This window comes from Arvicola amphibius, chromosome 11 (assembly GCF_903992535.2).
Source record: "Arvicola amphibius chromosome 11, mArvAmp1.2, whole genome shotgun sequence".
NCBI lineage: Eukaryota > Metazoa > Chordata > Mammalia > Rodentia > Cricetidae > Arvicola > Arvicola amphibius.
In genome coordinates this window covers 5,756,236-5,828,093 of record NC_052057.2, presented here as the reverse complement: position 1 = coordinate 5,828,093, position 71,858 = coordinate 5,756,236, and the positions used below count along the sequence as shown (strand labels likewise).

At 42.6% G+C, this 71,858-nt stretch overlaps 1 protein-coding gene across 1 annotated transcript; it reads left to right on the top strand.

The window, feature by feature from the left end:
• The first annotated feature begins 13,667 nt into the window (after positions 1–13,667).
• Positions 13,668–55,607, top strand: Gask1b (golgi associated kinase 1B). The gene is made up of 4 exons (XM_038348221.1): positions 13,668–14,698; positions 32,499–32,713; positions 50,395–50,621; positions 54,586–55,607. The coding sequence occupies exons 1-4, from the start codon at positions 13,792–13,794 to the stop codon at positions 54,791–54,793; spliced, it is 1,557 nt and encodes a 518-aa protein (XP_038204149.1). The 5' UTR covers positions 13,668–13,791; the 3' UTR covers positions 54,794–55,607.
• Positions 55,608–71,858: the final 16,251 nt, after the last annotated feature.

Sequence of the window (71,858 nt, the reverse complement as noted above, 5' to 3'; positions counted from 1 at the left end):
CTAAATATGTCAGATAAATATTATAACACTGTTTCGGGCAATTAATCAATAGTATTAACAATTTATTTAAGTTTTGAATTGATACTATTTATGTTATATATCAACTTAAAATTCTGCAGTATATTCTGTTCTTTTCTCAATATTCTCATTCTTGTTCTTCTGCTCTTTTATTGGAATGAGATGGCTCGTCATGTGATGGGGACGTTGTCTCCTTCCTGTGAGGAGGCTTTTCTCCAGAATTTTCCCTTCAGTCTATAGGAAGGAGGAACTCATTAGGGTGCCTGCTTGTTTTATCATTTCTAAAATGCCACTAACAAGGGCCAGCTGAAGCCACTGCCCTGTTACTGCAGGGCTTCATTTTGTGGGAATGCTCTGGCGAAGGGCCATACACCGACCGTGTCATTTAAAACAACCGACATTTATTTTGTTACATTTCCGGTGGCTAAAATCTGAAATGACCTTGCTGGCAGGACCATGCTGCTGGTGATGCTTCTGAAGACTCTTTGCCTCTTCATAGCTGTTTGTGCCCCAGCAACACTCAGTGTTCCTTGTAGCTGCCTCATTCAGATCAAGTCCTACCCGGTCACATGGCCTTCTTGTGTGTTCCTACACTTTTAATAAGGATACTGGGCACTGGAATTGGAATCCATTTTAATTTCTTATGAATTCATCTTATACACATGCCACAGTTTTATAATAAGGTTACAGTCTAAAGTCCTAGGTGGGTAAGATGAATATATATATATATATACATATATATATATATATATATATGTATATATATATATATATATATATAAAATACAAGGTCTATGTGCTGGCTCATTTTATGTCATCTTGACATATGCTGGAGCCATCTGAGAAGAGGGAACCCCAGTTGAGAAAATTCCTCTCTAAAGTTGGACTGCAGATGAAACTAGAGTATTTTCTTAATCAGTGATTGATGTGGGAAGGTCCTGTCCATGTGTGTGGGGCCATCTCCGGGCTGGAGGTCTTGGGTTCTATAAGAAAGCAGGCTGAACCAGCCATGGGGAGCAAGCCCTAAGCAGCAACCATCCATGGCTTCTGCATCAGCTCCTGCCTCCAGGTTCCTGCCCCCTCTGTAGGTATCCTGTACTCTCTGTAGACCTCACAGAGGCCTCAACCTCAGAGATCCTCCTACCTCTGCCCCCTGAATGTGGGGTTAAAGCTGTGGGCCACTATGTCCGGGCATCCTCCTTTCTGAATGCTTCTAGATCTGCTGAGGCCGAGACTTGTGGGTATCCTCACATCCCAGTTTGTCAGGGGCTCTGTTTCCAGAATCACAGAGGGGGCCACCAGGCAGACAAAGTTCGATGGCCACCGTCAGTGACGCTGTCGCCCCTTTTAACTTCTGTAGCTAAACCCCTTCAGAGGGGAACACCGGAGTAGCGTTGTGTAGATTGCAGTGGAAATAATTGGCAAGTCTAATGAAGAGGGGGAGGAATGGTGCTTCTCCGCTCAAATACTATAAGAGAATAGAGACAAATAGTCCCGGGTACAACAATCTGCTCTTGATAGGTCCACGGCCAAAGTCCAGTCCTGGGTGTCTTTGCAACACTGTGACCTTGAGCATGGGACTCAACATTGCTCTTCCTCACGTCCATTGTGTTAGGTCGGCAGAAAGTTAAAACTAGTTTATCTTTGCCGGAACAGGGTGGTCTGCTAATACTGCTGACCTAGCAACAGAAGGAAGCGAGAAGAAGCTTTGACCAGTGAGGAGTCTGTACCGAGGAGCTCTGACGGTGGACGTGTCCCCTCTGGCTTCTGTCTGCACAATCCTCAACTTATTTCCTCTGTAGAAATTAGTGAGTTAAATATTCAGTTTCTCTTTCGAACTGCCTCCAGTCCCCATAAAAATTCAGCTACACCTCAATTATCCAAACCTTATATTGCTTCCTATTTTTTTTTTTTTACATGTTTGCGTTTATTCATTCTGGTCTTTATAAAATTTCTTGAACGTGAGAAAAGTTGGCAGTTTTTGCTTCAAACATCGTTGAGCCCCCTTTCCCCTTGGCTTTGGTTTTTCCCTCCACAATGAGTCTGATGCTTTTGCAATTCTTCTATTTCCCAACCTCAACTTCCTGCGAGTCAGTCTGGTTATTTTCTTTCTGACTGTGTCCGTTCTGGTTTTCAGTCATCTGACTGTGAAGTCTTCCCTCTCAGTCAGTCTGGTCCCGAGGCAGTGGTTTCCCTCCCTCCCTTGGATTGGTGTCTTTTCCTCAGGGTGACAAACTCTGCCCTCTTTGTAGTGGTCACTTCTGCTCATCGATATATGATCACGCACAGAATCTTTTATGATATCCAATGCATCTCCGATTTTTTCCAGTTTATCTTTCTGACAGTTTTATATTTTCTACATAACTAGATTTGGCTGTTTAAATCTCATGCTCTGCCTTGTGAAATTTGACTTTAAACCCAATAATTTTTAATTTCAGATTGAAAACATTTTTTGATTAATAATGTCCTTTTCCTTTTACTCTAAGCTCCTGTATTCTATGTGAGTTATGTCCATCCTCATTTCTCCCACATTTTACTGTGTTTTCCTTTGTGCATTATTAATCAGTGTTTTAAAGTCTAATTCATCGGTAGTTATATTTCCTTACATTCTTAATCTCTATTTCTCAGAGAGAAAAACTAAGGAATTTCATAGAAAAAAGTACTATACAGTGAAAACTTTAAAAAAAAATCCTTAAACCTCATAATCCAGTCTTATTGAATAAATATTCCTTTTTTGGAGGAGACAAAAGTAACCACCATGTCCAACACACTGAAAAGAAGCATCACTGAGGGCCATAAAGAGATGCTCTGCTCTGGTCTTTGTGTTTCTTTCGAGCTACCCTAGAGTAACTATAGATTTTGTTGTGGCTTCACATATCTTTAAAGTATCAGTTAAAATAGAATTCCTTTTGAGAAGCAGACAAAGAACTAATAACATTTGATTTTGTGCAGAATTGTATTGTAACCCTCAGGGTGAAGATGGGATAGAAAGGAGATGTCAGTATTTATGCTATGACATAATTCTAAAGTGACTTGCTGGTCACTATATAGTTTGTAGTAATATACTTTGTTATAGTCACTATATAGTATTATATACTACACATTATAGTGACTCGCTGGTCATTATATACTATATAGTATTATATTATAGTCACTATATAGTGTATAGTGACTTTCTTGTCATTGTATAGTATATATTATTGTACTATAGTATAATAGTATAGCAACTCGCTGGTCAATCTCCCTGCAGAGTCCCTTAATTCCAGGGACAGATCAAGCAGTTCATGAACCCACCCCTAAGCCTTCCAGGGGATACACTACAATTATTATGTCAAGATGTCGTGCTTTAGGTTTTGAGATAATAAAGCAAAACTTTGGGGGAGATTATATTATTACAACTTTATTTTTTAAATATTTTTTAACATATTCCCTGGATGTGTTTTTTTAATATTTATTTATTTATTATATACACAATATCCTGTCTACATGTATGCTGCAGGCCAGAAGAGGGCACCAGACCCCATTACAGATGGTTGTGAGCCACCATGTGGTTGCTGGGAATTGAACTCAGGACCTTTGGAAGAGCAGGCAATGCTCTTAACCTCTGAGCCATCTCTCCAGCCCCTTATTACAAGTTTATAACCGTAATGCGATTACTATATTGCTTAAACATTAAAATAAACGTCAGAGCAGCCCTGTCCCTCTTGAAGTAAGAGTGTGCTGGACATTCCCCGGCACACTTTCAAACAGGGCGAGGCCACCCTCATCATTCCTTATGCCCCTGTGTACAGCACGGGTTACAGACAAGTCTCACAAGCAGTTCTTCAGGAGCAGGGTTTAGGAGAACGCCCTATGCCTCGAACTGTGATGGGCATACTGCAAGGGTGGTAGACCTTCTTCGTAGTTTCTTCAGGGTTAATTACAGTGACTTTCTGAAATGTCTAATATTCTGAGATTATTATTATTTTTATTAAAATTTAATAATGCCCATCTTATTAAAAATTGCAGCTCACCATTGGTTCATAATATGATTGGTAGCTACCCTGTCTTTCCATATTGTACAATCCAAGCAATCTTTCTGCAAGTCAGACAGAAGGACAGCTTCACTAACTTCATACTTTATAATTACTTTCTAGGACTATGGGCACGCCAGCCAGGTAGCTTTGATGTAATATTTTGAGTTGCCTTTATGGAGATGGCCATTAACAGCCAGCCCACAGCTCTGCTATATCCAGGGAGACAAATCCTGGCTTAGGCAGCATATACAAAAATGCCCCATTCAGTGGAGCAGGCTGCTGGTCTGTAAAGGGCACAACCCAGGGACTGTAGCAGCTCCGTACAGGGAGGGGCTTGTGATGGAGGTGCTCACACAGGCACAGGAAGCGACAGACAAGCCTTTGAGGGAGCTGCTGCTGCAAACTCTACTCGGGCAAATGCACTGCAACCCTCTGGACTCTGGAAGCCTTGGTGCTCCGCTTTCTTTCCTTCAGTTTATTTTGGACGTCTGCTCTTGTTTTCAGTAGGTTTTAACATTTCAACCAGTCTTCAGATTAGGAGCAATAAGACACAAAGGCTACGTGGGAATTGTCCATTAAAATGTCTAGCTTTTCCATACAGAGAGATGCCTGCTAGGATTTGAGCGGCTGAACTGATGTAGTAACTGTTACCTTGCCACGGCCAGGGTATAAATGGGAAGGAGCAGCTGCGAGCCTCGGATCTTGGCCACAGGAAATGAGCACTCCAGGGTTATGTTTGTTTCCTTCCTGGAAATAATAAAGCTAACATTGTTTGTTTGTTTGTTTGTCGTTACCGCAAGGTGCTTCATGTACAGATCCACTTACTCCTCACACTATCCCTATGAGACAGGAGCTTTTATTAATAATAGTAAAATTGGTATTGATGTTATTTTACTTTTATTGTCATCAATCATCATTGTACTGGTAACTGTGTACGTGTGTGTACATGTGTGTGGGGCACACATTTATGAGTGCTCATATACACGTGGAGGCCAGAGATTGACATCAGGTACCTTCCAATGTCAGTTTTCTACTTTATTTTTTGAGAGGTGGCCTCTGCCTGCTCTTGAAACACACTGATTGGCTGGCTACAAGGAGCGGGAAAAGACTTTCAGGCATCCTCCTTCCTGTCTCTGTCCCTACAGTGCTGGGATTCCAGGCATGTGCCACAGCACCTGGCTTTTTGGGGATCTGAATTTGGGTCTTCATGCTCACCCAGCAGCTCCTTACTAACAAAGCTATCTCCCCAGTTCCTCTTCTGGCTTAGTAGAAGTGTGTCCCATTTAGCTTAAAAGCCCCGAATTATTTGGAAGAAATGCTTTAATTTCTGCCTTCCCATTTAGTGTCTTTTTGTGACAAAGATTCCTGATTTCAGTTATGTTTCCAAGGTGCTAACTATAGCTTCATGCAGATTACCACTGACTACTTCTAATTCTAAAAGGCAAAAATTACCCATGATTTGAATCCAAAGCAGCATCGAGAATATACTCCTGATTAGAAGACAGAACAGTGAAGCAAATTCTAATATGTCACATTAGCAACTTCTGACGCCCATGTCATGAATTGTGTGCTGATCACGGGCCGTGGCTATGATTGGCTTCTTACAGTAATCTGGAGTTTAGCCACTGCAAGAAAAGGGGAATAAACGAACGAGCTCCAGCAGCCTGCCAACCACTGTGATTTCCATGTAAAGTGTTATCTAGTTTTAGAACCGCCCCCGTGAGCTAGATTAAAAACCCAGCCTAGTTTTTCAGCTGAGGAAACTGAGTAGAATTTTCCCAAAGCACCTAGCTGAAGCAAGCATCTTTGTTTACAGATTCTTCAACCTAACCTAATGAGATGCAAATTGGCAATCATAAACGATATTGCCTACCTCTGTGTTGTGAGCAATTAGCTTGAACGAGAAAGGAGGACTTGCCTCTAAACTGGTGATCACTGCGGCCAAGGATGGCTCCGTCCTTCAAAGGACTGCATTCGGACGTGTTCTCCCCTGTGGACAGACAACGAGGGTGGGCTGCAGCTAGGAAAAGCCTGCTCATTCTTCTGAAGACACTCTTCTTCTGTACCTTCCCTACACGTTCCTGTTTTATTTTAGGACACGTGCCAGGCTTCTCATAAAAAGCTTGCAGGTTTATCTGTTTTGGTGGCAGTACAAATTACTAAGCACTCTTGAGCAGGAATGACTTGGATTGCAGACTGTCACTCCCCTGCACGGGATGAATCCAGTGGAACCCCTCAATAAAGCTCTTAATTGTGTCTCAGGAGTGTCGAATCTTGTCACGCATACGCTTATAGCCCTGTCTGTTCTGGTTACTACACATAAGCCTTCTCCGTGTATGTGTTCTGTCTGTGCAGCTGCTTAAGGGGAAGTCACCGCTGCCTCTGCTGCACGGCTGTCCCTGCTGCCGCTGTCTCCTACAGTAGGATGTGGTCTACCCATAGATGCTGTCCTGCTATGCTCTTCCAAAGCAGACAACATCCAGAAGTTCCCGAGAAGCTCTGGAGAGAGCCCTCAGATCCCATGTTACATCTCCTCAGCAAAAACCTCAAGCAGGTTGCTGTGTCTCATCAAGTCTCAGAATACCCCCACCAGTGTCTTCCTACAGCTATACCTCCCACGATGCTATTACGGCTGCAGAAGGAAGAATGGGTGGGTGAGCAAGGCTTGTGATTTCTCTCGTGCTGCCTTTACTAATCTAGTGCTTCGATGGGTTCATAAAACATGTATGTACAGTTACACATCTACATATCAGATATGCTGCGCACATTGGAATCACAGAAGGTGGCATATAAACTCTGAACATACTAGATCTTCACAGTTTGTTCCCCCCTGCACTTATATGGTATTTATAATCTGAAGCATTTCTAGTATGCCAGATTTAATGTAGCATGGCTAGGGGACCTTCCTTCCTTCAGATACAATCCCATGTTTTTTTTTTTTTTTTCCCATAGTATAAACTGTGCCCGAGGCAAGGGGAGACAATTTGAAATTCTGGTCTGATTTCTTGCCAGGGACCCGTGTTGAGCCAACTCTTACCAATCTTTACCTCTACTTTCGGAGTGCAGATTGACTTTTGCATGCTTCTGTTCAAGATGAGGGTGTCCTGGGGCCAGCGTGCAGACACTGGTTCTTTCTCACGTGTGGTCTGCTGGCGCTGGGGGCAGCACATCGCAGACTCAGTGCCGACTGACGAAACAAACAGTTGCTTAGATTCCCTGAGAGTTTTGGTAATAGCGAAGGTAGCCTTCAGTTAATTTACCAGATTCTTTTTTTTTTCCCTGATGGGGTTTGAGGGGTGGCTCAGTGGATAAGAGTACCAGTTGCTCTCGTATGGGAGCCAGGTTCCGTTTCCAACACCTGTGTGGTCACTCACATCCATCTGTAACTTCAGTTTTGGAGGATCTGATGCTCTCTCCTGACCTCCATGGACCTCGGACACATACATGGTGCATATACACAGCAGGAAAACACTCATGCACCATAAATAACTAAACATATAACAATACATAAAAAACCTTTACGATAACTCTGAATTGAAGCAAATGCTAATCATTCTAATATTCACAAATCATATAAATATAATATTAAGAGGTAAAAATAACAACCTTATACGTTCTTATTGTTTCAAACTTAAGCGGGCTGCTACACATTTGGGGAAGATTAAGATAGGGTCTCCCCATATAGCTCTGGTTGTCTGAGATGCCCCTGCTTCTGTGTCACAGTGGCTGGGAATCAAGGCATGTGCCATAACACCTGGCTGCTGCTATAAACTTTATCTGTTGTGGTCTGTGCACGCAAACATTGCTGTTAATCCAGCAGGACCACTGTAACACACCATTTTGAAGAGGTGGTACCACATTTCTGGGGAAACGAGGCTAAATGGATGATGGCAAGACGCGTCTTTACTGTGAAAGGCAAGGGGCCTCTTCTTGCTCTTAATCAGGTTTCCACCTATAAAGGAAAGCTGATCCAAGATAAGGAGACATCAGGCATTCCTTCCCCGGGAAATACGGTTACACTATCTCTTGCGTATGTATGAGGCTGTAAGCTGTGACAGCCAGTGTCAACGCACAGGTTTATAAGGGCGGCTCTGAGGAGACAGGTTCTGCTCAAGTGTTTATTTCACTGCAAGTCAACCTAGACAGGTAGCTCAGTAGGAATGGCATCTAAGAGTGCTTCTCTGTGCTGTCCAGAGATGCACAGATGTCCACAAAACAATGTAAGAGATGGAATTCATTTTGCACACAGTTTAAGAAAAAGATAAAGAGAGCAGAGTGGTGTTAAGACAATTACAAGCTGGTCTGGTGGCTCACGCTTGTAATAGGAGGATTACTGTGCATTCCATGTTATCCGGGCGATAGTGAGACCCTGTCTCAAAATAATGAGACCACCACCAACCAAATAACTACACTAACAAAAGCATAAAAAATCCCACATAGTGAGATCCTGTCTCAAAATAATAACAAGGCTCACTGAAAATAATAAAAAGACCATCATCAACCAAATAACAATAACAAAACCATAAAATACCCCACTAAAGCCACACTCCTTAGTGCCAGCTAAACATCTACACTACAGCCTTTGGAGAACAATGAAGATGAGAGGACTTCAGTTCCCTGACATTGCAGCTTGGCACTATCTGGGCTCTATCAAGGCCTGTTGTGAGAACAGCCAGCAAACGTGAGATATCTTCGCGTGGGAAGCAGGCGTGAGGCTGCAGCAGAACTGTGGTTGCAGAAAAGTGGGGCATCCTAGAGGCTAAGAGGATGGTGAGCCAGGGTTAGGGTCCCAGCGGGAGGAACCGTGAACGTCCATTCTTAGGGTCTTCACATGGAACCAGCAAGGGTCAATGAAGGAAAGGGAAGGCTTAGTGGGGGTGTTTCCAGGGAGAGACCCCTGCCTTCTCCCCCACTTTGCAGATATCTTTCAGGAGGCAGGAGAGTTTGAGCTCCCAGGGCACCCAGTGAAACACACCTGACAGAAGAGGGAAGGAGACTGCGCTGGTGGGAGATTGAAGCCTATGCAGGGTCTAATTTGGGTCTAGAGTTGTTCCAAGGTGAAGGTCAAGCAACCTTCACCGTATTTGGTTTTTACAGTTGGAATTCTTAGAATCTACTTTTTTTTTTTTTTTTTTTTTTTTTTTTTCTCGAGACAGGGTTTCCCTGTAGTTTCTAGAGCCTGTCCTGGAACTAGCTCTTGTAGACCAGGCTGGCCTTGGAGCTCAGAGATCCACCTGCCTCTGCCTCCCGAGTGCTGGGATTAAAGGCGTGCACCACCACCGCCCGGCTACTTTTTTTTTTTTTTAAAAAAGATTTACTTATTTTATATCTGAGTGCTCTACCTGCATGTACACCTGTACACCAAAAGAGGGCATCAGATCCCACTCTAGATGGCTGTGAGCCAGCATGTAATTGCTGAGACTTGAACTCAGAACCTCTAGAAGAACAGCCCATGCACTTAATCACTAAGTCATCTCCCAGGACCAAATCTACTTCTTTTTTTAAGCTTGGCTTCCTTGTAAATTACTTTTAGGAAGAGAAAACATCTCAGGCACAGAGTTTATTAGTATCTCTGATAATCATAACTTTGAGCACAACACATGCCTCAGTTATAGTGCGACAAGTTTTTCACTTGCTCTGATTTCAGCTTGCCACAAGTCCCATATGACCCGACGACATCACTCTTCTTGGTTTCAGCAGAGATCTTGAGTCATAGGTGGCAGGGGCTTCCACGTTCTGAGATAAGGTGTGGATCCCCACATGGGGACAGTTGGGTAAATGAAGGGTGTGTGCAGCTGGTCACTATTCAGTTGTGTCCCTTATAAGGCGTGGGTAAAGAAGCCAGTTTGTTGGTCGTGTGACATGCTGCCTCAGCGAACAATTTGGAGTTCTGTATATTATTATATACACACACATATATGTGTTATTTTTGTAACATATTTACACACACATACACACACATGCACGCACGCACACACACACATACACATAAAATAACTGTTGTATAGCAGTGGGCTGATGGATTTCAGAGTGTGAAGAGATATCAACAGCCAGCTAGAGAGACACTTTGATATTGTCGCCTCCGAAGAGACTGCAAGATGCAGATTGTAGGGCAGTGTTACATACACCCCATGCCCAGGGAACTGCTCAGTGGATTCACAACAGTGTCAGAGGGGAGCTTTTCTGCTTTTCTTCCTTCTGTCTTGGATACTGGGGTGGCGAGGGCCAGCTTAGCATGCAGTGAGAAGATAGATGGATCTAGAATGTACTCATTATACAGGCAAAAAAAAAAAAAAAAATCCCAGATGGGTCTCCTCTTTGCTCTCTGTGTGTGCTGTGTGTGTGGTGGGGGTGGGGAGTGGGTGGGTGTTGTTTCATGTATGCTTGGTAAGTGCTCTGCCAATGTGCTATAATTCCAGTTCCTGCTATAGGTTTTTGTTTGTCCGTGTGTGTGTGTGTGTGTGTGTGTGTGTGTGTGTGCGTGGATGTCCTCAGGCTTTGGACTTTGTAGGAATATGCTGCTGTGTCCAGCTCCTCCTCAGGGTTTGGAGAGGCCGTGCTAGCTTCCGCAGAGGGAACATGATTCAACTTGAAAATAAAATCAAAAGATTTTTGACTGTGTTATAGATTCATATGTTTTAAAATATATATATATATATATATATATAGATACAGCTAGGATTAACAATGACTGGCAAGTTTTATCCTCCTTCCTCCTAGGCCCCCAGTGTAGCTAGAGGAGTCCTGGAGTTTCACTCAGGGGTTTGGAAGAAGGTGACAAGGCCCCAGGTCAGGTCCCATGGGCAGTGGGAGGGATGATTTCTGATCACATCGAATGAACCTCATCGGTTGTATTGGTTTTATTTTACCACGTAAACAATCTCTTGTGCCTATTCCAAACTCAATACTAATATCTTGGCACCACAGGCCTCAGTAGAAGATTCTTTGAGAGATTCAGTAAGGAGTGGGCAGGGGAAGATGAAGACAGACATCATCAGCTCTTCCCTGTAGTCCCTTCCACCACTCCATCTCCTTCAACAACACAGGAAGCTCTTGGGATGAACGCTGTTATACGGCTGTTGGATGTGGAATGAGAAACATAATTAGACAGGTGTGAGTATGCGCCTCAGCGAGCCGGGGAGCGCCATGTTTGCTTCCTTGCTAGCCCATCCTGTGCTAACTCCTTAGCCTCTGCTAGCCCCCCTTGGGAGAGGAGGAGGATGAATTGTTCTTCCCTAGTAATGACCATTACTTTGAGGTGAGGGAGGAGTCAACCTAACTTAGCAGCACATACAAACTTTTATCTGCTTCCCAGGCACCCGTACAGTTGCCTGTAAGAGGCTTCTGCCGAGTGTTTACTTGTAACTTTTTAATTTAATAGTTTATGTTGTTAAAAACAGGACTTAAGATCACCCACATGTCAGGCAAGTGCGCCGTCAGTAAGGTACATGGCAGCCCACGGCTTTCATTGGTAGAGACTTGGGCCAAGTGATCTTTTGAACACGGAAAGCACAGAAGCTATAGGAAGCAGCTCAGCCGCTGACCCGCCTCAGAAAGTTCTGAAGTAGTCTCTAGAAAATAAGCTCATGATCATGGAGTATGTGTTTTAAGAATTTGGGAGCATAAAGGAAATGATTCCAGTGTTTAGCCAAAGCCTGTCAGAAACTCAAGGCTACTGTCCATTTTGGAATCCTTTTGCCTCTTTTTACCCTGGTACCAGGACTTCTAAAGAGGGAGAAAAGTTTGAGAATGAGAAAGCCTCAGCTTTATTTTATTTTATTTTATTTTAGGCATTGTTAACACAGTCTTTTAGGATTAGACAGCATTATATTCTGATCTGCTCACTTCCTGGCATCATGACCTTTTCGATGCGTTTTCACTAACAGGGAAAAATCACCTCTGTCCCATCGGTGGCTTCTTGTTTGACTCTGTGTGCTGCAAAAGCAAAGAAGCAAAGCCCAGTGAGACCCCAAGGTCGCCGGCTCCTGCCTTTGTGCCAGGACATGCAAATGACCCAGGCCAATCACTAACCTGTTTTTAAAAGACCTCCAATCAGAAGGAGTCCAGGGTGCCTTCCTGCGCTGTTGCTGGGTGTAGTTGCTCACCCCCAGTGCCTTCCCATCTCCTACCCTCTTATCTCAGGCTTCCTTTTTCCTCCTCACTTCCAGGGGCCCCCTTTTTAGCTTGGTCTCCGCTTCCTGGCTGCCTCTTCCTAGAATTGGTGGGAGACAAGTGTTAGCCGGCAAACAGTCCAGAGGTACGGTAAGTCGCTGGCCCTAGTCCTCCGGCATCTGGTCCCCACCTCCATAGGGTCAGGCAAGGGTCAGCGGCACTCCTCCTTTTACAAGGCATTTATTTGGCAGGGAGTGGGGTCTCCACCAACCTCAGCAAACACTTCAGATCCGTTCAGCTTCCCCAAGGCTGACATTTCTGTGTTGCTTAGCAAGTGGGACACTAGGGGGCTCCCGGGAGTCGGAAGAGGCAGAAAGTTGTTTGAATGAAAACTGACTCCACTCCGGGACTGTGTTTTGAGAATTCAAAATTTAAATTTTATTTTATTTCTTTAGTCATCTTTAAAAAGAACCTCACGTGCTTGAAAACTGCAGCAGCCTGTTTACAAATCGTTTTGCTTCGCTGTCCGGAGGAGGCAGCTTTTAGGGCTGAGCTGAGATGTTTGAAAGGTGGAGCCCCGTTGACCATGAGCTATGGTCTCCTTCCCTGCCGCAGCCTCGCAAAGTTCTGTGCCTTAGGGTCAGAGGTTCCATTGTTCCTGGAGCTGAGCGTGGGGCCAGCGGTGTAAGTAAAGAGGTCTTTTCTTTTTAAACCAGTTTCTTCTTCTTTTTAAACATGAGGAGAGAGAGAAGAAGAAAAAAATCATGGAGATTCTTTTCTTTCATTCTTCTCTCTTTATTGGAAAGAAAAGAAATAAAAAGTAATTGGATTTGTGTGTGTATGTGTGTGTGTGCGCGCGTGCGTTTGTGTGACACACATAGAGAGAAAATATAAATGTTCCTCTTTCCAAGTTTTACAGATGCTAAAGACTATTAAATACCAATGTAAGATATTAGAACATATTATAGGGACAAACTGGGGCATTTCACTTAAAGAGAATATGTTTAAATGTGAACTCACTACTTGGTGTCTTTGCCCAAGCAGTTAGTACATATAAAAAAATAAGGGTGCTTATACAATTTTTTAGATGTGTTTATTATTTGTCTTGAGTTTTTATTTCTGAATCACACAAAGGGGGTGTGCAGGGGAGCCCAGGTCGATGACGTTTTTTAATGCTTCGCTTCCCAGTCAGGTGTAGTGGTTTTAGCTCTGAGCCAGCAGCTACCCTTCGCAGCTTGTTTTCATTAAAGTGAAATGAAGCTCACACAGCGATCTTGTTTCCATGTTTGAAACTTTTACAGCAAATTTGGTAGTATTTACGGAAGGAAAGGGTTACTCTCCTCTTTCCTCTCGCAGAGGAACTGAAATGGGTTGAAATCGTGACTCAGTCAACTTTGTTTCCATTCATCCGCAGAGGCAGCCTTCCTTTCTCCCGGGGAAGGCAGACAGGAGTTTAAAAGCCCGGTGGCCGGTGCCCCAAGCGTTCCCAGCGCCAGCAGCGACCCTTCTCTTTCACCTCTGCCTATTGGAGACCACTTAGATATTGAAGCGGACTGGACGGCTGGATTCAGGAAGCCATGAATCATGTCATCAGAAACGAGCTGCAGACTTTAAACTCCGTTCAGCATGTGGAAGCGGCAGAGAAATGACCTGTCCAGACAAGCCGGGGCAGCTCATAAACTGGTTTGTCTGCTCCCTCTGCGTCCCTCCAGTGTGTAAACTCTGGAGCAGCCGGCGTCCCAGGACCAGACGGAACCTCTTGCTGGGCACTGCCTGTGCCATCTACCTGGGTTTCCTGGTGAGCCAGGTTGGCAGGGCCTCCTTCCATCATGGGCAGGCCACTGACAGAGGCCCATCCCACAGCCGCGACATCTCCAAAGTATCCTTCCCTGAGATCCCCCTGGATGGTACCCTGGCCCCTCCAGATTCGCAGGGCAATGGGAGCACACTGCAGCCCAACGTGGTGTACATTACCCTACGCTCCAAGCGCAGCAAGCCTGCCAATATCCGTGGCACGGTGAAACCCAAGCGCAGGAAGAAGTATGCCTTGGCATCTCTAGCCCCTGGTCAGGAGCCGCTGGTTAAACCATCCTTTATCCTGCAGGAAGTTGCACCGGCAGCAGATGCTGAAGTACCTGGCTATGATCAGGGCTCCCTGACTAAGGTTGGAGAACGACCCTGGAGGGTGCTGCGTGGTCCTGGGATCAGAACTGGGGTTTCAAACTTGCGGCAGCCTAGGGCGCGAGAGAGCAACATTAGGATTTACAGCGAGAGCGCCCCCACATGGCTGAGCAAAGAAGACATCCGCAGAATGCGCCTGCTGGCTGATGGTGAGGTGGCGAGCATCCTCCCAGCAGTTTCGAAGAGTGGTGCCCGCTTGCTGGTGTTGGAAGGGAGCACCTCAGGCTCTGTGCCTGGCTGCGGGCCTAGCCCCTGTGGGCTACTCAAGCAGCCCCTGGACATGAGTGAAGTGTTTGCCTTCCACCTGGACAGGATTCTGGGTCTCAATAGGACCCTGCCATCTGTGAGTAGGAAACCAGAGTTCATCCAAGGTAACAGATTTACTAGCTTCTTATTTGCAGCTGTTGGGGATTTGGGAATCATTTTCTCTTTTTCCCTCACCCTCTCTAAATGATTTTTCCCCACCCACACTTCCCATTTGGACAGCAGCAGCAACAGCAGGGCTGTCTTTCCATACGCGTGGCATTCTTACACGCAGTCTGGTGATGTTGGAGTTCCAGCCAATGGCTGTGCGGCGCATGTGGGAATAAGCCTGCACTGCGCAGGCTCTGCTCTCCATGTCCCTCACTGCACGTTTTCGTGGCATATTAAAATATAATTCAAGCCAATGACAATTTGCACGATGACAAGAAGCCAGGGTGGAGGCACAGGATTTGCTGACGGCCCTGCATATTGTTACAGTGTCCTATGGAAACTTCCTTCCAAGGACAGTTTAAAGAGTAAGGGTGTGTGTGTGTGGGGGGGGGGGGGGGGCGGACGGACGGAGAGATGGCTCAGTGGTTAAGGTCACCCAACGCTCTTGCAAAGGACTGGAGGTGGAGTTTTGTTCTCCATACATACATGGCGGCTCTCAACCGCCTGTTATTCCAGTACAAGGGTATCCAGTATTGTCTTCTGACCTCTGTTATCCAGTACAAGGGTATCCAGTATCGTCTTCTGACCTCTGTTATCCAGTACAAGGGTATCCAGTATTGTCTTCTGACCTCTGTTATCCAGTACAAGGGTATCCAGTATTGTCTTCTGACCTCTGTTATCCAGTACAAGGCTATCCAGTATTGTCTTCTGACCTCTGTTATCCAGTACAAGACTATCCAGTATTGTCTTCTGACCTCTGTTATCCAGTACAAGGGTATCCAGTATTGTCTTCTGACCTCTGTTATCCAGTACAAGGCTATCCAGTATTGTCTTCTGACCTCTGCAGGAACCACACATGCACGTGCTGCACTTGCACACGTGAAAACAAACACTTCTATACACAAAATAACGATTCAATAATAAAAAAGAGTAAGAGGTACAGTTATCTTTCCTCAGTTAATAGGATCTTTGCCAGAGTTTCAGACAGAGCTGATCACCTAAGAGTCAATGTGATGAGCTCCCCTCTTACCAATGCATTCAACCTCTTTTTCTAATATATAAAGAAAATAAGGCAAAACCATCGATGTACTTAGGATGTATACTAACTAGCCATGTGATTTCTTTAAATTCCATGATTTATGGAGCACGATTTTCAAAATCGTGTCTTGCTGGAACACAAAGGTAGTGTCTAGGCGTGTGGCCGCTAACGGAAGTTCCGGGTCACAGTGCTGGTCCGTGGGAATGATGATACCACAGAGAGGACACTCTTTGAATAAGGATGCCATCGCAGGGTTAGACTCTGAAGTACCCTCAGTAGTGACCTGTGTTGGAACGTAGAATAATCCATACGGTACAAAATAAATCCAGGCTGAAATGTTAGCGTATTTCTCAAGCTTCCCCAGCTACGGGACAGCAAGGCTGTCTTCTTCATGCAGCTGCTCACACGTGGAGAACAGTCCCTGGCACAAACTAAACCTTCAGTAAGTGTTGGCTGTGGCTGCTATTACACCAAGTACATGAAGTCCCAAGTTCTCTAAGTTACTTTGAGCCTTCAGCCCTCAAAGGTCATTTTCTCTAGTGAGGAAAAAAAAAAAAACTATCAAACTCTTTCTCTTGACTTTCCCTGATTTGTGCCAGGAGCCCTCTTAGATATTTCATTCTCTGGCTTGGGTTTCTATGTTATCCCAAAGCTAAGATTCAGTTTGAAAGAAGTCCCCAGCATGGTCCTCTCTCCCTTCAGACCTAAGTGGCAGAAGGGTCACAGTCGCAGCTCAGTACGATGAGTTAGATCCCTAGGATTTTGTATCAAATGGCTCCAGTGCTTCTCTTCAGTATCGTCTCCCCTTGGTGTCTCAGAGCCAGGAAGTGAGGTCATCTTCCTTAGAAGCCTCTGAAAAGTTACACAGCACCTTATACAGGTGAGGTGTTGCGGTGAGGCAGGCGGCCTGGAGAGACTGGTTCTGGAGTGCAATGGACACTCTCCGGATTCCTCTTTCTCTGGGGCTTTGTTCTCCTGATTTCCATTGAGTGTGAATTTTCCCTGTCAGGACCTCCCGTTCTTCTTAACTCAAAGTTAGTTTTCCATAACCAGGTCTGAGTTCTGGAGGAGATCTGGCTCATCCATTTTATGTCGTCAAGCCCTTCCCATGAGGCTCTATGTCTGGGAGGCAGCAATATCTCCTGTATTCTTTATTGTATGCCAATTTATTTATTGGAGTGTATGACATACTACAGACACTCAATGAACATGTCAAATGATGCAGGGATTCCTTCTTGCCTTGTTTCTTTGATGCTAAACAATAAGTCTCTGTCTGCCTTCATCTACTTAAGGACAAAGATTAGTACTTTTATACTAAATCTGGGTTGGGATTCATCTGGAGACTTCTTAAAAGGTTCTCTGTGGGGGCTAATAGCAAATGTCCTTTGTAATACCATCACAGTACAGATAATAAGCTCTATAGATGTATGAGGACCACTGGAAGGATGTGTTGGCATTATGCTAGCACGATTTGGTGATGGACTTTCTGTGGGATGAGCGATGCTATTTGTTTAGGCAGTATGATTTGGTCTGGAGAGAAGGTAATTAGCACATCTTGTACATAATCTGCCCTAAATGTTGTTTCTATTCTTTAACTTTTAATTGGGGTTATGGAAATACATTTGCATCTAGTACAGCAAAGGCAACTCGTCTGTAGTTCAAGGTTAAGTGTAGCTGTTTGAGTCATCTTGTGGACTCTTTCCAAGAATCTTATGCAGTTGGCAATTTTTGAAACCCTAGTTTGAAATGAAAAAAAAAGTAAGAGCTTTTAGGGTCATAACAGGAGAATGAATTCTTGAAAGCATAAAGAATTTAAGCTCTTTCCCCCTATATTTTTATTCTAAATTGCCAAGTCTTTTTCATTTTCACTAATCAGCTTCTCTAAACAAATCCTTTAAGGAATCTTTTTTTCCTCTCTCCATATTCTTAGAAATTATAAACTTGTTACTTAATACACTTATGACAGGTGACCAACACTCACACCCACATACAGGCCATAACTGAGACTCACTGAGTGTCATTTCTTACTGGGCACCGTTGTGTTTTAAGAACTGGGTCTCCATTATCACATTAAATCCACATAAAAATTTTCAGAGGTCTACTCAAGTCACAGGGTTTTGGAACCCCGTGATAGGAAATTGATGGATATGGAGGTGAAATCCTGGAGTCAATAAGTAGTTTGATGAAAAGCACATAGTCTAGAAGAATAGAAAAGGGATGCATGACATTCCTAGGGAGATGCAAAGGAAACCTGATGGATTTCCTCCCTCGTGGTCTCTCAGTTGAAGCTCGCTATTGATTCACCCCAATGATAAGCGAGTCCCAATTACAGATACATCTCACCTTACGATAGTTTTATGTACTGGAATTAGAAGATGCACTTGGTATGGCTAACCTATGGAATTATGGCTCAGCCTGTCCATCTTATGCGTGGTCAGATAGCTCTCAGGAACATTTTCATTAGCCCATATCTGGGCAAAATCATCCACCACAAAGTCTATTTTGTAAATAAGGGTCATGCACACAGAGAAATGTGTGTTTCACACACATGATGGAATGTAAAACATACTATCCAAACCATGCCTGCACTATAGCTTGCTGGTGAGTGTTGGTTGACTGTCTTTACAGTCATGTGGCTAACCCGGGATCAATGCTATCATTTTGCATTTTGAGAAAACATTATCGATATTATTAGTTCAGGGAGAGATCAAAATTCAGAATTCAAAATATGGATTCTACTAACACTCTTATGCCATTCTAGAGTTGAAAAGTTGTGAGTTAGTTTGAGCCGTGGTGTAGAAACTGTCAATACACAGACTACCTTCAGTCTATTTGTTTCCAAGATTAAAAACATTAAATTATATGCATAGGTGTATTTGATTGTAGGTTTATGGATGTGGGTGTAGCGCCCTCATTGGATCCCCTGGAGCTGGAGTTGCACATGACTTTGAACTGCCTGACATAGGTGCTGGAAATGGAGCTGGTCTTCCCCAAGAGTCATATGCTCTCTTAACTACGGAGCCGTCTCTTCAGTCCTATCTTCACAATTTTAAAAATTGACAAAAGTAATAGCAATTCAATCGTCACAGAGTTATTAGCTCAGATTACTCTCTGGACCAGTTCTTGGTCGTAGAATGATACGTTTTTAAATGAATCTCTTTGGATCTAAAAATATACATTTGTGACTGGCCAGCATTTTATACCCAACCGTTTTCCGAAATGCTGCAAAGCTATTCTGGAGGAAGGAGGAGAGAGCATATATGGGCATGTTTGCAATTAGATCGGAATGACAGCAGTGCTCCACCAGACCTAGTCATTGTCAGGGGCACGGATTCCTGTTCTATGGTTCTCTTTGAAGGAGGTCCAAAGATAAGATAAAAAGATTCAGTTTGCTGGGTGGTGGTTGTCCACACCTGTAATCCCAGCACTTGGGAGGCAGAGGAGGCAGGTGGATCTCTGGGAATCTGAGGCCAGCCTGGTCTACAGAGCTAGTTCTAGGACAGCTAGGGCTGTTACACAAAGAAATTTTGTCCTGAAAAACAAACAAACAAACAAACAAACAAAAACAATGATCCAGATTTTTGCCCCTCTTCAACCTCTTAAGATAAAAGTATAAACCTCTAAGGGGGAGAAAGAGGTTGGCTGGACATGCGTGGAGGAAGAGAGCACACTGCAGAGGCTACAGACGTACTGTTATTTCCTTAATAAAACACATCTTAGTTCTGTAAAAATAAATGAAACATAAAATGATTTTTTTTCAGTAACATTTAACTAGTCATCTATAAAGACCCTAGAGTTGACACTAGGACTAACATAATGGCGTTGTTAGCCATGTGCATAAGACCATTTACCACCCTACATCTGGCATCGTGGTGCACATGGGAAACCCCATACAAGGGCAGAAAAGCCACACCCCCAGCTCTTATTACTTCTGTTGTAAGCAGGGGTATTCAGAAGCTATAAAAGGTTATGAATTTTTCACCAAGCCACATGACTAGTGACTAGTAGAGATGGAACTTGTTCCTGCTTTTTCACAGGCTAATTCTTCCCCAGGTTTCTTCTGTAAGCCAACCCCATATTTTAAATACTGTCTGGCACAGTTATGGGGTAACAACCAAACTGTACACATTTAGAATGACAGTTTCTGATTGCGCTGCTATGTCGACATGTTTATCTTCTTTTTCAGCTCAATAATATAACTGTGATAATGTCTTTGCTCAGGGGAAGAAGTATTCATGCTCCATTCTACGCATAGTGGCACTTACTTTTACATGCAAGCTAAAATTCTAATGTTTAACAGTGTGAACGCATGCATATAAAAATATGCTTGAGCATGTTAATTTGTTTTTCTTTCTGCCTCTCTTTTCTTACCCAAGACTCTCAAATTATTACAAAGGTCATCCGATGTTTTGTGTTGATATTTTCAGATGACTTTTGAAAATAAACTATTTAAAAATACTCATCTAGGCTAAGGCAAAGCAGACTGTGACTGTGTGAAAGTCAACACATTTGAAAAGAAAACCCAGGGCTGGGCAAGGTGGCTCATCAGGTCAAGGTATTTGCTGTCAGGCCCGGTGGCCTGAGTTTGATCTCTGTAACTCCCACAGTGGAAGGAGAGAAGCAACCTCTGAAAGTTGTCTTTTAACTTTAACACGAGCCCTGATATGTGTGTCTTTCCCCCCAAAATGAATGAATGAATAAATGAATGAATGAATCAATGAGTGGAAACCCAGTGTCCTCTGCGACCTCTGAATTAGTAGCTTTGCCAGAGCTTCCCTCGAGTCTGCACATTACTGTGAATGGATCTCAGGAACACCATTTGGGAAGCATTTAAGCATCTTGCTGTTTTTCATACCCAGCATAGAAGATGCATTATGTATGCTTTATTTTTAGGATGCTGTTTTTACTGTCATGTCATACTGGTTAGGGTAGGCTAGTTCCAGAAATTCTGTGCAGGAAGCTGCTGAGATGACAAACTACAGGCCTCCCCACTTCCATTTAAATTCCGTATCCCAAGTTGCTCACGGTTTCCCAACTTGCATTGCCTCTTCCTATTATAGAGCAGAAGAAGTGTGTTTTTCTTTCCCCCTGCCTTCTCAAGTTTACTGGAGCAATCTGGGGAGTCCTAGCTGATGGTGTATCTGCCGGGCTGGAAGGATGGCAGCTCTACTTTTCGTGTTGTTTCAGGGGTTAGGTAGAGACAGAATCTGTTTCTTGGAGTCCTGAGAATCCCTCCATGATTTGGAAACACCGTGGCTCTGAATTCTGCAAATGTCCGGCATGTCTGCATACTTTCTTAAAATATTTATTTAGGGAGTGTACAATCATGCTTTATTCTTAATTGCTCTTTATCAGAAAAGTCCCAAGGCTCTTTCTTTAGCAATCAGATTGAGCTGGCCAGCTTGATACTTGCATTCATCTGGGGACAAAAGTTTCCTGAGCATCCGGTCCAAGCATCACTGGCTGGCTGCAGTGTCCCCTTATTTGCCAGTAACATACCTTCCCAGACACACTGGGGACCTGGCAACCTTCTGTTATGCATCCAGAAGTTTTTCTTTATCTCACACTGGATTGGAACACAGGTGATAATGAGTGTTTGTCATGGTGTTCACACAGTGAACACATGTCTCTACTCCACACAAATCTTCTCCTCTAGGAATATGTATATATATATATATATATATATATATATATATATACACACACACACACACACACATATATACACATACACACACACACACACACATATATACACATATACATTGAATACTGGTGCCTTTATTTTTTGTTTGTATGGTATATTGGGGATAGTGTATATGTGGGGTATCCATGTATTTTTTTCATTTTTTAAAAATTTTATTGATTTTTATTGAGCTCTACATTTTTCTCTGCTCCCCCCTTCCTGCTGCTCTCCTCCCCTTCAACCCTCTCCCAAGGTCCCCATGCTCCCAATTTACTCAGGAGATCTTGTCTTTTTCTACTTCCCATGTAGATTAGATCTATGTATGTCTCTCTTAGTGTCCTCATTGTTCTCTAGGTTCTCTGGGATTGTGATTTGTAGGCTGGTTTTCTTTGCTTTATGTTGAAAATCACCTATGAGTGAGTACATGTGATAGTTATCTTTCTGGGTCTGGGCTACCTCACTCAAAATTATGTTTTCTAGCTCCATCCATTGCTTTCACAACTGTTTATGGAGCACCCATTTTATAGCAGTCTCCCTTCCGGCCCTTTGGATTGGAAGAATTAGACACCATAGTTCAGGGTGATTGTTTCTGTGGACCCAACATCAAGATCCAGTGATCTTGTGAGAGTGACTCTTACTGCCATTGACTGTAGGCTTCATGCAGCATACCCCTGAGCTCAAGGTCATGACCTCTCTCTCTCTATAGCTCTGCAGCTCTGGGTAGGACCAGACAACCTTCCCCACCTTAGCTAAAGGGCAATGCTTATGACTCCAACACAATTTGGCTTTAATCATCTTAATCTATTGGCATTTAACTTTGTTCGTGGAGCAGTGTCCCAGAACAGGGGAAGGGAGTAGGGCTTCTAATTCAAGTAGCTGTGAGGCTAAGGGTGCATCCTGGCGGTATATACTGCCTGAGTCTGATTCCTGATCCAATCGTTTATTGAGCATAATAATGATGATGGAGATTAGAATAATGATGTTCGTAATAATATTTAACCTGGCCTTGTTATTAAAATGGATTCAACGCACACACACACACACACACACACACACACACACTCAATATGTATAATTGATCAACACACATAACATATATAAAATTGATATAAATATAATTGAGTCAATATCTATAGACCCAAATATTTATTATAGTACTTATTTTATGCTTATAAATGTGACCTTTTGTTTTCATTTAGTTTCTAATCTGATTTAGCATCTTGTGGTGTTGCTTTCTAGTTCTCTGTATTTTTACTTGAGATCAGTAAATGGGCACCTACAATTGATTCAAAGCAAATCCTGTAGCTGGCAGTGGATGATACTATTGTCTCTAGGTTTTGGAATGAGAACACTTTCCATTCTGTAGCTCATTAAGTCCTGCAAGAGTCTCACGGTGCAGGTGTCCTGTGGAGAAACTGAAGCCTAACAGATGACATAGGTCCCAGGTGATGCCTCCTGGAGCTGAACTACAGGTGTGAGTTGGGAGGACTCAGTAGCTCATCCTTCATCATCCTGCCTTGCGGCCTCTGTGATCAATCATGTCCCAGGAGGCCCTGCAGGGATTCTACCCCCATTCCTCAACCATGCAGACTGCAACCTCCTTATTTCAATAGCCTTATTTTCTTGGCTTGTCTGAGTGTAGTCCTGATGTCTTTATAGTTTGTCTCATATCAGTGGACCAAGGTCAGAAGGAGTGTGTGTGTGTGTGTGTGTGTGTGTGTGCGCGCGCGCATGCGCATGTGTCCTCATATGTGCATGTGTATGTCTGTGTCTTTGTGTTTCCACCCCACCTTTCTTGTTCCTGAGTTCTCTAGCATCATGAATGTGCGAGAATCAAGTACCAGGTGGAGAGAATGAGGGCATGGAAATCTTCACACAACACTAGATTTGTTTCTCAAGTTTCTCTCGAACCCTCATTCATTCTCAGAGAGGTCTTTGGAATGGAAGGTTACTGGGGTCTTGCAGCAGCTACATGTTTATTCTGAGCCCATTAGCTATGTCATAGAAGACAAGAGTCCTTCAAGAACAGTGGGAGGTTATGAAACAAATCATTCATGCATCAGATTTGCTTTTGCATTTATTGAGTTGTGTGTGTGTGTGTGTGTGTGTGTGTGTGTATGAAGAGGACAACATTCAGGAGTTGCTTCTCTTCTTTCACAGCGTGATCCAAGGCTCAAGCCCAGGTCATCCACTGTGCCCTGGAGGTGCTTTAACCAATGAGCTATCTGACCTGCCCAGGCTTGTCTCTTACAAGTCATTGTGGGTAGACTAGGAGCTGGGATAGGTGTAGGAAGGCAGACTCGTGAAGGCAGTGTAGACTCAGGAAAATGCAAGCACTTTTGGACTGGAGATTGGGGCTTGGGGAATGGAGTGAGACAAGCCTTCTTAGACGTGCAGCGTGATCTTTATCCCATCGGGACCCTGAGCTTTGTCTCCAGTATGTGGGCAATAAGGAGTAACAGTTTTAGAGAAGAGAGTGATGTGGTTGGGTTTGTATTCTAAGGTTACTCTTTTCAGCAACTCATGGCTCCTTTAACAGCATAAACCGAAGACTCCACAGACTAGCTTATCCAAAGATAAGGAGGGTGTCACCTCCGAACTGTCACTGTTTGTTGAGGCTGGCACCCCTACCACATTACTACCACCCTCAGAAGCCAATTTGATTTTACATTTTTTTTTTTTTTTTGAGACAAGGCCTCTCTACATAGCCGTGGTTGTCCTGAAACCCACTATGTAGACCAGGCTGGCCTCAGACTCACAGAGATCCATCTTCCTCTGCCTCCCAAGTGCTGGGATAAAGGCATGTGCCACCACACCCATCCTGATTCTTGACGTTTTAACACAAACCTGGAAGCAGGAAGGGTCTAGGGGTTTTTGTTGGTGAAGTAGAGACTCTTAGGGAGAGGGTGGGTGTTCAGGGTAGCATGACGGAGAAGCTTCAGAACCAAGGATAGTTTTACAAGTGGAATTTATGGCTCGGACTGCTTAGGCAGGTCAAGGTGGGTAAGTCATAAAGCATTCCTCCCAGTTCCCAGGCTGCACACGTCCCTGAGCAGTTCATGCCGACCACGAACTGAGATCTGCTCAGCCCAGAGAAGATGAAGAGTGCTAGTCACGGGAATACGCAGACATGTGTTATTTTGCTGGCAGAAGTGGTCTAAATTGCCTAGAAATCTAATGCCTCTTTAATTTTAGTTGATAATTGTATATACTTGTGGGTTATAATTTGCTGCTTTGAAGGGGCATGGTTAAAACAGGCTAATTAAATCTATCATGTCAGATACTTGGTATTTCTTCATAATAAAAACATTTTAGCTTTGCCCCCCCCCCCCATTTAAAAGCGGTTTTGAAATGCACAATGTATTCTTATTTTAGTCACCATTCTGCACAACAGATCATAAATTTTAAAAACTGTTCTCTCTCTCTCTCCTATGTATGCAGATGGTAGTGTTCTCACATGCACATGGCTTGGGTCTTCCTTTATGGTTTTCACGGTGCTCTTTTGAGACAGTGCTTCTCACTGGCTCTCATTGTTTTGGCTAGACTATCTGGATCTCCCTTGCTCTGCCTCTACCCTTGACCCCACTCACAAGCACAGGCAGCCACACCCAGAACTCAGGCCTTCATGCCTTTACAGCAAGTACCTTATCCACTGACCCATCACCCCTGCCATGAGATTACTGAATCTTCTTTGTCCTGTATAATTGAAACTTCAAACTCCTACTCCTCCTCCTCTTCCTCCTCCTCTTCCTCCTCCTCCTCTTCCTCCTCCTCCTCCTCGTGGCCCATCAAATAGACTTTCTCTTCTCCCTAGACTCCAGTAACAAGCATTTTTATCCTTTTCTAAGAATCCAACTAATTTAGAGTCTACAGACGAGATAACACAATATCTGTCTTTTCTTTTCTGTTTATCTGGCTCAGCACAAGGTCTCCTATTTCCTTCATGTTATCCTGTGTGGCAGCATTTCCCCTCATATAGGCAGAGTAGTATGTTGTCATGTATGTTGTAGCATATGATGATGGTCAGGCAGGTTGCCTCCACTCCTTGGCTGCGGTGAATGATGCTTAGGGAATTTGGGAGTGCAGGCTCCTCGGTGAGGTTCTGGTTTCTGTCCCTGGACAACATCTACAAGTGGGATTATTGGGTCATGTATTCTCTTTTCCTTCTTCTGAGGACCATGCAGAGTTTCCCACAGGGACTGTATTCATTTGCATTTTCACCAACAGTGTCTGAAGTTTCTCTTTTCTCCGGAACTCTGCCAACACTTATTCTACATCTTAATAAGAGCCATTCCAATAGATGTGTGATGATGTCTTCTGTGTTTCAATTGACAGAGAAATCTATTTCCACGTCTAGCCCACTACTTGGTTAGTTTTGTAGCATCTATACATATGGAAGCTCCACAATCTTGTCTCTATACCCTTTCTCCTTTAAAATGAACAAACCTAAAACCATATGGAGGTCTGTTTCCTTTTAAGACTCAGCGTGCTGGAGTTGCTTTGCTAGACTCACACAGTCTTACGAGACGGCTTGAGGAAGTTCTCTCTATACATCTTGGGTAGGTTAGTATCTTCCTCAGAGGGCTGGGTCTTGCCTCTGGTCCTGAAGCGGTGTCAGGATAACATCAACAATATGTGCCTTTTTTGTTTGCCCTACCGTAGCAAGCCCTGAGTTGCTTCTTAGCAAACTTTTTGTCCTAGTGACCTGTGACTTCCAACCAGGTGTGTCAGCTCAAGATTCAGTTCCTCACTGTTCCTGTCCACTGTCTTCTTCACGTGGCTGTTTAACACACTGTGTGTGTATATTTGGTTGACACTATTATGTTCTAAGATCTGTAAGGTTCAGCTCTTGCCTGGAACCTTAGGGAAATTCCTAATAAGGTCTCTTTTTAAAATATACTTCACTCATATCTCTTCCACCCAAACTTAGGACCAGAGAAGTAAGTCCAGAGAGGAAATGACACTATTAAGTACTTGTTCAATGGATAAATGAATTAACAATCCCTAAAATCCTGAATATGTGTAAAATTTCCTCTGATTCACTCCTTTTTCAAGACTCTCAGAGAGTCTGCATTCCTATTTGGGCCTCTCTTATGTGTGCTAGCTTGTCATACCCACTAGCTTCAAGCTGAGAGGGTCCACCTACCTGTTCATTTCTGTCAAGTTGTGTACACGCAAGTAACACTACACGGACTGAGGAGATTGTATTTAGGAATATATATGTATCTACACACACATAAATTTGTGAAGTAACAATTAATGAGAAAAAGAGTCCATAAATTTGAAAAAGAATAGGAAGGGGCATGTTTGCAGGGAGGAAAGGGCAGGGAGAAATGTAATCACGTTTTATAATAAAAAAGAGATATGTGGAAAAATTAGTGTATGTGTGTGTGATTACTTTATGTTTGTATATAACCTGAGAAAGTGAGTGTGTGTGTGTGTGTGTATGTGAGAGAGAGAGAGAGAGAGAGAGAGAGAGAGAGAGAGAGAGAGAGAGAGAGAGAGAAAGAGAGAGAGTTCAAAATTCAAAATTCTTGGGCATGTTGCTAGGCAAAATATCTACTAGTGAGTTCAAGCCCCTTTCCTTGGTATTTTGGGATAGTGTTTGTCTCCTGTAGCTCAGGCTGTCTTTAAGACAGTAATATAAACCAGGCTGTCATGCACTGAAAACGCCATAGCCTCAATTTCTGTATGTTGGGGTGAGGTGGCAGCACCACACCCAGCACCAGCCTGCCATTTTTGAAAAGATGAATTTTTAATCTTTATTTGTGTGTACTCTAATGTCCACCTATGTATGACACACGTGTGCTGGTGCCCTTGGAGGCAGGAAGAGATAAGACCTCTGGGAGCTGGAGTTGTAAGAGCTTGTGAGCTGCTGGACACAGGTGATGGGAACTGGGCTCCAGTGCTCCAAAGGAGCAGCAAGAGCTATACAACTGAGCCATCTTTCCAGGCCCATATACACACATATGTGTGTAACTGTCCAAATCTTGCTTTGCCCGCACTGAAGATTGCTGGAGTTGATAGGACTTAGTGAATTTTCATACCTCGACATTTTTGACCTGGAGCAGCACACACGGACCCCTTACTGCTCTTCTGCAAGGGACACTGTACTAGAAAGCTTTCTATCGATGACTCGCTGGTGCCTGAGTCCACGGAATTGGAACTCGCCTCCCACAGTGAAGATGTTCCTCTGGCTTTGTCTGGCCCACCTTCTCTTTCATGGCTCTGTAGATCTGTGCTCAGTGAAAGGCCCGGAGCTGGACTGCTGTAGTCTTTTAGTCTCATTCACAAGGAGTCTGGGAACTTGGCCCCTGCGACAGAAAAGCCTTTTGATCCACAGCTCAGAACACTTTTGCTTACTTTTGCCTGGTGATAAATACAGGGAGACATTTACACTCCAGCAGCATGCTTGGCCTGCCCTTCTAGTGCAGCAGAACCAGCCAGACAGTGTTTAAAATGAAAGGAATTTAATACACGTAGACAAAGGAGATTGTGCAAAGCATACATTCTTGGTTAATTTTCACGTCCATCTTCTCCGAAGAATGTCTTCTTTGTGCTGGGGAGTAAAAAAAAAATGACTTAAGAGAACATCAAAATTCTGAGGAGATATTCAGATATTGGAAGAAAGGAACTTTACTGGCAAGTCTCATTTTTATGACAGCCGTGTAACCTTTAATTCACACGGACATCCATACATCTGTCAAAGGCTGCTTTCCCACCACTCTGACAGAGAGAATTTTATCTCTTCACCATTAAGATTTCTCCAGAGAGAAGGGCACTGCATCATCTTGACAAATCTGAATGGGAGGAGATGAACACAGCTCAGTTCGAAAACACTTCAGGGCGCATGACTTTAACCAGGCTCCTGTTTCCAGAGACCAGTTTCCCATCTTCACTTCAGACCTGTCAATGTTCCTCTAATCCCCTTAAAAGCTATATTTTATAGAAAGTGGAATGCTCCCCTCAGTGATACCCCCTGCTCTGGGATCTGCCGCTACACTGACAGATATTCTTAACTGTGGGGGTCACACACATCCAGGTATAGTGGGAAGACTGAGACACAAGAATGGGAAAGAGGCCCTGGCTCCACGCACCAACCACAGAGCCTCAGATCACCAGCTCTCTTTGTTCTCTGGGAATCCCTTTTCCTGACAGGCAGGGAAGAGTGCTGTTTTGCTGAAGAAGCATGCATGGCTGTGGAGACACCCCAACTGGGCTTATCTGCGGAAGCACCGGTTAGAGAACGACTTCTCCATAATCTAAATAGAAAGTATGTCAAATGGCCAAGCACGGTGTGTGCCCGTGGTCTCAGCACTTGTGAAACGAGAGGAATGAAGACTGAAGTCCAGCTGTGGCTGAAAACCTGCAGCTGGGTGAGGGGAGGAAGCCACGAGTCGTGGTGAGGCACACTTTTAATCCCAGCGCTTGGGAAACAGACACAGGAGATCTCTGTAGAGCTGAGTCCAGCCTGGTCTGCATAGCGCATAGCGGGTTCTAGGCCAGCCAGGACTATATAGTGTGACCATGTTTCAAACAAAGACAAAACAACCAAAGTCACCAAAGAATTTGGTGATTTACAGAAGAGAAATGGCAAACTGATGGGCTAGTAAGGATTACAGTTTAGGGCCAGAGATGGCCCCACTACCTATTTTGATTTCATGAACTGATGTCTGCAATTCTACCTGGTGACATCTGCATTTCATATGCCTGTAAAATAACAAAAAGATTGATAATGTTACTACAATACTTGGAAATCATATGGAAGTCACACTTTAGTGTTTGTAGTCAAACAGTATTGGCTTTGTTGCAACCGGTTGTTGCTTTGCTGTCTGTCACTCTTTTGTGCCCTGGTGACACCGAGCCAGCATGGCACTGAATGGCTGTGGTGGAGACCACGTGGCTAAGAAAGCCCCAGGTATTTACTCATTGCTCTTTGTGTGATGTGCAGACCACCAGGCTATATTACCCTAACACGGTTACAGATCTGCTGCTTAAAGATTTAATTGTAAGACCAACAGGTGTGCTATATTTAGCGAAACAATTATGATCTGTCTATATGAAATAGTCCTATTTTTTTTCCTTAGTATAGTTTTTGCTTCTTTATCCTTGGAAAAATTCAAGCGTCATGAGAACAAAAAGCAAAAGTTGATGCCCATTTGTTTGTAATTTAGCTTCTGTTTCTAGAACACTTCACGGCATCTAGTAGTTACCCAGTGAGCAGCGAAGGCTGGCTGGAGGCTGATGAGCTACAAGCCTGGAGGGGGTGCATGTATAGAAAAGCTGATATAAAACATTTCCTGGTTATGCATTTATGCTGAGCACTAGGATGATGATTTTATTTATTCACCTTATTTTTCTTTAATTTATATATGTCAACATACAATGTTCAAATCGGGGCAGACCTATCTATTGTGCTGGTCTTACACAGTGGGAGGGTAGAGACAACAATTATATAATTAACATGTCCAAAAATCTTGAGGAAGGGATTTGTAATGTTTGCACCAGGTAGAAGTGATGATAAAAGTTTAAGGAACTTTTTTCTTTTTAAAGCACAGCCTTACTAATAATAGCGAAGTTAGCTGACAAAGATACATGATTGCACCTGTGTTACAAAGGAGGGGGCAGGCTTGGAGAGGCTTTGTTCCCTGTCTAATGTTACAGAGCAAGGGGGTCATAGATCAGAGAGCCAAGGTCTATTGGGTTCCATAGTCTAAGCTTCAGCCATGTGTCAATCATGTTCTCTTCCTAAATGTCTAAAGCTTTTTATTTATTCAGGGGAGCATGAAAGGAACAGGAAAACAAACAAATCATGGTGGTGTAATGGTAACAAGGAGCTGTAGCCGCAGTGGATGAGAGACAGAATAGGCATGCCATGCAGAGTGAAGTTGGATATTTATTTAGTGGGTTATGGAAGGAAAAGGGAAGGAGGGTAGGAAAGAAGCGAGAAGAGCAGAGAGAGGCAGAGGGAGGGAGGGGAGGAGAGGAGCCTCGGCAGCAGCTACCTCTTTGGGAGAGAGACAGAAAGGAAGGGAGCTCAGGCTGGAAGCAGAAGGAAGATCTGCCTGCATCGGTGGTGGACAGGGGTGGGAATGGGCGGGGCTTGTCTTTTAAAGGGACAGGGCAGACTATTACAGGTGGTTTGTGGGCTGCAGCAGGTGAGTGTTTTTCTTAGCTATTCTTTCTCATGCAGAATTTTCCTCATTACCTGAGTTGAGGAGACTTGTTTTTATTTAGTTTTACAGTAAGGCGTGAGTACTTGTAAAGATGAGGAGTTAACCTCGAAGGTTTCTCTGATTTCTGTAGATCACTTATGTCTTGCTCCTCCCAGGGCTGGGGTTGTACAGGAAATGGCTGCCTGCCTGTCCCGTGTGGTGGCTGTGCTGTGACATGTGGTATTAGGTTTTATACTTTTGAACACTTCCTTGCTCGGAGATGAAAAGTGCTGTTTGTGAGTCACCGTGTGAAGGGCACTGGCTCACAGCCTCTCACAGTCCAGATGTCCCATGTGTTTGTCTCTGGAAGCTGCATTTTCTCCTCATTTGGTGACACAGGCCTGATGTGTCTTTCCCACATGATAGACAGATCTTGCACAGATTTTATTCTCTCTTTTTCTCTCTCATTTTTTTTTTCTTCTAAAATCAGCACAGTATTTGGGGTACACAGAACTGTTTTGATCTTCTTAGAATGTAATTAAGTCTCAGGAACCCCTGTCACTTAGTAAAAGAAAACAGGAAAAAGGGATGCAATGGCTACCCCACACTGTCGACGAAATGGAGAATAAGTTTTCTTGGGAACAGCTTGGGATGGGGGCAATTGGAATGATCAAGTGCATGCGTTTGAAACAACCGGTCTGCCACCAGCTTCAGAAGGGTCAAGCAGCTGACTGTTTCCTGCAGATAAGAACACTCTGAGCTGCTAGCTGGGTGAAGAAAGTTGTAGATTCCCAACACCCAAGGCCGTTGTTCAAAGGCCTTTCAGAAACTCCCTGGGCATGCCTGGACATTCCGGCAGGAATTCCTCAGGGCTCTATTGTTCAGGCTTGCTCAAAATGACTGAAGGGGGCTTTTTAGATGCTTGTGATTGAGCTGTTTTCTTCAAGAGCCCCACACAGGCTTCTGAGTTAAAAGCAAAGCTGCTCATTACCATCCCTGTGACTTTAATATTGCGGGGAGGGGTCTTGACAGCGACAGTTCTGGCTTTAACCCTGAAATGTTGTTCAATGGACTCAACCATGATCCTTCCTGTTGATGATGACTCCACTGGGGTTTAGCATACTTTATTTAGTTTAGCAATGATACAAATGGCATTTCTATCCAGTGACTGAGATCCAAACAACTTGAGTGACATTTTAAAAAACATCTGTGCACACACAGTTGAAGAAAGTGGCATTTGCTGAAAGATACCGTATGAGGTTCCGTGTGTCTGTTCCTTTCCAAGGGCACTGTGCTCCTATCAGAAAAGAAAAGCAGAAATAAGCACAGGTCTTTCTTCTACTTTCCTTCTGTGGAGACCCCAGTAATTAATGTGAAGCATCCAATTCCTCTTTGAAATTTGTGACTTCTAAAAATTCTCCCCACCCCCAGCATCCTGGTGTAGCCTTCAAAAATCAGACAGCTGTTATTACAAACAGAGACCGCTCTGCTTAGACCCTGAATAGACAATTATAAATGTCTGGATTTCTTCCTTCCTTGTGGTGGCTGCTTTTAGATGTGGAATAAAACCATGCTAACCAGAGGGTGCTTGAGTGAGTGGTTAGTATCCTGTTCCTGCCACATCTATAAACCTTGTTAAATTTTCTTTTGTCTGTAATAATTTCCCACTTCATAAGACTTATAACTAACCAGGAGTGTCATTGATACAAGAATATCAAAACTTGTGGAGATGCAGGGACGATGGAATTTGTTTAACCAGTGTTTTTGTGGGACAGGTGAGAGGGAGGGTGTGGAAGAGTGAGTGACCTTCCCAAGGATACTTGCCCACTCAATGGGGCAGCATGCTGAGTGAAATGTTTGCTTCTCTCATTCCGCAGATGGCCTTCCTCGCCCTTTCATTCTCTGGGACTCATCTCTAACATCAGTGAGCAATGATAGCCATTCTTCTGTTAAGATCACCTGGGGAACTTATCAGCAGTTGCTAAAACAGAAGTGCTGGCTGAATGGCCGGGTTCCCAGACCTGAGTGGGGCTGCTCCGAAGTCCATCACCACGAGTGGTCCAAAATGGCTCTCTTCGATTTTTTGTTACAGGTAAGTTTATCCAGTCGTCTAAGTGGTTATCTGAGATTGACGGTGTTGTAAGGCCTCAAAGGGATCATCGGTACCTGGAGTTTCTATGAAGTTGTATTTCAGTGCTGGAGTGCTGTGTCTGGCCAAGTGCAGCACACGTATTATGAAAGTTTACATTCTTCTGGGAAATGGTTGTGGATATTCTTTATAAAATTACTTTCTGAAGAAGCAAGCTACTGGCTAGCCTGCAATATTACCACTTATCATAGCTACGGAGTATTGAGTCGTGGGGGTGTGTTTTACATATTCCCTGGATCAGCTAAATCTTGGTGAGGATGGGGATCTCATTCATGTTCTGACAACTGCTAAGAATGAGAGCTCAGACTCAGCCGGGGCTTGGCGCTGTTGAAGGTTTATCTTCTTATCGTATTCCCTAGTAGTGTTCCAGCACTCCCGTGGTCACGCTGCTACAACCGTCATTTTCTGTATTTTCTTTCTAGTACCCACTTCCCCTCTCTCACTCAGCAGGGCCCACTATGTAGCCCTGGCTGACCTAGAACTCACTGTGTAGACCAGAATGACTTTGAACTCAGAGAACTCTGTTTGCCTCTGCCTCCTAAGTGCTGCCAGTAATGGCACACACTTCCTACCATGCCTGGCTCCAGTGTTATTTTTCAACAACACTTTCATAAAAATTGAACATTTAAGAATAATACTCTGGAGACAGTCTTAGTTCCAGTTGGAAAACAGTTGATTGGACCTATAACAGTTATGCACATTTTGCTTGGTTTGTTGGTGGTGTACTATACAGAGTCCATAACAGAGCAGGGCTTTTGGTGATAATTCTTTTCAAGTAACCCGCATAGGACTTTCCAGGATTGTAAAACCTGGGCAATATGGAAGGAGCTTCCGTTTTTAGTTCCAGCTTGAATTTTAAACACCCTAAAACTAGAATCTGAAATGTCTTTGGAAATGGGGATGTACTCTCTAGTTAACTAACAGCAGGAATAATAGACTTTGAGGTTTTTGAGAACTCAGGGGCCTCCCTAGCTAACAGTTTATAGGTTTATAGGTCTATGTTTTACTTAGATGTAGCTGTCAACTTCATAGAGCTTAGGTTCAGCTACAAAGAGTCTCAGCTGGGTAATTTTCTCCATCAGGTGGGCTGTGGGCCTGTCAGTGAAGGATTGTCTTGATTGTTAATGTCTGTAAGGTGGCCCTGAGTAAAGCAAGCTCGCTAAGTATGACCCTGAGAGTGAGCCATAGAGTGAGCTGGAGCAGCATTGCCTCATAGTTCCCGCACTGAGTCCTTTCTTTGACTTCTCCCAGTGATGGATGTGACCTGGCAATGTAAGAAGAAGCACACCCTCTCCTCTACCAAGCTGTTTTTGGCTAGCGTGTTTTATCCTAGCCACAGAGGTAATCAGAATGGGGGGTAATCTATTCCTGGCCCCGAGGTTTTGCTTTAATAACTTATGGATTCTGAGAGTGCCCTTTCCCTCTTAAACAGAGTGCCTTCACTCCGAATCTTTAACATCTGCTTCCACTTTGCCTTTAGATGTGTTTCCAAATTCGTAGCCTACCCAAGACACTCGAGGGTCTTATGTAATGAAGCCTTTTTATAGAGGGCAGGATGTCTTAAGGCTTACCACTGTCCACCTTAAGCAAGTGCCAATTGGTCTTTGGATTTAGCAACAAGGGCTATACTTTTCAAAATTTAGAAAAGTACTTTAAAAAAGCATTAAAAGATCTTACTATTTCTATCAACTCTTTTAGAAAGAGAACACTGTTGAATGGATGGGAGGCAGGACCATATTTAGCTTTCTTCAATCCACTTAATCTCCATTAGCTGTCCCGGCTCACTCATCCCGGGGCACTACTGTGTGACCCCTATGCATCTCTCCACCCTAGATGGTTTCCACCGGGCTGCCTCCCGCTGCTTGGCTAAGCCTGGGTCATGGTGTGCTCTCACCAGCTGCTCAAGCACAGACTGTGGTCCAGTGCCATGGCTATAATCTCTCTTTCAGTCATATTTGACCACTGAAGGAATCCTGGGCTGGGTATACAATCTCTACCCCCAGAATACTTTATTGTGGGGGAGAAATATATGCAGAATATTCTGGGGGAAATAATTGCCCACTTCTAGGACAAGCCATCCTTTTGAACTGTACCATTCTGTCTTCCATTCATTCTTTTGCGTCTTTGGTGAGCTGGTGCTTGGGCATTAAAGCCTCCCAACATTTGCTGTTCAAACTTACCCTAGGAACTCTGTGTTTACACAAACCTTGTTACATTGGATATTGGGTGTCCTGGGTACATCCTTTGCATAATTCCCAGCTTAAATGTTTAGGTCATTCCGATCTGCCATGACCTCTTCTTCTTCATCAAGATCATGCTCCACCTGTGGCTCAGTAAAGTAACAAACACCTTCTGGGAATGAATTTCTTCCTTAGTCCTCAGCCAACCCATCCCATAAGGCTTGGTGAGCAGGCGCAGGAGGAGAGAGCCGCTACTTAGTTCCCAGCAGCTTAGCCTCAAAATAACCACACAGAGACTGTATTAATTAAATCACTGCTTGGCCCATTAGCTCTGGCTTCTTATTGGCTCACTCTTACATATTAATTTAACCCATTTCTATTAATCTATATATGCCACGTGGCTGTGGCTTACTGGGTAAAGTTCCCAGCTTCAGTAACGTGAGAAAACAAACTTGGAGCTCTGTCCCAAGTGTCTCACACCTCAGGTCCTTGGATTCTGCATAACTGGGATCGGAAAGGTTGTGCTGTATTCTAACCATCCGAATCAGTTGTGAGCTTGTGCTTTATCCCACAGCAGGGCTAATGCACTTGAAGGAGTTTATGAAACAAGGTCTACATAAACTGGCCAGTTTCATGAGTGTCGCAATAGTTAATATTTTTTTTTGTATGAACTTTTTCTATTCAGTCTCATGGACGTTGGTTTTTAAACAGAAATATGCCTGTATATGTGTTGCTTGGGAATGTAGTGAGTGGCTTCTGTAAATGATTTTAGATATTTAGATATGTCATGCCTGGAGCGAATTACAGTCACTTGCTCTGTGATTGCCAGAGCAAGGGCTAGGGAACATAGGGTAGTTGTTTCTCTCTGCACACATTGTCCATTTGTTTCACCCACTTAACAAATCTATAGTCAGAAAGGCTGGACCATATTTCTGCCTCTGTAAAGTGCAGAAGAGCCACAGGCAATCTTTCCTTCATGAAGTGTGGGGGTATGAACTGCACAGGCCAAAATTTATCACCACAGGGTCGAGAAAACTAAGCATTCTAGAGACTATTTTGTTTCTAAGGCCTGGCCCAATTTCTCTCAAAAGATTAGATAAAATAACAGAAGCAGTTTCAGCACGTGGAAGCCCTGTTTCCTGACTTGGGAGACCTTACTATCATGGTTAGAAACTGAGAATGGATTAGTTTGTGGAAGATGATTGTCAACCTTGCTGCTAGTCATTTCTTAGCCTTGAGAAATCCCTTCAGTTTTCCTCTTTTTGGCTTTTCCATCTGTATAATAGGACACCGTTTAGAAGGCTATTGAAAGAATAAATTACCTTTATACATAACTTTGTGTATTTAGAATGATACTTGATACACAGTCAGTAAATATTTATTAACTCTACAAATTAAGCACCTAGACATTCATAGACATAAGTAGAAGTTAAGTAAACCAATCTTCCCTTCATTTTATTCATTAAGTTGAATGTAATTTGACAAATAACTTAATTTCTTTGAATGTTTATGGACCGATATATTTTTCTTCTAGGTCATCTGTTATTGAGGTTTAATTCTTTATGACAAGTCTGTCTTTTCTTATAAAGTCTGATTTCCTCAAGGGCAAGTTCCCGTCTTACTGGACTTGTAACCATCCTGTTAGCAGCCAAATGTTTGGAAATGTTGCAGTATCTGGGCACTGTTTTTGTTCAGGGAAAACTATCCAATTATATTAAAATATTAGATCCGACGTGTCAAATTGGGATTGTTATAAGTAGAGGAAAAGCTGCTTGTGACACAGCCAGTAAGTAACGTTGTTAAAGGATGGGGATTAGGGAATATATTCAAAGGGAAGAATTGAATGAACAGAAAATGGTTAGCACTTTGTATTGTCTGATGGACTTACACTTTCTGAGACTGTTTGTCGGGTGAGAAATGAATGGATATTTTCCTTAAGGGAGCAACAGTTGTGTGTTCAGGGATAATTGATTTCACAATCCCCAAAAGTTATAGCATATTTCTTTGCACTGTCATAGATTTTCTCAGGCTCTTATTTGTCCTAGACACAGGGAAGTTTAATTCTGTGCATAAAAAGGTTGAAAGAGACCATCTTCTGCCTCAAGGGTCACACAATTTCATATGAGAGAAAGATAGCCATCGTAGAATATATCCAGCACCATAATAAGTCTTATGGAAAGAAACCAGAAGCTATGGATTATTTTCAAGTGGTTGGCTTGAGAATGAAGTTAGGGAGTTTGACATTTAAACCAGAAAGCAAGACTCCATAGGAAGAAATTTTAGTGGAGAAGAATCTTAGCAATGAGCTCAACGTGTGAAAAAGTTTGTCGAGCGGAATGGGGGGGAAGGGCGCCTGAAGCACTTCCTGTTTTTTTTTTTTTCCTCTTAGCAGGCTGTGAGTAATGAAGCTCAGGTCATCAATTCAGCAATTAGCCACAGTTTGTCTTGTCGTGACAGCTGTCTCTTCCAGTTACCTTTTCTCCCCTTCTCATCTGGTGCCTAAGGGATTCGCTCTGGGATGAATTCCACGGCATCCCCTTTGCTTTGATCTTTATGGGTTGTTTATTTTCCCACTTAGTGGTGTGATAAAACTAAAAATGCCAACCATTTTTTTCTTGTGTGTGTGTATGTGTGCAAACACATCTGTATGTGCATGTGTATGCCCTTGTGTGTGGAGATCAGATGTTCATTGGTTGGCCAGTGAGGCACTGGGAATTTCCTGTCTTTGCTTGCTGGTACTGGAATTACAAGTGTGTGCCTCCTGGCTTTTAATGTGGGTGCTGGGACCTGAACTCAGGTGCTCATGTATGTACACACACTTTACCCTGTGAGCGTTCAACCATCTTCTATGCAAAGGAGAACCTTACTCTCTTTCACAAAACAGTGTTTTATTCATTTTGAACCTTCTCTGTTAGGCAAAGAAAGATACTGTTTATGGCCCCTTGATAGATAAAAAAGGACTCCCAAACACAGTTTGGCTCAACCTTATTGGTTTTGGTATTGCAGCATTCTCGATGTAAATGACCTCTGTCCATGTATTATTGCAGCATTCTCAATGTAAATGACCTCTGTCCATGTATTATTACCGTAAGTTCCAACAAATGGTGCAGTTTCTCATTTGCTTGGCAGCAAACAGGGAGTGATAGCGGCTTCAAATAATGCCTTGGGATCAAGTAGCAAAGAAAGTCTGGGATTAGCTTCAGGGATAGTGGTTAATTATCTTGATGAATTGGCTTAGACCTAGTGGGTGAAGAGGGAGTGGAACAATGGGGCCACAGAAGTGTGTATTCCTGCTTCTTATTGTTTGTTGAGAAAGCAGCCCAATTCTTATGGGGAGTATGAGATTACCTAAGTGATTTCCTTGGCCATCCATCACTTGCTCAGGTAAAGGATGCTCCTCTAAACAATAAAAATGACCGAGGTTCATAGATAGATTCTCCAGGACCCCAGGCCTTCCTTACTGAGGAGCTGTTAGCAGGCTGGAGGTCTTCGGTAAAGGAGAATCGCATTTTGGAGAGTGTGGTAACTGGTAGGTCTCTAGTGGATAATCTCCAGTGGATAATCAAACACTCATATTAGCACTCCTCAGTGGACTTAATGAGTCATTGACAAACACACAAATGAGAGGATGTGAAGTTGTAAGGGGGGCAGGTTGGTGGGCATCTGGGGGGATTAGAGTCAGGGAATGGGGTATATATGATTTTGATTTATATACATGTATGAAATTCTCTAGAAAAAAAGAGAAATTTTAAAAAACGTACCAAGGTCAAACTTTACCGGGATGGATGTGCATATCTTATGGCCATTACAGAATTCTAGTTTTCTTAAACTGTCTCATTTTGTCCGTGAAATTCAAAAGACATTATTTCAGAATTGCTGAGGCTTCTTAACACACTTAATGGCTGTGCTTAGGATGATAATGATGTTATCTTATTTAAAAAGTCTTCCCAAGGTCTCTCTTCCTTTTAATATTATCTTGCAACAGTGCAATTTAATCCTAAATATCCAATACTGTTTCTAATAACTGGGTGGACTGCCCAGAAACCTCGGTGTTTATTGTGCACCCACAATGTTTCTTGCTTTTTACTATTTAGTGGAAGAGAGACGTCGGATGTAGTATAAAAATAAGGAGATTAAAAGAATAAGAAACAGAGGGTTTTGGCCTTAAATGGAGAAACTGTGCAAAAATTATTGCTATTAAGGAAGGTTTGCGGCTATTTTATAATAATTCTAAGAAGTATTGATCTTATTCTTTTCCTGTCTGAGACAGGGTCTTGCTATGTACCCACACAGGCCTTAAACCTCCAGTTCTCCCTGCCTCACAAAGCCTCTCCTGAGTGTGGGGCTCTAAGCCTGGCTCATTACACCCAGCTGACTGACTTTACTTAACTATCTCATTACACTACATTTAATTCAAGACAGTTTATTTAAAAGTAAATCATACATTCGATTAGTAATTATTTTTATGCATGCCTAGCTCACGAATTTGTGTTCAGGAGCAGCTGGTCCCTTAGGTTCTCAGACTGCCTGAGGGTATTTTTATCAGCCCATCCCTAAAGGCTTCCTTTCTTGACCTACCTGCTTCTCCTCCTTACTGAGTTAAATCTGTCAGATTTGTGCATCCCGAGTCACCTTTTAGCCTGCCTCTGCTTAGAGCCTCACAGTCAAGCAACAGCAAAGTCTGACACTTCCTCAGAAGGGCCCCCAAAGCCTGCCTCTTCCTGCCCATGCCACCTTTAACTGACTCCCTTATGAGCCAGAGGCCACCCAGAGCTCCCAACTGACCTCCTGGTAGCTGCTGTGTACCGTGAGAAGCATTGCTGAATTTACTGCTCAGAAAACTAAACTATATCTGTAAGGACTTCCGTTTGATTGGATAATTAAGTTTAAATGCATTAGTGCTTTAAAAATTATTATGGAAGCCAGGGGTATAGCTTAGTGATGGAGGACATGCTTAGCACATGTGAGGCCCCAGCACCTATCCTCAGGTCCGAAGTGAGCAGGCATGTAAACAAAGTGCATTTCAGCACTTCTTATTTTACTGTATAAAGCAAATTGGGAATTATAGGCATTTAGAGGACCATTGCTGGGTTTTGATGAAAGTCAATGCATTTCTGTTGAGGGATTTCTTAATTCTCCGTTGACCTCAGTTAACATTTGAGATTTGAGGGCTTGCCTCTTGACAGTGGCAAAACATCATTTCATGCCCTGTTTTTCAGTGAGACTCTTCCCAGGTGTTTTTGGGTTGATCCCACATCTTCCTCTTTGACAATTCTTGAATATACTTCCTTTCAACAGGACAGCTCCTTTCGATTTCGTGCCTCCAAACTGCGTCTCATCGGAAGGTCCACAGAATCTTCCTTGGCAGAGATGGACAGGCTTTTCTCTGAGAATTAGGTTTTCTCAAGACCTCAGGATGGGAGGAAGGAGACAGTGGAATTGCAGGGTCTCTAATTCAAGGGGCAAATGCTTCACTTTGACGGGCCTTAACGGGAACATACTTCTGGTGCTGACTTTCTCTTCGTGACTGTATCAGGAGGGAAAGCAAATGTGTGGGCACTGAGCTATGATGGTTTTCCCATTTGGGCTTTGACCTCATCTTCTGCTGGAGACTTGAGATTTAGAAACCACATTCTCTCACTTCACAACATGTAAACTATTTAATTGTTTTGTTCTGGAAGCGAGAGAGGGAGAGAGGAAGCAGAGTGGTCCTTAACTACATGGACTCACACTTGGCTTAGGAGCCAACAGCTGGCTTCTGCAGTCAGTATCTACTTTTCTGGAGACTCGCCAGTCCGACCCCCACTTTTTAAAAAAAGTTTTTGGACAGGGTCTCACAGGCTGGCCTCAAACTCACAATCCTTCTTCTTCACTGTTTTCCTGTGTACTAGGATTGCATGTTGGTACCACCACATCTGTTTAGTTCACTTTTCTGTGTGAACTAAATTCACACAGACTAATTTGTGTTTCAAAAAACCCATGCCCCTTGGGAAGGAACACATAGCTTCCCAAGATGTCTGCTCCCAACGGGAAATATTTAAAAATGTTAATATATTTTTCTCCTAAATATTGAAAATAATTTATTGTCTATATTTATCTGAGAGTGCGGTCTTCCAGTATGCATATGCGATTTGTGCTGGCAGAAGGAGGCATCTCCATCATCTCTCATTTTTGGGTGTCCAAAATCTTTTCTGACAATTCTTTTGAAGGAGGCGGTTAAGAGTCGCTGGCCACAGTTGCGTTACTGCACTTGCAGAATAGCTCGCTCTTCCTTCTATCCCGCTGTAGCCCTGCGCCCATTAGTCATCTGCTCATATCATCCCTCCCCCACCCTTCCAGTGTCTGGTGAACATGAGTCTGCATACAGAGTCCACGGCATCAAGGCTTCAAGCTCTCACAGATCAGTGGGGCACATGTGAGTTCTCTTTCTGTGCTTGACTTGTTTCCCGTAATAGAATGTTCTTCAGTTTTACCCGTGTTGTCATTTTTCCATCCATCCACGTAGACACCTAATATAACTCCATGGTTTGGCTGCCATACACAGAGTATGGCAGTGAACGTGGGATGTAGATGCCCAGTAGACACACTGATTTCATCTTCTCTGGCTATGTACACAGGACTAGGATGTCTGGGTCCATACGGTAGCAGAACTTTGTACATGCTTTTGCACGTATCCCAGAAACCCCTGTCTTTTATTTCTCTAAACTAGGGAGATCAATTGACCCAGGTGATTGCTTTTGTATTGAGTCAAAGGGAGAAATGTTTGATTAAAACTATGCTATACACAATCCTATATTTCTTTGTGATAACCAACCAGATATTTATTGGTCAATTCTAATTTTAATGTCAGCCAGAAATAAAGAACGTATTGAATTAGCTATGGACCAATTTTAAAATCTGTTTTCACAGTTGCTGTGAACTTTCCAGACAGTACTGATATGAATAATACACAGTTAGAATGTTTCAGTCATGTGTCTGGTAATACATAGGGTGATGGGGAGACTATGGGTGTGAGTCAGCCCGTTAGGCTCTACATACCTTGTGAGACTCAAAGCCTCTTTAACACGTTCTTTGAGCCAGAGTTCACCTTCTTCCCGGTATCATTGCTCCTTTCGGAGACCCACTTACTAACATGTTTCGGGGAGACTGGAGTTGTGTGAGTTGGACTTCTGGGTTAATCTGTTGTGAAGCAAATTAAAAACTCTGAACTGTCATTGAGTCTGATGGATATTGATATGCCCTGCCCATTCTCCCAGATATTCCTATAGAACCACAATAATGCGTAGAGTGTCATCATCTACTCACACGTATGCTAGTAAACATACTAGTGTATGGCTATTTAAAAACTTCCACTGTTTGGTGTTAGTTACTGAGGATATAGACTCAGACAGTGTTAAGGGTGAGCTAGGAGCTGCTTGGTCCATTATGTACTCGCCAGTCATGTTAATGTTGTTTACAGACACCATTCTCTAAAAGATAGATGGAGCTTCAAAAACCATTACCGTGATGGGATCAGATCAAGTGAGACTTGGTCTGGGGCAATGGCGTTTACAGGCTTTCCAAGGAACTTTGAGGTCAACGTATTTTCATAATACCGAGACTTGTTTTCTTTCTCCCTTTGCCGTTTTCTCTAGTGTTCACGCTATTAAGTGAATTTGTCGGAAAACATTGCTGGCTAGTCAGAGGCCGCGGCAGCCTCCGCACTGTCTGGCAGCTTATCTCAAAGTTAGACAACTGGGGACTCCCTCCCTGCAGCAGAACTTTCTGCCTCTGCTTGTCCTTATCTGGAGAATGTCCCTGGGCCTGGAGGACTGACCTTATTTGAAAGCTGTCTCTAAAGTAGATGCCTGATTCATCTCGAGCTTGAGCTATGGCACAGATTCTTGCTAGAAGATTTGTGCTAGGAGTTCTGCTATAGGACCCTACTGCCATACTTGTGACATAACTCTTGTGACAGGAGATCTTGTGCCACTTAATGCAAATTAAGGTTTGTCCCCAGGCTCCCCAATCCTATGTATTCCTTATACTCTGGAATAAAGTTGAGCTGATTTGCCAAAATCTGTCTCTGGAAGACTATCTCTGTTCCTGCTCAGCTTTCTGTCACCCTTTCTGCCTCTTTCCCCTCTTGAATTTATGACTGACAGAGCGAGAAGGAAAGAAGACCCCCACATGAATTTGTTGACGTCTTACCATGAGTCAGGGTAGGCAGTAATCCAGCAGTAATAGTCAGAGTCTGCGCCTCTCTGCATGTCTCATGAAAATACACCGAGTAAACACCAGATTTTTCTCAAGAATGGCCATGGTGAATGAAATGGTGCTTTACTAAATGTCTGTCTATAAGCTCATAATTTTTAAATACCATGAGTGAAATTGCATGTATTGCATCTCAAAACTCAATTATTTTATTGAGACGGTTAATAGGACAATAGATAGAGGAACATGGATGTCTGGCTTCATCGCCAGTCGGTGGGGTTTGGTACTGTTCATGTCACGTAGGTGAGTGGACCCCTGGGGAGACAGTCTTCATGTTTCTCAATAACGAACAGTTATCAAGTACACGTTCTTTCTAAGATAGGAAGTGCACTGGTAAGACGTACAAAACCAACCATGCCTAGCACAAGAGGCTGTAACATCATGGCAGTAAGCACACTGGTCTGTAAGCATGAGACGCCATGGCAAGCTGCTGAGAAAACCGGCTCTTGTTTCTCTTCTTAGGCAGCTGAGTTACCTCTTGGAGTGGTTCTCTTCATTTGTATGTAACATTGCTATGTATCCACATACCAGTTTGGATTGTCTTAATGATTAAAACATCTATAATGTAATAAGTCTTAATGTTTTGAAAGACTTTTGGTCAGTTATATATAAGACCTTAATTTATAAGAAGCACAGAAATGAATCCATGTTAGAATGGGAGATTCTATATATAGTGGATGTAAAAATAATTTTGAAAGCAAGGTCAGTGTAGAAGGCAAAAGCAATATATTTTGAAAGACTAGAGAACAACAGTCCATTTGTCAGAATTGGTTACTGTTTTGAGTTCCATTAAGAATATGAGTCTAGCCAGCTGTTGGGTTCGTCACACCAATTCCAGCTGTGATCAGAATGGCATCTGAGCATGGTCACATAGTTGGTCTTTATTCTTGTTAATTTTCTTTTAATAAATTCATATTATTGAAAAAATAAAATTGACAGGAATTCTATGTAAATGCTAACTATGGACAAATGTCACAGTACAAGAGAGCAGTTTCCAGTGATGTTATTCCTTCAGACGTGAGCAAGTGGAAGTTTTAGCTCCTTGATTATCCTAGCTTACGTAAGCTAAAGTGCCGTCTCATTCCTCACTAGAGGAATGCATTTTAAGAGGATTTTCTTAGATTAGGTATACCTCATTTCTAATTAAATTTTTTTTCTTAGTATAAATTCCTCATTTTTGTTTATTTTTTAATGTTAAAAATGTAATTTAAGTGTATGAGCATCTTGTTTACATGTGTGTGTATCACCTATGTGCCTGGTACCCAGGTAGGATAGAGGAGGGTATCGGATCCCCCGAGACTGGAGTTGCATACGGTTGTGAGCCACTGTGTGGGTGCTGGGAATTGAACTTGAGCCCTCTAGAAGAACAGCAATACTTTGTAATCCCTGAGCCATCTCTCCAACCCCCTCCTTTCTGTGTTAGATTTCCCTGCTTAATATAAATTCAGGCTACAAACCAAAAGTTTACAAGATACAAAAATACTTGTCTTTTTCTGTTAGTTGGCATGCCTTTTAAAAGTCATTGCAGGAAGGTGGGTGTGTCTCTGGCAGAGGTTATTTTTACTCAGCTCTGCCTATTCAAATTATAGGAAGTGAATTTATTTCCCTAAAATAGGCTGTTGGTTGCCTGGTGCCTCTCTCCAGAGCCTTTCTGTGGTGCAGTGAAACTTATAACATTACATCTGATGATCTCAATACATCCCCGCACTGTGTTTGGAACAGAGAGGAGCTACTGTGCCTTTCGTTGTGATCTGTGATGGGGAAGAAACTAGAGATCCATTTGTGAATGGGTGCACACAGATAGCAATTTAAATGAGGAACTCTGGGGTGGAGGCAGATTAGAGTGGTTGCTCCTAGCATAGGTGTGAGCACTAAGAGCTTGTGCTCTCTGCTAGATCTTAGACATGGAAGATCGTTTTTATGTTTCTCACTATTCCTCATCTGCCCGGGTAGTCATCAGTATACTCTTGCTAATCTAAAAGATACTTGCTGTCAAGGTGGCGTGTAACACAAGTGAAATCTATTGCTTCATAAGGTGACACAGGTCTCAAATGGTATAGATGCAGGTGGGGAGAACACATTCTCTCTCTCTCTCTCTCTGTCTCTGTGTCTCTGTCTCTCTCTCTGTGTGTGTGCTTGTATGTGTGTGTATATATTAATAAACTCCATGAGTACTGCTGTATTTGTCTACTATGGCTTTTCTCATGGTGTAGGGTTTCCTTTCACACTCACTAGGCTGTAGAGACCCTGTTCTGGCTCCATCTGTAGCATTACAAACACACACATATATGGGATGAGTCCCTGCCGTGCATTTTCCCATGTGAGTTGCTCTGACAATTAAGTTGTTTTGTGTCTTCCCATGCCCGGAGTGGTGCTAGTCCATCTGATTCTATGTCTCTTTGCCTTTTGAAATACTTAAGATAATTGTTGAAAGTAAAACCCATCTCCTGCCTGTATCTTTTGCAAGCAAATGAGACGTGCAATCAAATAACCGAAAGCCAGAGGAAACCTGCCAGTCAGAGAAAAGAAGAATTTTCTTTTACAATTTCCAATTTATGCTTATGACAATCAAGGACTTACGGCAGGTTTTCTACCGGATATAAAATTCATGATCTACGGTTAGTGCAGTGAAGCCCACTGAGAGACACTAACCACCAGGAAGCACCAGGTATGGAGGCAGCTTGGCGACATGCTCTTGACAGCAGTTTTGTAAATTCTTGTCTTGACATGGCACCGTTGCTGCACTTGCTTTTGCTCAATACAAGGAAGTGCTTTGGTGGAGGTCTGTGCGCAGTCAAATCCCAAGTGAGTTACAACATTTAGAAGAGCTGACTTATTTAAGAGCCATTCATTGGGTGCCCACAACATGTTGGCCTTTGGGTAAATTATTGTGCCAAACCACTGCCTACCTACCTATTTTCTTGAATATTTAAGTTTTTTTTTTTCCCTCTAAAATTCACCGTTTTCTTTCAGAAGATGGTAGTTGCTAAATGTTAAAAACCAAAAAATTGAGCCCGGAGCGATGTATTCCTAGCTTTTGGAAGGCAGAGGTGGGTGGAGCTTGTCTACTTATCAAGTTCCAGGACCTTCAGGGTTAAGTAGGGACTCTCTCAAAAAGTCAAAACCAAATAGTTCAAATAAAGACTCTCAGAGTTTTAAGATAAGAGCTGGGAAGATAGCTTAGTTGGTCCAGTGTTTGCTGTTCAATCCATCACGAGGCCTAGTACCTAGTACCAGTACCCAGTACCCAGCCAGGCACGGTGGTGGTTGTGCATCTGTAACCCTAGGCATGACAGTGGGTGCTAGGGAGCCCCAGCATGGGAGGTGCAGGACAGAGACAGAAGGGCCGTCAGTCAGCCAGCTAGAGGTTCAGTGAGAGACTTTTTGTCAAACACTCACAGCGAGAGTGACATGTAAGACACTTGAAGTCAGCCCCTAGCTTTCACATGTGCCTGCGTGTAGGAACTTGTGTCACCACACACGTATGTGCACATGCGAATTAACAAGTATGTCTACCCCCTCCACAAAGAGTATTTAGAGACTGACTATTGAACAAGAAATACGTACGTGGACACCTGTACTCATCCGCTCACGTGGACCAGTTTAGAAGGAGGAGAGAAAAATAGCTGGATGTCAGTACACGGGTTTATCTCGTTACCTGGTTCAGGCCATAACATTTGGATGATGGCAGTTCACAGTTGCTGGTGAGAACATTCTCATTGTACTGTCCCTTCTGCTTCCCAGCATGCTCTGCTTCAGTTCTCATTCTTTTCAGGATTTCCCATGATGCCTTGCTCACTGCTCTTCTCTTTTCCAGGACAATGGGAGAAAATGGGGAACTTTGTAGATAAAGCTATTATCAGGTTTTCTGTGTGGGCACAGCACTCACTTCCATTGGCGCTACCTGCTTTCATGTCCCCATCCTTCCCAACAGTGCACTCTAACTGTGCTGTGCAGTGTCTCAAAGACCAGGCTGCGACAGCCATGCAAACAGCGCCGGTGAGCGCTTTAGAGATCTCCACAGCATTGCAGGAGAGCACTTTGTCTTCCGAGTGTAATGAAATATTTCTTCTCCAGCTAATGCTGCCTGATTCTTTAAACTCAAGTCTTAGGAGCGCTCCTTCATGCATTTTCCCTTGCAGTTCTGGGCCGAGGTTCTTGGGCTTCTTCTGAACCTCTTATAGTAATAAGTATTTATTGAATACTGAGTTATTTAACATTTTATGCAAATGTAAACAAATGCTTCTTCTTTTTTTTTTGTCCTCGCTGGGAGACAGTACCTGAGTGATACAATCTGTGGATAAGAGCATGGATAAGAGCAGCTTAGACTTCTGAGCTGGGATACTGAGTTCTGTCCTGTGTGAGAAGAGGGACCCCGAGATATTAGCTACCTCTGCTTCCTAGCTCAGTCTCCTCTTTGTTGAGACATTGTCTGCAATGACTTGGTTAATCATCTTACTCTGAAGACAATGGAGAGTTGAATAAGTTAACCCGAGTCCTTGGGGGACTTGAACACCTAGCTGGGTGGGTTTTGTCCCTTGTGTAGAAGGATCCGGTTTTCTGCAGCTGCCTAGTGGCTCTTGAGGAGCCATGCAGCTAGGCAGAGGTTCCCTTGGTTCTGTGCTATAGCAGGCGTTTTAAGTCGCTTGGATGATGTATTTTTTTTTTTTTCCTGCAGACAAAACTATCAGTACCAAATGAAAATGGAATTAAGGGTGGACTGTTTGGAAGGAAATATACCTAAAAATATCCATTCCCATCTCTTAAAAAAATTGGCTGGAATACCTGGATTTTTCTGAGTATAATTTTAGTTAGGTAAACACTAAAAAGATATTTTTCTAAAGAAGGAAAGAGCACTTTTACGAAAAATGACAGTTGGCAGTCCTCTTCAGTGGTAGATCAGTTTTGCAAAAATGGTTTTTCTTGTCTTCCAGTTGAAGAAAGTGTGAATTCAGTCAGGGCCAGTGACATGGCTAAGTTGGTAAAGGTGCCTTCTGTCAAACTTGATGACCTGAGTTCTGTCTCTGGTACCCATGTGGTGCAAGGATAGGACCCATATCCAAAGACTGTCCTCTGACCTCCACATGTGGAGGTTGTCATGGAAACACACCCCCACCACTTGTAGCCACACAAAATAAGAACACTAATAAAGTAATAAGAACTCAAACACTAATATGGTTAGCATCATATTGCTTACCTGAAAATATTCACCCTTTAATAGCCTTCTTTGTAGGATACCCGCTTAAGAACAGAGAGACACAGATGTGCATTGCGGGTGCTTTTCTATACAAACCTTCAGTGTTTGTTTTGATGTGTGCACTAAACAAGCTCATTAAAAAGACATCTGGGCTTCATAGCTGTGTGGGATGTGCTTCATTAGGCTTTAAAAATTGGTGAGCTGTCTTAGAAGCATGCAGAACTATATTTGGTATATACCTAAAGCAGCTGCCAGGCAAATGGTGCTGACCTTAAGGGTCTGGGTTATGGCGATCAAATGATCCTTGGTATATTGAATGGGGACTAAGAAGGAAAATTATGACAAACTTCTGAAGAGTTAGACGGCATGATTTAATAGCTACATAAACCATTGCTAAACAAGTGCAAAAATAGAAGGCCATACTTTACTCGTCAGAAAGCAAGGAAAACAGAGAAAAAGAAATCATTTGGGGCCTGAAGTCTGACTGTTATATGTTATATATTATACCCCTAGGTATACATACGCGTACACTCAGCACATGGTAATGTACTCAGCAAGCACATGTTTGAATCTGAAGAGCATCCGTGGCAACATTCCTAGAAGATGCTGGTCACCATCTGTGATGTTGGTCAGAACTGCCTGGCACAGTAGGCTGTCGGAGAATCGGTGAAATCATCAGAATGTCTCATGACTCTAAATTAGATTATATAGGACACTTTAAAACACACTGCAGGGAACCATTGAACTTGGGGAAGCATTCTTTTCCACCTAATTGCTCATGCTTTCGTGGGGTTTAAAAATAGAAACCATAAAATATATTTTCAGAAATGTCGACAGGGCCTAAATTTACGAGAACTTATGATCAAACATGAATACATTGAATATTCATGGTTTTTGTTATAGTTTAGATCATAATTCTCTCCCACATTCCCATGTATTGAAAGGCTTGGTCCCCAGTTGGAGGCACTGCTGGGAGGTAATAGAACCTTTAACAGGCTGTGTTCAGTAGGAGTTTTTAAGTAATCAGGTTAGGTTGTGGGAAGGGATTTGAACCCTCATCACTCCTCTTCCTCTCCTTGGTTCTCAGTTTCCTCTGCCTTCCCACAAGTCTGAAAGCAAGGAGGACAGCCGAGTAGGGACTAAATTCTGTAAAACTGTTAGCCAGGGTTAAACTGCCTGGAGCCTGTTTTTCATTACCACCATCATACATTCATGCTCAATTATATTAATAGTTGTAGGGGAAATGAATTGTTTTGACTATACTAGACTATATAATTGGAATTTTAGTTGGAATTTAACTCTTTAGGAGAAATTTGTTGATCATTTCATTTTGTTTTTGTTTGAGACAGGGCCTCTCTATGTAATAGCCCTGTCCTGATCAAAAGAAGTGACATTGGACAGTGTTCGAACAAATCTTTCTACCTCTGCATTATAACAAGCCTCTGAAATCTCAGTAGCTTTGGCACGTATTCAGGATCCAGCTGATGCTTCACTATTGGGTCATATACCTCCTATAGATTTCCTCTGTCTTATTTCTGGTTAGCTACTGCAATACAGAAGTCTGTACAGTAGACTTTACAGTCAACAAAGTCATCAGAAACAACAGAACCCAGCCCCAGGGAGAAAACAAAAGCTAGACCCCTGGGTCTGTAGAAGTATGGCGCTGTCTCTCCTCTGCTGAAGAGTCAGAGATTGTGCTGGCCACATGCTCGAATGTGATTCCGTGGGAACTGTGGATACCAAGGGTGGAGACGCTTGAGTTGGACGACCTGACGTTGGAGCTGTTAGCAGAAGCTGGAAATGCTTAGGACTCTGTCTGAGTCAGAGGACTTTGAACTGTGGACTTTTCTAACAGTTGCTTTCAATTAAGCCTGCCGGGCCTGCTGGGGTTCTGGCAAGTCAGCTGTTCGGAAAACTCCCATTCTTTGGAAATGTTCTGACTTTCCCAAGCTTTTACTCAGCATCTTGGATTTTGTTTTCATTTCCATTTTCAGATTTATAATCGCTTAGACACAAATTGCTGTGGATTCAGACCTCGCAAGGAAGATGCCTGTATGCAGAATGGACTGAGGCCAAACTGTGACGACCAGAATTCTGTGACTTTAGCACACATTGTCCAGCGAAAGAATGACCCAAAGCATTTGGTCTTCATAAACAATAAGGGCTTCTTTGACAGAAGCGAAGACAACTTAAACTTCAAACTGCTAGAAGGCATCCGAGAGTAAGTTTTCGCGCTGTTGTGAGAGTCCCATCTTTCTTTAGCCTGGGCTGTTCTGGAACTCTCTGCGTAGCTCAGGCTTTCCTGGAACTCACTGACTTCCAAGCTGACCGTAACCTTGCAGTCAGACCCCTGCTTCAGCTTTCAGAGGGCTAGGATTACAGGAAGGAGCTGTCACACCCAGAACAAAGAGTACACTTTCTAACGACGTGACATCTTGGATGATCACATGTGTGGTTAATGACTAGTCATGTTCCACAAAAACTCAGGCCTGATGTTGGAGAGATTTCCAAAAAAGTTGTGAGTGTGGGAAGAGAGATGTAAGGGAGTAAAATAACCTTCCCAAAGCAGCCAGTGCACCTATCAACAGTCCACAATGCCTACATAGCTCCTACCACGTTCTACCTTCACTGCCTTGCTTAGCCTTCATTGTGAGAATCTGTGTGGGTGAGGTTGGACAGATTCAGGGCTGTCAGGACTAGGAAGAATCAGGTGGCAGAGACTCTGTGATTAGGGCATGGGAGAAACAATAGAGATGTCCAGATCAATAATAAATGATTTGGCATGTCAATAGAACTGATAAGCATGGCAGGATGTCAGATTCATGATAAACTCACATGACTGCTATTAATACAGGGGAAGAAAGACTGTATGAAGAGCAGGGCACCAGAGGACAGTAGACCCTTCAAGTTGGGTAGGAGGACTTCGGAGGACTCAGAAGTCTTTACAGTAGACAGACTGTGGGGTTGGATCTTGAGCAAAGGAAGACCTGCAGGAGGCTAGACCATGAAGTACTGTTATATGCACTATTGGCCAAAATCTCAGAGGTGACCTAAACAATTTGGGAGACATTTGGTAGGACTTAGAAAGAAAGGATACAGAGTAAAGGGGGCAGCAGTGTGAAGCTAAAGAAGATAGTTGTGCCCAGTGGAAGCAAGAACACAGCCGATCTCATGCATTTGTGGATAGAGGAGGTTCAGATTCCTGAGTCCCAGGAACTGGCCACAGAGTCTGATCAGTCTCATTCCAGTTATATAAGTTGTGACTAAATTTCACAGCAAGTGGAGCCACCCTCGATCATTACCCATTTTAGTCGGAAGTAAGATTCCCTAATTAGATTAGATTGGAAGCTTAAGAGTCCATAAGATAGCGACAGCTCCCCAAGAGCTGAGCAATGTCAGGAAAACACCCCAGTAATTCTGAATTTAGTGATAGAACTCAGCTTTTTAAAGCCTGTACCCCCTGTTTTTTTCTTGTGGATACTTGTACTTGTGTTCTGATGCTATTACTCAGTGTGTTCCATGCCCAGAGCTTGAAGGCAAACCCAGAAGAGCACAAATACGGGTAGTACTCCCCAACGATCCATTGTCTGCAGCCCATTGCAGTTGCTTCTCCTTGACTTTGTGCTTAGATAATATGGATTTTATATACTCTCAATACTGAAAAAGCACACTCTTCCTGTTGGTTTTGAGAGTCCCATGAGGGTGTTTTTTTTTTTCCCCATGTCTTTCCCTGTTGATGCTCTTCACATCTCTGTGAATTAAAGGCAGAATATGTGACAGATTCTCCCTTTTAAATGTCTAAGTCAAGGAGAATTTATTGCATAGAAAAATTGACATTCTCAAGACATCACTTAGTAAATTGATACTAAGGCTTAAATTTCTTAGGAGAATTGAGAGTGCCAGTGGCACACATCTATCTATCTTAAATGGTCACATAAATGTGAATACTTTTAATAATATATAGTTAACTAAGTATAATTAATTATTGATTAATTATGAATATTAATACTTTATACAACAAAATGCTGCTTGGTTAATTCATAGCCCACAAGACTGCATGGTCCATGTCCTTAGGGAACCCAGAACATACAAAAGCCTTATTTAACCTCACACTTCAGAGATTTACTAAGCATGCTCAGCTCTGTGACCTTTGGTCTTCTCGCATCCTCAGAATTCTTGAACTTGGGTCCCTAGTGCCCATGCATTCCGGATCTTGTCTCCAGGTTTGTCTCTAAATAAGTGCACATTCTTGCCATGTACTTTTTGAGGTACAGCTGAATTGATGTGAAAGTTACTCTTGAACTCCAGTGATTATATGGTGATTTTAGCAGCATTTTAACGAGAGCTGGAGGAGACCAAGCTGACATGTGGCAGAATATAATCTATGATTTAAACAAGAATTTTTTCAAGATTTCTGTATCTACTGCTAGATCCTATATATGCTAGACACTGACTCTAGCCTTTCTACACGAGAAAAAGCAAGTTCAGTGAACTCTCTCAAGCTGATTCAACCAGATCCTTCTTAAGTGACCTCAGGAATGTCTAGTGAGATGTCATCAGACGTCCTTGCTCTAAACGTTTACATTGCCACCCTTTTGTTACTGTAACTAATGTCTGAGGCTACCACCTTACAAAATGGGAAGATTTATCTCGGTTCACAGCCTTAGAGGTTTCCGTCCACAACCACCTGGGCTCTGTTTCTTCGGTCCTTTAGTGATGCTAAATGCCACCATACTTCCATAAACCAATGCGATGTAAAAAAACAGTAGTAGAGTAATGGTTTTATTTTCTTCTATAAACAACACTTTTATAATCAAGGATGGGAGGTCCTTTTCAGTGCATGGCCAGGAATTGAAAGAGGGAAAAGGAGAGGGTGGAGTCCAGCTTCCCTTTCAAGGCATGCTGAATGACCACATTTCCCATTATACCTCACATTCTAAAATGAGCACCATCTCCAGTCATAGCACTCTAAGGACTAAATCTTTAATACTTGGACATTTGGGGGGACCTTCAGGATATAAATTAAAGCATCATTTAATACTGTACTTAAGAAAAACACTGGCCTTTCTCTCTTCTGTTCTGTCATGTCTATTGTTGCTATCCTCACTCAGATCATGTCATTTTGGTGAGACTTTTTGGGTACAAACTCCCTGATCTTCTGGGCCTTTTCATCTTTCCAGTCTCTCCTCTGCAATGTTTTCTGAGCCTTAGGTGTGGGAGTTGTTTTATAGATAATCCATTAGAACTTGGTTACATGAGTCCTCAACCCTACTCAAAGAATTACAGGCAACGGAGGAATGCTGAGAGCCAGAGAAATAGTCTTATCCAGGGAAGAGTACACCAACTGGTTATCCACTAACAAATGGTCAGCCTTGAAAACATACACACAAGTAAGAGTATGTAGACTGGGCAGATCTTATTTAAGAATAGATATAAATTCACATACACATATGTTTATGTAATAACAATGAAAAAGAGGCTATGAATTTGAAAGAGATCAAAGAGAGATATATGGGAGGACTTGGAGGGAAGAAAGGGAAAGGGGAAATGATTATATTAAAATCTCAAAAATAAATGACTTAAAATAGAAAAGAAAAAGACAAGTACTGGCAAACAGTCAAGTTCCAAAAGTGTAATCTGAACCAGAGGGAATTCTTCTTTTAATTGAACTTTCTTTAAAAAAATAGTAATTTCCCTTTTGTTCTGTTACAAGTTTGAGATCATTGAGCTCTAAACTCTAGGTTTTGCTCAGGGAGAATACTCCTCTGAAACCACACATGTTTTGCTTCTTACCGTTTCTTTCATTGGGCCCACCTTGCTACTGAGAAAGCAGATAAAAGGCTTTCTGTGGGACATATGGAGCTTAAGACGAAGGGAAATACTTCTTCAGACCTAAATTGATCTCGCTTCTGTGCCTCTCCTTGTCAGTCTGTAACAACCTTTAAGTAAGAAATTAGGATGTCAAGTTCTAGTTTAGATAATTTGGTTCAATTGAAACAAATTTTTCTTACATTTTATTTTTAAGAGAAGTGTCTGCTTGACGGTGACAAAAGCCTTCTGGTTCTCAAGGTCCCATTGGGTAGTGTGATGTATGCCAGATTAATGAAGGCAGAGCAGCTGGGGGTGGGGGAGGAATAATGATTCTGAGCAATCGCGAAGAGCGAAATACTGTGTTATCGTTTCAGGTTTCCAGACTCTGCCGTTTCTGTTTTGAAGAGCCAGCACTTACGCCAGAAGCTCCTTCAGTCTCTCTTCCTTGATAAGGTTTACTGGGAGAGTCAAGGAGGAAGGCTAGGCATCGAGAAGCTCATTGATGTGGTGGAGCAGAGAGCCAGAATCCTTGTCACCTACATCAATGCGCATGGCATCAAAGTATTGCCTATGAACGAATGACGAAGGGCTTTCTGCCTCGAAGGCTGTACATGTGTGACTTTTGGGTTTTCTTAAATACAGCACATCAACCATAAGTGTTTCTAGGAGGGAGGCCGCATAGCTAATACAAAACTGACCCAGTATATATCATAAACCAAGTTAAAAAGAAGTTTGCAGAGTTGAAAGATATGCATATTCAAGAAGTATGGGAATAGCATATTGCTTGCAAAATGCCTGATGGTATTTTTTGCCTAACACTCTGGCACGTGTCTCAGCCTTGTTATTACACAACAGCCCCAATTATTATTCCCACTAATCTTTAAACCATTGTCATGCCATTTGATGGAGCAATATCAACCAGAGGCACTGACTCTTCTCATAAACCATTCTCATGCTGTTTGACTAATCTGACCAGCTCCCAGCAGAGAGTTTATTGACATTATCCTGATGATGATTTTACAACCATTTTCCTAACCCTATCCAGAAGCAATTCTATATTGGGAAACTGGGACATGTGGGCTGTGAGGGCAGCAGAGTCTTGAAACATTTTCTAAGCAGACATGGTAGTAGATTCATTCGCAAAGCAGCAGTGTGTTTCCTATATAATCAGGTCTCTCCGATCAACCAAAATCTCATACCCATTCCTTTTAAGAAACCAACCATCAGCATAGAAATATCTGTATGTAACAATGGCTATATTAGTTCACTTTACTTTCTTAATTTTGATTCAATTTATGTCTGGTGGTTAGAAAACTAAACCGCTATAAGGCATGATGTTACCTACTTGAAAACTTATTTTGTAGCTTCTCTTAATGATCTTATAGGTTGGTTGGTTGGTTGGCTTTTTACAAAAATGATTATTATGTCTCATGTAGTACAGGCTGACTTTGAACTCCTTATACATCTGAGGATGCCCTTGGTCTTCTGGTGCTCCATCTCCCAAGTATTAGGATTACAGATGTGTGTCACCATGCCCAGCAGTGCCTGCTCTCAGACTCAGAGCTTTGTTCATGCTCGAGAGGTGCTGTGTGATTAAGCTCGTGACCCCAGCCCTCTCTTGTTTGTTTGTTTATTTGTTTTTAGTTTGCAAGACAAGGTTTCTCTGTGTGTAGTTCTGGCTGTCCTGGAACTCCTTCTGTAGACCAGGCTGGCCTCGAACTCATAGAGATCTGCCTGCCTCTGCCTCCCGAGTACTGGGATTAATGGCATGTGCCACCACTGCCTGGCTCCCAGCCCTCTTTTAATGACTGTTTGTTTAGTAAATTGCCATTTTATAAAGGATATGCTGTAATTTCTGTAGTTTTTTTAATCATAGAAGACTTCTTTTGTATAATTAGGTTTCATCTGATTTAATTGTTGTTATCTAGGAATTGATAAGTTCACATATTAAATATATTATGTCGATCAATTAAATATGAGAAGTCTCAATGAAGCCCAACCTGAGTGACTGGATCTTTTCAAGACAAACACATAACTAGAGAACATGTGTCAGCAAATTGGCAAAATTAAGCCTCAAACAATTCTCCCCTGAATCCCTCTATCAGCTTTTAGTTTGGTTGGGATGACTGAGGCGTACAGTGTTCATGCTCTGAATTGTTCTGTCTTTGGGAAATGTGCAACGTTGTCACATATTCTACTTATATGGAGGCTCAGAATCCAGAACAAATTATTTCTCTCTCACTTTTACCTCTCACCCCTTATTTAAAAGCCGATTGATTAACCTGATGTGGTGATGTATACCTGAATTCCTAGAACTCAGGTAGCTGAGGAAGGAGAATTGCAACTCTGAGGCCAATCAGGTCTGTGTAGTGACATCCTGTCTGAAATGTATCCCTCCCTTCACAAACACTGACTTTTTCTTTCTTTGGAAATTTAAAAATAAAACGTTACAATTTTTTCATATTTGCTTTCTCTTTTGTTTTCAGTTGTTGTTCCTAACCTGCACAACATTTTCTGTATTCCGATGAAGAATAATTTAATACACCATGAACTTAAAAAAACAACAACAACAGTATATGCTACATCATAGAAGGAAAACGTTTGTGTAGGTGCTAATTGATACAAACATCCCAACCTATGCTAACAGAATCTTAACTATAACCAAAGACAGACCAAGGGGAGAGGCAGCCTCTGACCCTCTTATTCCAAGCCCCACATTTAATGTCATATGTATTTTCTTTTCCTTGGAGTGTTGACCTTTGTCACATCTCTTCAATCCCCTAGACTGTGACCTGAGTCTGACTGTGGCCCTGGTGAGTACCTATGTTGGCCTCTGTCTATGAGTTTTATCTCATTAATCTTCATCTTCATTATCCTTGCAAACACTTGTACACCCCACTTGACTGAGAATGAAAAGAATTTCTACCAAGTTGTCCCATGCCTTATCAAGATGACCTATGTTCATTTCAATACTTCTTTATTTTTAGAAAATTTACCATTTCATCCACATAGTGATATTAATTCCAGGCACAGCGAGCATCCTAAAAGCTTGCTTTCATGCGTCTAAAGCTACATTGCCTCTGGGCAGCCTGGCCTCCAACAGGTGGGTCAGACTGTGTTTTTGCCTAGTTCTTTCAACATGCTTGATACTAAACAGAAAGCTCAAAAACACCGATTATTTTTATAATTTCTCTTTTAAGGGTTTATTTTTACTTTTTATGTGTATGTTACATGTGTATGCAGTACTCACAAAAAACAGAAGAGGGCATGGGAACCTCTGGAGCAGTTGTGAGCTGCCTGACTTGGGTTCTAGGCACTGAACTGAGGTCCTTTGGAGGAGCAGTGAGTGCCCTCATCAGCTGAGCTTCTCACCAATCCTTCCAGTCACCCTTTAACAATGTATTTTATTTTGTAAGCAGTAAGCAATCAATGGTGCATTAGTTTTGAAAAATAGCTCCAAGCCAACCTTTGCATTCTAACAAGTAACAAGTCTTCCTTTATTGCCATGATGAGAATGTTTTGTGTGTTTCAGATGTGCTCAAATTCTACTGTGATTTGGCTTGCATTAGCCCATATTGTGGTTTATTTGCTCTGTTACAGCAGGCTTAAAATAGAAGAATTGGCCTTGGCTCACATACAAGTGCTTATTCTCCTGTGACATTTTCCTTTTAGTGGATATGAAAATGTACACATCTTAGACTCTGTAATAAAATGTTCCAAATTAAAGTTGTGAGATACTTGTGTGTGTGTGTGTGTGTGTGTGTGTGTGAATAAGTTTTCCTCCAATCTGTCTCTGCTTTATATTGTCCTTTGGATGAGCAAATAATTTGCTTAAACTGGAAAACAGAACAAACAATACTTGTTTGTGGGAAGGATGTGAAAAAAGAGACTATTTAAGGGCCAAGACATCTGCCTGGATCACGTGTGACACATTTGATGTCATAAGTCATGATCTCTATGCTTTCTCTTGGTGTTTGTAAACTCTGTACTATAGGGTTGACAAAAGAAATTAGTTAGCAAGTACCATACATCTTAGGAAGAGATTTAACTTTTGGTTAACTTTCCATGGCTGGCATGATTCTTACAGTATGTTTAAAGTCTCTTTCCTATTAATTATATTAAATAAATTTGTTAAGTACTTAGGGACTGATAAAAATGTAAAATATCCTAGACTTATTCTTATTTTTTTATCTCCGGACTTGAATAATGAGGTGTTTATTATACTATATCTTTAAATATGTATTACATTACATGTAATGAATAAAATATCTAGATGGAAATTTATATGCACATTGTTTTATACAGTCCTAATCTCTATTTGAACACAGACTTAGGTAAGACACATTTGATGTGCTAGTCTGAAAAATACACCGAAATTATATATGGATAAAGTAAAAATGAATTTGATTATTTTTTTTATAAAAATTAAGCAACAGAGCCAAGAATCAAGCTAGGGGAGTCCAAGGCATTCAGTAGCCTGTGGCATCATGATGCTTTGAGCCCAAACCATACCTTGGCTAGTAAAAACTCCACTCACTTGTGTTCTGTTATTACACTAGCATCAAAAAGTTTTGAGCCCTAGATCACTTTGAAGACTGGCTGAAACTAGCCTGTTCAATACTTCTGCTATAATTTCAGTGGGATCTCATACCCATTGATACCCAGTTATGGGTGGATCGCTTAGCTCTTGGTCTGCAGTCTCGGAGGGTTAAGATGCTTGTTTTCCAGCGAAATAAAGAAGAAAAGAAATAATATTACCTATAGTAAGAAGATTGTCACTTAATAAAGCACATAATTACTTATATACATAATCTGAAACTTCGATTTTTGGAAGAAATAGTTTACAAACTTTTATTCTCGAATGAAAGCTGAAGAACCAGTTATTGTTAATAATTCTTAAAATGATTTTAGTCCACATCATTAGTTCCCAATCCACTGACACCAGTTGTATTATTTGTATTATTTAATCCCTTAATTTATTAAAATTCTATTACCTGACTTATTCGCTCTTATTAAAAACAAAATGAAACAAAACATGGCCTATTTTGGAGTAGGAGAGAAGCTACGTTAATATGAGGTATTAAAATAAGCTATGTGATTATTACCCAATTGTTTACTGAACACTAGCAATGTTCCAACATTAATAAAATAATTTTCTAAACAAATTAATGGACTTTTGCCAATGGAGTTATTTCTTTGACATCGCGAAAAGCTTTATGGCCATGTGACCTGCGCCCTTGACTTTCAGAGGCCTTGGGCTTCCTGCCCTTATCACCTCTGCCCCGTCCCTGCTTACACACAGCTGTCTTGTGTCACAATATGGCTTCTTCCCTACTTTTTAAGCTCTTGGTCCCCCGGGACGGGGCTCTGCTGTAAGAAGGGCCTGACTCAGAGTCGCTGGCAGTCCGCTGCACAGCCTAAAGAGTCACATACTGAGCGAATGAACCACAGGGATCCTTCCCGTCAGGACGCCATGTGCGATCAATGCAACAGTTCTCTGCACTGTGGAAGCTTGGGTACCCCTCTATCGTTATTCTTCTAAAAGGCGCTTACTTTGATAAAATGATGCAGAATTTTGTGTGCATTCAGGGACCCCCATACGTGGTCTTTCTAAAGCAAGCAATCTGTATTTCATAACAGTACTCACCAGGATTTTCTAATGCATTGTGATACAGAGCTGAAAACTGAAACCGGCCTCCCCCAAGCTCTCACCCCACGCAGCAGAATAGCAGGCTTCTGCTCTAGTCCAGCAGGCGAGACAGAGCTCTGAGACAGGCACCGCTCTATAAGCCAGACTCAACGCTGCGAGTTTGCAGGGCTGCCAGCGGTCTCTTTAGCTCAAGACAATAGGTGTGAACTGGTTTATAAATTGTCATTTGTTATTGACTCAACTTCTAGTTAAGAGAATAAGGCACTTGGGTCTTAATCTCAGGAATATTAGACTCTGAGGTCACTGCATTTTTTTTAAAATCTTTGTAGCATTTTAATAACAACAACAAACTATGATTCAGATATTCTTTCTAAATTGGTGAGAATAAGTTATGATTAAGCTTGTGAGTCTCAGACATTTTTAAAACGGGGAAAGGAATAATTTATAGCTGTCTCCATGCGGGACTCAATATTAATCTCTTTTAATCAGTTAAGATGACAGTTAAAATGTAAGACAGCCCCAAATACTCTGGCAGCTATTGTGACAATATTAATTGTTTGCTAGTATTATGATATTCCCGTCTTAGTCTCTTGTGCCACTTTCTTTCTTACGGGGATGTCAAAAGCATTGTGTTCTGTGGGAGGGAGGTGGTGTGTTTTAACAGGAGCGGCATGGCAGGATCCAGAGTAGCGAGTCTCTAACTAAAGACAAAACTTCCTAGTCAAACCTCAACCGTAGGGTGGTTTGTCTGGAGACCTTTTAAACCTGAGGGCCTTTGCGGTGCCAGTTAGGTACAGCGCCGGTGGTTTAGTGGTGCAAACACTGTGCAAAAAGATTCCCGAGGAGGAAAGGCTTAATTTGGCTTACGCTTCCAGGTAACTAACTGTTCATCACTGAAGTGAGCCAGGGAAGGAACCCAGGCAGGAGCCTGGAAGCAGGACCTGAAGGCGAATGCTCTTATTTTCTTGCGCCCAGGCTCACTCTCAGCAAGCTTTCTTACACAGCCCAGGTCCACATGCCTAGGGATGGTGCTTCCCCTGCTGGGCTAGGACCTTTTATATCAGTTAGCAATAAAGAAAAGACCCCCACAGACATGCCCACAAGCCAATCTGATGGAGGTAATTCTATGAGATTGTCTCTTCCCAGATGTGTAAGGTTGAAAACCAGGATTAGCTGTCCCAAGCAGTTTCCATGACAACAAAGATTCGCCCCCCCCTCCACTCTCCACAGAAGGAGTGGATGAAGGTCTTGTTTTAGGTCTCTCAAAACCTTTTATTTTGCCTCATGTTGACTGGAGAACTAGCATGTGATCATGTGATTTTTTTTTTGTCCTCCTTCAATTCACTATGACTCTCTGATGCTCTGTCTCTGGTTTCGGTGGCGGCCATCTTAGAGAGCAATGCCTTTCTTGTGTTTTCTGACCTCAGCTAATTTTAGTGTTTTCTGTTCTCATTTGTGGGTATAGGCACAAGGAAAACAGCTCCTAATTGTCATCTTCAGCAACCTGGGGTGTGCCCTTGAACTTTTAGGGACCTTGACTGAAACCAAAGTGGGAGTTGTGGCTTCAACGCTGAGAAGAACCTCAGGTCTAGGCAGCTAATGAAGCAGAGCTGAGGTTTAGTAGACCTGTCCATACCGTCTTAAGTACCAGGGCTAAGAGACACAGGTGCTCTGAAGGAGGCAAGACACACTGGCGATCATGGGCATAGGATTCGCAAGGAGGAGCTGCCCCACCTCATTGCTCTTTACAATGGTCATGAACAGGATTCTGGTAGAGTTCAAGGTTGCAAGCTTAAAGGGCTACCAAGGAATCTACAAATGGTCCCAGGGTAGTTTCTGATAGATTCTAATCTATCAGGGCACCCGATAGAATTCTAATCAATAAGGTAAAAATCTAGTGTCACAGCAAGGGAGGATAACTTCATTATAAATCTTATTTGGGGTCCTCAGGTGATGTCTGGGGAAGGGACGGAGGCCTTTTCCAAGGTCATGTACATTCACTACTGTTCATTATTACCTTAACAAAATATCCCTTATCAGAAAGATAGTAACTCTGTGTCAGCAAATGGCCATTGTACTGGAATTCTTGTTTCTCTGTTGGCTTCAATCCACCTCTGGAGCGAGGGCTCCTTTCCCTTTCCATGCCCCATAAATTTACCTGTCCTTCCACCCTACCCAGGTTCCCACAAAATGTTCTATTTATTTATTTTTTGGTCATGTTTTATTGAGAGACTTCAATGTGTTTTTCAGAAAAGTCACCATGTGATGGGCTGTGTCCCAGTGGGCTGGGGCGTATTGCAGGAAGGGGCGGCAGGGAATGTGGGAAAGTACTTTAGCAAGCTCTAGAGGAGTTTTAGGCATGAGATAATCAAGGGAAGAGGCCAGATAGGTATAGTTTGCTAGAGTTTTTTTTTAAATATATATAATTGTGGGTCACTTAAAAATCCATAGGAAATGTAGTGACTTCTGATAAAAATGCTGTTGAAGAGATAAAAGTTCAAAAATATTTTAGAAACACAGATAAAAGGAGGCTGCTTCAGGCTTTAAATATATTTTCTTCAGCTGTCATGCCAGTAGTCTTTAAAGAGAATTATGGAAACCAGGGAAGGTCACTGAGGACACATCAAAGAGAAAGATTTAGAAGGACGTATTCAAACACACATGTGTGCTCATGCAAATGCATACAGATGCACAGACAGACACACAGACACATACATAGAGACACACAGAAGCAGACACGTGTGTGAGCGCAAACATACAAACAAGTCCAAGTGAGCTAGATCGTTTTTCTTATCTTCCTCTTGGATAACTAATTTCTCCTCACAGTTGCTGATAAGCCAGCTTATTTACAAGCTCTGACTGGAGCTGTGAACTCAGGTTGAGGTGCTGGAAACCATGAGTTGCAACTCATTCCTCAAATTTCTCAGGGCTTCTGAACCAGGTTGTGACAGAAAGATTCATTTCATTTGCTAATGTGATTTCTCTAATGCTTTATCTATTCATTCATATAACCGGTGTCTTTTGAGTGCCAGCTGTCTGTCAGGATTGCTTTGGGTCCACCCAAAACAGCAGGAAACAGACAATTAGGGCCTCCCTCATTAGCCATTTATTTCCTTCAACCGAATGCTGGTGCATCTGTGGAATAAGAGCTAGGAGCACTGGTTCTAAGCTGTGCACACATCATGAAGTCTAATTTCATGCACCATTCCCTTAGCTGTGCCTTCCCGGTCTTCAAAGGTCCCTGCAAGGAGAGGAAATGTAAATGTCCAGACGTCTTTGTGTACACAATGAGGATCTCTTGGGTCAAATGCTTGTGGCCGCTCTCCCTGAGCCTCTTGATGGGCACTTTCCTGTCAGCGGTGGTGAGCTTTGCACTCTTCTGCCATCTGGTCTTCTTCTACTTGGTCTTGGGGAGGGAGAGCTCCCTATAAATTACCACAACAACTACAGAGAGAAGGAGTTTGGATTGCTGCCAGGCTTGGTAGGGAACTTTCAAATCAAGGAAATGTTCTAAAAAAAAAATCAATATTTAAAGAGCATACTTGGCAAGATGCTCTCCTCTGAATGAAATGGATGGTGTTTGTGAAGAAGATGACGAATGGGGGACAGTCAAGTTCAAGAGCTGTCCTCCGTGAGCTCAACCCTGCCCCAGAACTTTCCCTGCTGCCAGAAACCCTTATGTTTTGTGCCTAAGTACACTGCAGAATTGCTACTTTTATTTCATCATTTTTTTCTCTAGAATCCTCCTCAGTGCAATTTCTGCTTATTGAAGTAATTTCTCTGCACTGTCTGGACACTTCATCTTTGTATAAATTCTAGGGCTTCTCCCTCTCTTTTTTACTAAAGCTGCTCTCTTCTCTACTGGGCCACAGAGGTGTGCCCTTTGACATTCTGCCATCCCACGCTTCTACTTCCCTTAACACATGCGCCGTGTTTCTTCTAGGTTAGTGCTCACAAGCGGATGCGCAACTTTGCTTCTACCACTGAGGGAAATCACAGTCTTGGCTTCATTATTTTCACAGATATCTTGTGCATGTGCACAAGGGTGCAAGTGTGTGTGTGTGTGTGTGTGTGTGTGATGTGTCTGTGTGTGTTGGCTCTAGGATCCTTCTGCCTTAGTCTCCTGAGTGTTGGAATTAACACATGTATACCACTGTGTCTGGCTTTTGCCTATTTGTGCTTTCAAATTTTTAATGGTCCTTTATACAGATGTTGGATGTCATTAAAATGAATGCAAGGAGCAAAGGGGCACACAGTGGGAAAGTTAGTTGCAAAGCTGACACATTGGAAACTTGGTTAGGTTACTGAACCTCTTATGCCATAATTTTTTTCATGTAAAATTGAGAGTTGTAGCATGAAAAAAATGACATATATATCCCTTCTAATAATAATAGTTACCTGCACCATATTCTTCCTACAATGAGAACAACACAGTACCAACCTCTCCAAAAATACTGTCTTCTTTTCAAAATTTCTTTTAAAAACTATATATACTAGTAGAGTACAAAGCAATGTGTTTTAAAATATATGTTGACTGAGGTTTCTGTCCCTCCCTGTCCTGCAGCCATTTCATCCCAAAGAAACACACAGAGGTCTACATTAATCCTAAACTAGTTGGCCTATTAGTTCTTATTAACTCTTACATCTTAAATTAACCAACAATTCTTGTCTGTGTCAGCCACATGGCTTGGTACCTTTTATCAGTGAGGCATTCTCATCTTGCTTCCTCTGTGTCTGGACGATGACTGCAAACTGACCCTTTCTTTGTCCCACAATTCTCCTGTTCTGGTTGTTCCGCTTCTACTTCCTGCCTGGTCGCCCCACAAATACTTCCTGCCTGGCTACTGGCCAATCAGTGTTTTATTAAAACGAGTGACAGCGCACAAGACCATTGTCCCACAGCAAATATAGAATAAGTAGATTAAGTCAGCTAATATGTCTTTTATGTCCTGCTCTGTCCCTCATTTTAACCCTATCCAACAAATAAAAACTAGTGGAGAATTTATTCAGGATCAACTAGGCAGGAGCTGGCTGAGCTGATTTGACCTCAGGTCTGAGCCTATTTGACCCTGTCACTTACTTTTGTGAAAATTAGGTAGCACAAGTTTCCTTGCTCCACCCTGAGCTCTTTCAGGCTTCCCTGAGAGAATCTGTAATGGTGCCTGCAATGAGGTATTTTGCAGTTACCACAGTCACGCGTAAAACTGATTAATTGACACCTGCGGGAGTCACTGTGGCTTTCCTGATATCTCTTGCATGTCTGATGCCAGCCAGGTTTGTGAGGTAATGATCTTCGAAGGCCCCTACTACCAGTTGCTGACACTGAACAGGATAAGTGCTCAGCATGGGTTTGAGCTTCTTGATTCACAGAGACAAAGAGATCGTAGACTTGGATGTGCAAGCCCAATCCTTCTGTCATGATGCTGAGTTGCACAGAATGAGGGCACACATTAAACAAATACTTCTTTCTGTCCCAAGCCTTGATGAGCATTTTCCTTGATTCCATTGAATTGCTCTGGTATGGAAATCACGATGTAAAGCCATTCTTTACATTTGATGTGACTTTGGACAAAGGGCTGCGGGGCTGCTATGGTGTGAAAGCTGTCAAAGTCCGCAGAACAAAAGAGGCCAAAGCGCCCTTAAAATCACAGCATTTCCACTTCACTTTCCTTTGTGTTGTTAGGTTAAAAGTGGGATTTTCTAGTTTGCAAGTAGACATAATGGCCAATGCAGGCCTGGTTGACTGGTCAGTTAGTGTGCTTTAAAGCAAGAGGTAGGTAGGCAAGAATCCAGGCCAGATTTACACTCAGAAAACCTGCTCTCTATTCTTTTCTTAGAGTGCAAGAAGTAAGTTTATTTTCAAGACTAAGGACTGATACATTCCAAAACTTGATATTATTATTTTGATTGAAATATTTTTGGAGTGATAGCCTTGTGATCTGCGATCAGAGCAATGGCAGCCTTAACTATGACAGCACGATATATATTCAACAACTCAAAGTCTATTCAGTTGGTTTAAATTTTAGAGCTTTTTTTAAAAAAAAACTGAGGATTGAAGGAAGTTGAAAGATCAATATATATACAACTCTTGCAGAGATAAGCACAGATTTTTAAGAATATGGGGTTCTCCATGCAGCATCTTGATATTAACAGGACACAGCATCAAACGCAGCTAAGTTAATTTTGTGATAGGCATAGTAGAATAAAATTCATGACCTCAGTACAGCTTTATTTTGTTGGATGAAATACATTTTCTGAAGGTTATATTCTTTCTTATAAAGTCCAGACCTCTGCCTTAACAGAAGTTAGAGCTTCTCTTTCTCAAAGGAATAGTTGACAAATCATTTTACAAAAAGTTAATTGTTACAACACAGAGTTCTGTAAATTCGGTTTATCCATTGTCTTCCTTGAACAGTAATTGATTTATATTTGCTAATTTTCAATCTCATTCCATAAAAAAGCCTTGACATACCTGGTTTCCAGATCAGAATAGCAAAATACTTAAGCTATAAAAACACTAACGGTAACGCAAACCCAAAGGTCCTGAGTTCTAGGAAAAGACTCAGAAATGATTAGGCCATTCTAAGGACATGTGGCCCTGGGTATAGGGACATATGAAACGCGTGAGAGTTCAAGAGCTCGGGAGGCTAAGGTCATGAACACCCTGCTGAGGAAACGGAGTGTTTGGTAGATTTTTAGTGAGACAATTATACAGATGATACGGAAAATAAATCCGGGATTGGCAAGGCTTGAAGAGGCAGCCAAGAAGCATTTGAGGGAACAAGGTAGGTAAGCTCAGAGGACAAGAGGTAAAAGATGAGCTTATATTTAACAAGTCTGATCAGCAGAACGGGGTTAATGAGATTTTAAGAATGGCCGCCACATTTCTGGGCTGAGCAGTCAGTTTCAATGGTGCTTGCCACTCGGCAGGATGGGATAGATGAACGAAAAATAATCTGGCGAAAAATCTGGCGAATAAAACCGTAACCAATATTTAGTTTAATACATGTAAATATGAATTCAAGTAGGAAGAGGGGAAATCTAGAAAACAGAGGAGTGGTATAAAGTACACAAAGGCCACCAGGCTCTTACTGTTGGCATTTGATGGGTGATGGGTTGTTTAGCAGGTCTTTGGCTTCTACTCACAATGAGCCAGGAATGGCCTCTCCTGTTATGAAAACCAGAAATTCCCATGGGCATGACCTAATGCCCTCTAGATGGCCAAGAAGCCACCGTGTTGAAAGCCACACTGATCTTGGAGTATATATTATTGAGGAGTTGTTAATATGCGTGTGGAATTTTAAACTCACATAAATAGAAGAAATCACCCATAGTTTCAGATCCATTAAGTGATGTGCCAAATAGGTGCCAAACCCTCCCACTGTGCCGGAGCTGCTTGATAAAGTATATGCAGGCATTGAAAGTTAACACCGAGAACATGGCAAAGAAAGAAAGGCCCAGATACCATAATAACATTTTACTTTTTCAAAAACGGATTAAAGTTTAGGTCAGTAAACACGGAAGCGCCCTGAGCAGAGGTTGGAGGGAATGGAAACAGCCCCCAGGCTTGAATTTCAATATCTGCACATGAACTTTAGAAAGCAAAGATTCTTTATGGAGGAAAAAAAAAACTTCCAATAAAGCATGGATGATAGAATTGTGAAGCTTCCATGACAGGTGGGCATGAACTATCTGCCCTTTGAGCCAGTGCTTGACAAGGAAGCTCAGTTCTCCATCTGTTGCCAGGGGAAAAATATCTCAGGTCAATAAAAGCCTCTACCGATATGCCATTTTGGGTGGGAGTTCAAATTTTGAGTATGTGGCAAGCATAGAATCGCCAGATAAGAGAGTAATATAAAAGCTGGTTCTCAAGTACCCCTAGGTGTGAAAAGATGACACCCCAAATTTCAGGAGGGTCACCTTCAGTAGCCATCAGTGAAGATACTAGTGAAAAATAAGGCTTCCTAAAATAAGTTAAATTCAAACGGAAAGAGCTCATTTGCCATGCACCAGAGTTTATAAACAAAAGAAGCAGGAAATTCCTCCAGCAACTGAGCCAATATGCGTTGCAGGGGAGCAACACAGACAAGGTGAGCAGTCCTTCAAATACTAGAAGAAAGTCGGAGAACTTTCCTTGTTGAAGGAAGTTTATACGGACTAGAACAAGAGACCATGGAAGAAAAACGACAAAATGGAATTCTGTTTTTCAAAACTGAGTTCTTAAGATAACAGTTACGTAAGTGGAGTTAAGAGCACAGGAGTTAAGAGACGGCTGGCCGACTGAACGAGGAACGGTTCTCAGAGTGCCCAAAGATAAGCTTTATCGGAAGGAAGGCTGGGGAAGACCTGCATGTATCTACTAGGAGATCTATATAGATGACTGGAAAGAGGGAGAGGTGGCCAGCGTGGGAGGAGCAATGTGTCTTCATTTCCACAGTCGACAAAAGTCACATATTCCCAACTAGAGAAACAAACAGCATAACACAGACCTCAATTTAGATAAAAAGTTCAGCAAAAGCACAATGTGGACACACTATGGGACATTAAAATGAGCACGTATTCCAGAGAAATCACCTAGGCAAGGGCAATAGAGGCAGACAAAAGAGGCAGAGACTCATTCCTTAGGCTGGCGACTGTCAAGTATGCTGACGAGCACAGGAGGTATTTGAGAGACCCGACTTTTCTCAGGTTGTTCTTGGGAGGGTTGTTCGGCTACCTCGCACCATGAAGCCCACTAAACAAAGCTCAGCCTTGCGGACCTCGCCTGAAGCCAGTCTGCTTCTTCATAAAGCGATTTGATCTTGGGACTCTCTTTTGATAACATAAATCACATCAAAGATCCTCAGTCCCCAAGCTGTCACTCGGCATTAAGAGATGTTGCTGTCCAATTTTTTCATTTTATTTTATTAAAGTAGTCAAGAATCAATTATATGTGGAAAATATTTTTTCTGCTTTTATGGACCGCCGATGAAATCAAATATGGCCTGCAAAGTTGTTTGCATTAGAAGACTTCTCTGCCTGGTACTAGCTTTGATGAACACTGCAAGAACTGGTAAGTGACGGATCTCTGAATCTGAGGAAGTCCTAGGCAGATCCGTCAGTTGCAACCTTGTCAATCAAGGCTAGAGAAATTGCCGAGTCCCTCAAGAGCCTGCTTCATAAGCACAAGGACCTGAGCTTGGATACTCAGAACCCAGAATATGTAGGCATTGCAGTGTAAGTCTGTCACCTGAAACTTAGGGTCAGAGGGAGGGGTGACCACAGCAGTCCCTGAAACTCATTGGCTACCCAGTCCAGACAAGTCAATGAGCTTCATACTTAGGAAGAGAGCCTGTCTCAAAAAATAAGTTGAAGAGTAATGAAGGAAAGACACCCAATGATGACATTAGATTTCTGCACTCATTTACATGCAACACACACACACACACACACACCCTAAGAAATATATACATACATTTTTTAGAATTCTTGACTTAAATTTTAATTTTCATGACAGGCTGATAATATTCGGTTGGCAGTTGCTTTCCCCTCTAACCACACATAAATTCATTCTATGTTCTTGGCTTTTCCTGTTCTATTAGTGAACTATGAAGCTTACTGTCATAGCTCATCTTATCTGAACTCCACCCTTGTTATCTAACTTCTGTGTGTTTCCTAATGTAGCTAATCACTAAATTTGGGTTTACAGTTTAGTGGGTGAGAGTTTACTTTCACGTATGCTATTTTATTTTATGTGTTATAAAGATCACTTTGCTTGGTGTGATTTTAATTTTGGTGTGACCTGCTTATTTGAGGTAGCATTTTTATTTTTGCCGTCTTTTCAGACAGCTATTTTCTATTTACGCAGAACACTAACAGCCAGCATCTGTGGTTGGCAGATGGGTTTTTGTAATAAAAGTCAAGGCTCAGATTTACCAAACATTTTCTAGTGTAAGGATTTTCTGTCTTAACGCTCCTAACAGCCTGCTAGAAGAGGAGGATTTCCACAATTCCTGACAAACAGGCAGGAGACCAGACTGAGAGAACCAGCAGTCAGCCCCCTTCAGATGGCAGGAAAAGGTGAGGTCAGTGCTGGGGTGTCAGGGCCAGTGGGCTTTCCTGCTAGGTTATTTCCTGTCTGCATATCCACTCCATTTTCATAACATTGTGTACACTGGTATTGACACATTTTATAAGGAAAGAAAAGACACCCAGAAAAGGAAACTGTTCTCCAGAGTCAATGAACTCATTGCTGGTGTTCTAGTCCTCCAGGGGTGACAGGGAAGCCGGCAGTTCTTCTGTTCCCATAGGAAATGATTGGAAAGCAGCATTTTAGTTGGTAATTTAATTGTTTTCAGTACTGGCCAAGAAACAGCAGAGCACAGGAACAAGCACCTGACCCCATCTGCAGACTCTGGGTTTGAGTGCCAGCCAGGTCACTCTTTGCTTTGTGTCCTTGGACAAATCGCCAGGCTTCTGAGCCCTAGGCTTTCCGTGTGTAAGGTGGGAATGAGTCAGCGAATGTAACTGATAGGGATGCAGTGAGGGTTAAAGAGAATAATTCATTAAAACTGTCAATGCACAGGCTTGGCTTAGAGAATGGGCCTCGGTGCTATCTTTGAGAAGCAACTGCGTCAGAGTTTCCCCTGGTCAGGCAGGCCCCTCTTACAGTCCCCAGTTCTCCAAGGAGCCCACCACATTCTCCCAGCCAGTCTCTTCAGGTCCAGAAATGCCTGGCATCCCGCTCTGACTTGTTCAGATGACAAGCATGCGCATAGCTTCGGCAAGCACTTGAGTATTTCACTTATTAACTAATTTTTAATTCCTAGAGTCTACAGATTTTTTTTCTTCATTAGCACTTACTTTTTGCTTGTGTGCTCTACATATTCCAAACAATATTTCAATTAATTTTAGCATCTTCTTGAAAAGATACATCGTTTTTACTATGCAAACAAGAAAATCTGAACTTTAAAATGTTCGGAAGTATGCAATTGTCCTCTGATTTGGATAAAAACATATTTTCATTCTTGACTTTGGTTTGGACCTTACGTCTCAGAGGAATTCTAATCAGTGGTGGCATACTCTTCTGGATGGAATTTCAGCAATGCCGGAGCGTGTGTAAGGGTATTTCTAGGCGGAGAGCAATTTCCTTGACTTTAGTAGAGGGTCATCTGAGATCCTTAGAAAAACAGCAGTTATGACAACACAGGTGTGTTGCCCGGGATCTTAATACTGAACTTTGGTTGAGGTAATATAGGGAGGGGAAGCAGCACCGTGGAGAGAATATTGTTTGTATTGGGAAAGGGGAGTCCCTGCCTTTTCAAGAGGAGCAATGAGACCATTTTTTACATGATCTTGGAGAAGTACACAGAGATCCCACAATCCCCTTCAAGGGCACACGTCCAGGGACCCAAAGACCTCTCACGAGGCTCCCTTTCTGAGAGTTCACCAGCATTCAGCAGAACCGTGCTTGGGACCAGATCTTAATACATACGCTCTGGGGGACAGTCACATCCAAAGCACTGCAAGTATAACTGTGGACTTCTCTTTTGGAAGGGTACCGTAGCTGAGAACTAGCTAACTGACCCTTCGTTAGTGGCCTTTATGTGGGGAGAATCCAATCTGAGAACCAGCGGGGTAAGCGTAGAGCTATTGAGGACGCCGTTTTAAGTGACCCAACTGAGCCGCGGTGGGACCACAGTAAGAACGGTGGCGTAAAAGAGAAATGGTCAGACGCTGAGCACTTTTCAGAAATGGCACTAACTGGGTGCATGCTGGTGTAAAGGAAATAGGAAACTCGATGAGAAACAAGAGCCAGATGGGTAACGGCATGGTGGCGAGGGTGGGGGTGAGGGAAGGAAGCTTGTTTTGGATATTTTATGTCTGAGATACTTCAAGGAGTTGAAAGGAAGTACAAGATAGGTGTAAGCAGAAGATATTTTAGTACCTGGGAGTACAGGAAATGCACACACACACACACACACACACACGCAGACACACACACAGACACATGCAGAC

Coding starts and splice junctions, on each gene's coding strand:
- Gask1b (XM_038348221.1), top strand. CDS start 13,792: ATGACCTGTCCAGACAAGCCGGGGCAGCTCATAAACTGGTTTGTCTGC. Junction 32,714..50,394: donor TCTTCGATTTTTTGTTACAG/GTAAGTTTATCC, acceptor TTCCATTTTCAG/ATTTATAATCGCTTAGACAC. Junction 50,622..54,585: donor CTGCTAGAAGGCATCCGAGA/GTAAGTTTTCGC, acceptor TTATCGTTTCAG/GTTTCCAGACTCTGCCGTTT.